Source organism: Engystomops pustulosus, chromosome 5 (assembly GCF_040894005.1).
Source record: "Engystomops pustulosus chromosome 5, aEngPut4.maternal, whole genome shotgun sequence".
In the NCBI taxonomy this organism is placed as follows: Eukaryota; Metazoa; Chordata; class Amphibia; order Anura; family Leptodactylidae; genus Engystomops; species Engystomops pustulosus.
Window position 1 is genome coordinate 198,022,563 of NC_092415.1, and position 60,628 is coordinate 198,083,190.

Genomic DNA, 60,628 nt, shown 5'->3' on the forward strand with positions numbered 1-60,628 from the left:
TGAAATTACTTTTCTATTTCAGATTACATGTACAGTTTAAGTATCTTATGATCCAAGGCTTTGGTTCGCCTCTTACACGTCCCTTTCCTCCAAATAACGGCATGAAAAAACTTCCTTTCTCTTGTCTCTGAGATTTCACACTTGAGAAGTTGGTTAATGTTTCATAAAAAGTTGCACATGAACTTCACTGTCACTGCTGATACAAAGTGTAGTAATTTGTGATGCGCATTTGTTAATATTTTTGTTGTGTTTTTTTTTTTTTCCCCCCACAGCGAGCGCTATGCATTGGATCAGCCAGACTAGAGGCTGAGCGAAGGCTAGTGGAGCGCCAGATTCAAGCCCACAATGGGAAACGCCACTACCAAGTTCCGCAAAGCGTTGATCAACGGGGATGAGAACTTGGCCTATCAAATCTACGAGAGCAACCCACAACTGAAAGAGTCCCTGGACCCCAATACTTCTTATGGGGAACCCTACCAGCATAATACACCGCTTCATTATGCTGCGCGCTATGGGATGAATCGCCTCATGAGGTTAGTGTCCTCTCATCTATTTTATTTTCTGAAGGTAATCGATGAGTTGACCATGCAAATCTGACCAAAATGAGCAGAGACCCCTAATTTTATCACCAAAAACTGGGAAAACCTATTGATTCTAGTATAAGCCGAGGGTGTGAAATGCATTGGTCAGAGTCTCCCAGTATATAGGCTCCTCTTCTTTCTTCTCTTTGCTGTAACAGCTGGCAGAGATACGTAAACGGCCGGCGCACACTGTGACGTCATCAGCCGAGACACTGCCGCATCATAGTGTGCGCCGGCCGGCAGATCGCATGGATGCGCCTCTGCCAGCTGTTACAGCATAGAGAAGATAGAAGAGGAGCCACGCCGAGGATCGGGATGCCGAGGGCGAGCCGGCCAATTCCAAAATGCTGTCGCCCATGTGGTGTGGTCAAGTACAGCCATCACTTCTGACGGCACTTAAGGGGTTACACACATCATTGTTGTCAGCAGAGTAATGCATCCTTAATGGACTTTACGTAAAATACTTCAGGCATGGTTATTGATATCCCTTTATAGGTAGAATCGTGGTGGTAGGTGCATGTATGGGATTTGAGGATAGCCCTTTTTAGAGCTAATCCTCACGTCCCCACTATCTAAATTTTGTAAAGCGGCTACTGGGGCATGGAGTAGCCGGACATGAGGCTACACGTTGCGGCTACTCCACGTCCCAGTAGCCTCTTTACACCTCCTAACCTGAGATCTTCGACGCGCAGCTCCTTGTCGCTGCGCACCCTCATCAGAGAAGCTGGCGTTCGGTGCATGCACAGAACACAGGCCCCCGGGTGCACGGCCACAGCTCCGAGGCTGGAGCTACTGCGCATATGCAGAAGTCTGGCTTCTCGGATGAGGGCGTGCAGCTACGAGGAGCTGGGCGCCGAAGATCTCAGGGTAGGAGGAGCAAAGAGGCTACTGGGGTGTGGAGTAGCCACTTTACAAAATTTACATATTAGGGCAATAAAGATTTCAAAAAGATATCCGGGACGTGAGTGTTGGCTCTAAAAAGGTCTTGAGTGAAAACTTGCATTGTTTATTGACCTGCTGTACTAGAAACCTGCAGCGCTAATTCTAAGTTTCAAAATGGAGGTCTTTACTTCAGTTTTTGACCCAGTTAGATCCCGGTACTGGGTTGGCCCCAGCTACTGACCACACTGCAACTTTGTGCCATGTGGATGCGTCCTAAATATTAGCAGTTTTTTTTTTTTGTGAATTTTCTGCTTCTTGTCTTATTCTTTGAGCTTTTCAGTCTTCGATGTCGGCTTTTTGTGCTGTCACCTAGCAACTAAGGACGTTTTAACCAAATCCAACAAAATTGATAGCGTTCACAATAAAAGGAAGTGTCGAACAAAAGCGTCGTGAGGAGAATTACCCTCTAAAACCCTCAGTAAATATTAGTCTGATAGTTCTATTGGGTGTATGGTTGTTTTTGACATACAATTTGGCTTCCTGGTGATGGAGGTTATATGAGGAAAGTGGTAATCGAAGATGGCAGAGGGTAAGTGGATGGCGAGTGCAGCTGGTGACATCACATTCCTATACACAGGTGGTGTTGGTACTAGTATTCGAGGGGGTTTGCTTTTCCAGATAATCCTGAAGAGTTCAAATTTGGGGGTCAATAGAAGAAAATGCTCAACTTAAAGGAAATCCACCATAAAAATCCATCATGATAAACCAGCGGCACTTACTCATAGATCCAGACACCGTGATCTTTTTATATTTGTTATCCCTGGCATCCTTCCTTCTAAAATTAACTTTTACATTTATGCTAATCAGCCTGAAGGGCTCTGGGGCGGGGGGGGGGGGGTGTTACCAGAGTCCCTTCATGCTGCAGCTTCACAGGTTACTGCACTGTTCCGCCCCCCCACCCCTCCTTCTGTCTGCTTACTGTTATCTCACACTGTGCAGGAGCACTTCCCCAGTGTGAAGTGGCTCTGGTAATGCTCATTAGCATAACATTGAGTTAATTTTGGACGGAAAGAGGTCAGAATTGTAACTACTGAAAATGTACTGGAGGTTTGTCCTCTCACACTCCTCTCCTATTCAGAAGTGCTTCACATCCAATCCCATCTCCTTTGATTTTATAGATTCTGGTTCAATACTATTCCACAGCCTGAGTTGCTGTTGTAAAGTTCAGTGCACAGCAGTGTGAGGACATGCCACCAGTGCACATGGAGAAGCTACAATCCAGGAATATAAATCCATATTTTGCAGTCCTGCTGCTACTAACAATATACACAAAGGTCTGATTACACATCTCTCAATACATAGCTGCAGAGAGCACAGAGTACAGCAGTGAGAGGACACTTCCTTAGTGATTAAGGAATGCTACAATACTGGAATATGAGTTAATTTTTCAAAACGATACAAGGTATATTTACACAGATTCCTAGGGCCAATGCAGAACACTGACTGCAGTATTGTACGGACAAAACTGGTGTGGACAGAGCCCAATGTGATGTAGCCTCTTATTACAGCTCTGAGTTTTGGATTTTCCCTTATAATTTGTCTTGACCACAGGGGACATGATTGTTGTGCGAGGTAATCTGATCACTGCTGACGATAGGGAAGTGCTGCGTGCCCACCCCTCATCTCTTACAATAGTGATCTATACGGGTATGTCTATATGCTCTTTACAATGTCCATTATCCTGAAGGCAACATTCACGTATGCGTACGGCGGTGCGCTGGAGAGGACTGGTGAGCGCTTTTCATCCTTCCGCCTCTCCATAAGAACCGCGCTGCACGGCCGTACACGTGGGGAAAGACGTAACAAGCTCTATCTATTCCCTGTGTACGGTGTGACACACTGCTGGTGCTGTAGCTGTTCTTACTTGCCTGACTTATCATGCGAATATAAAAGCATACAAAACGCTTATCTACAATAAATAACACCAAAAACCCATTGAATGGAAAAATTGTATTGGCCAAGGCCTTTATTAATTACCTACATAAACTTTGTCAAACAACTGAGAAAACTTTATTCAAATTAACTTTAACCACTTTTATTTACAAAAGATAAGTTTTTGCCATAAGCCAAAACAGTCTTCAACTAACAAGGAATTTCTCCCCCGGTAGATGAGCAAAAGCCGTAAACAAGATAAAACCAGAATAAATAAAATACGACCAAATGCGACCGGGCGGGCAACAGTCACATGTACGGGATTTTCAATGCTGGAAAAAGGTGAACTTCACAGAAAATGTCACTATTTAAAGAAAACCCCAGGCATGTGACCTGCCTCCTGTCTGCCAATAATCCCCTATCACAATGATGGCAAACCTATGGCACTGGTGCCAGAGGCGGCACTCGGAGCCCTCTCTGTGGGCACCCAGGCCATCACCCCAGAATGAAGTTCACCAGACAGGACTCAAAGAATCTTCCTACAATGATAGGCCAATTTGCCCTCCTCCTTTCAACGGTGTTGGTGTCTTTAGGAGGCTGAACGGTTTAAAGTTTCAAAGAACAAGGAGAAATACATTACTGCTTTAATTGCTGTGCTGGCACTTTGCAATAAATAAGTGGCTTTTGGTTGAAGTTTGGGCACTCTGGCTCTAAAAGGTTCCCCATCACTGCCCTATCACTAAGGGTCCGAAGAAGAGACCCCTTCAGTGACGGAAAACCATTGGTCCCAGCAAATAACACTTCAAAACCTATTGCCACCGGGCAGACTTTACTAGGCGGGAAAAATTCTTCCCACCAAATTACCTCAGGAGGCATCTAAACAGATGCGTCTAATCCCATGCGGAACACTCCTGGGTTCCGGGTTCCAAACATTCTAATTTGGCTTCTGTAAGGCTACGTCTGATGCCGTAAAGAGGGGTGACTCCTGCCCTCTCCTTAGTGATCCACGAGGCGTAGCCCCTAACACAAGGAAAGATGGGACATGTCCTATCTTTTCTCCATGTACTGTGTGGCACCATATCGCTCCGTGCGGCCGTTGCTGTCTGAGGGATGTATGTACAGCCACAAGCTTACCGCTCTGCCCGATTCAGGATGGCATATTATAAGGCTTTCATCTATACCGGCTGGTCTCCCTTGCCTGTCAATTTTACTCTTTTTCGGGCCATTTCCCTAGTTGAAACATTGGACCCAAGTATAAAATGTTACTGACGCACAGACTGACACAAATCTATCCGTATGATTCCATCCCCATCTTCTATATATAACTGATCTAAAAGTAGATGTGATGGATAAAGCTATAAAAAAAAAAAAATCTAAAGTTGTGCTTTTTATATCCATTACCCACTTCCACGTTGTCCGCTCAGTGTGATTCTACGCATTAGCAGCAGGTCTGGTAGCAGAGACTGCAGCCGCCGCCTCCTCCCATCTGCCGGGTGTAAGGACCTCCACCTGGAGCGGTGAGGGGGCTGCACAGTGATAAGTGGGCGCCTGGTGGCGATATGTGCTGGGTCTGCCAAGCTGTCCTTCATCAGATGAATCAGACTTGGCTTGTCCTGACTAAATAAATATACATTTTTGTCTCCTTTTTTAATAGCGAAAAACAAAACCTATAGTGCGTCATCCCGTTTTTATAAGGCCGCGCGTGACATTTATTGCATATATTAGTGGTATGTATGTATATATGTGTCATGGCCATAACTGTGGACTGGGTTACAGGACAAATGCCACCGTCCTTTTACATGTATAATACCATCTGGCGCTGAGGTATGCTCAGGTCAGGCATAGCCGTATACATTTAAGTAGATGACTGTAATGGCTGGCTGCCTTGAATAGTAATGAGAGGATGAAATGATGCATAAAGAGCATATAAATAAATAACTAAACCATTTTAATGTCATGGAAGCTGCATTGCCCAAACTATGTGTAATAGTTTTTTTGACACGTATTTATATTATCAGAGATATGATTGATCGTAACAGTGTTTAATATTTAGACAGCATCTCCTTAAAAAAGTGGAAATCTCCTTTTAATTTTGCATTTTTGGGGCTCTATCTATACGTCTACTATTGACTGAAAGAGGGAAACAAAGTGCCCCCTCTAGGTACTTCCCAGTCAGTGGTGCCGCCTCTGTGTGCTTAGGCACCATTGACTATCTGTGCTACCAGACCATTGACTCAATGAGACCAAGAGGCAGCACGATCTGTGCTTCCACACAATTAACTAGAAGAGACTTGGAGGCAGCACAGTCTTGCACCATTGAATGTGCAGCATCTTGGTTTCTGCCAATCTGTTCTTGCACACCATTGACTGGAAGAGACCTATAGCCAACACTATCTGTGCTTGGAAACCATTGAATGGGAGAAACCAAGAGACAGCACCATCTGTGCTATCATACCATCCACTAGAAGAGACCTAGAGGCAGCACTGTCTTACAGCATTGACTGGGAGAAACTAAGAGGCAGCACTACCTGTTCTTGCACAACATCGACTAGAAGAGACCTAGGGGCAGCACTATCTGTGCTTACGTTTGTAGTATAGTCATATGTCATGGCAAGCTGTAAGGGAAGCACTTTCTGTGCATACATAGTCAGGATGACAGCGCTATGTGTACATGGTCCATAACTGTGACAACCCAGATTACCAAGGGCCATGGCCAGTGGACTAGTAACCTGGTAACTTCTCTAACAATGGACGCTCACAGGGGACCAGCCCACGTGACATGTCCTAGCCCTGCACGTCTGACTGTTGTCCCATAATAATAGGCAAACGCTATACATATAATTATAATCGCATTGTCCTAATTCCCAAATCCATCTACAACAAATGATTGGGGAATGAGAAATGACTTGTTGATGTGGAGTGAACTTGTGCCCTGCCCCGGCTCCTATGTCCCAGCAGCCGGTGATTTCATTCCTGGGGGCTCATTAGTCCCTTATTACATTGTAAGGATTTATTTCCTGCTCCTATAATTGTATCCTTGGCTCATGTAATTATAAGGCTTCTGTTTCTCCTCTTGTGAAATGATTAGGAGGACTTGATCTCGTGGAGCAGGTATGTGAGGTCTGTGAATGTACGAGACCGTGTAGCGTCTAGGGATTCTGTGTTGGAATGACTCTAATTAGCTTTATTATATGGTAATAGATTGAGGTACAGGTCAGATACATGGGGGGGTTTGGGGTTTGGCGCAACAAAAAAACCCAAAGTGACCTCTATGCTACCAAGATCCAAATCGCCATATGGTAATGTGGGTTGAGATAACTCTAGAATGTATCATTTCTATTAATACAGATGAAGTATCCAATGAAGTATGGCTTGGGTTATTCACCAACCGTACAATTAATGTTGGAGAATAAACCAATCGCCCTGCATTGGAGCGCTGCTTCCTTGGGTTCATCCTTTGTAGCTTACACGCACTTTGGAGCTGGGTTTGTTTGAGACGTGCACCCTACCTCTGGACAAAGATCCTTGCTGCTCTTTCCCTCCTATTGCAGATATAGAATGATACCGAAAGATGTCGATTTAACGCCTTTACAAGCATCTATGACGCTTGTACAGGTAGTTTTACTCTGCAAAAAAAGTCCTTTTAATCTCCAACGCCTGTACACACATAATATCTGCACAGGTGGCTTTTAGTATCCCCTGTCACAGCGGTCCTCCCGAATACAGCACTCGTACTGAGTGCTGAGGGGGTGGGAGGCATGCAGGGAAGATGTGCATCCTATCTGGATGTCTCTAGACAGATAAGTCATCCAATGTGCTGTTACTATTGGATCACTGTTCTATGTGACCTGCATGTAAGAGCGTATACAAACTGTTCCTTGCTAAATGTGTGAGGGTCTGGTGAGTCGCCCCCGGCCCCAGATCATGCCAGGGGGCCAGGTGCATCAGCCCCCCCTGACTCCAGACCAGACTAGTGGGCTGATGCACCAGGCCCACCCCCCCGACTCCAGACCAGACTAGTGGGCTGATGCACCAGGGCCACCCCCCCGACTCCAGACCAGACTAGTGGGCTGATGCACCAGGGCCACCCCCCCGACTCCAGACCAGACTAGTGGGCTGATGCACCAGGGCCACCCCCCCGACTCCAGACCAGACTAGTGGGCTGATGCACCAGGCCCACCCCCCCGACTCCAGACCAGACTAGTGGGCTGATGCACCAGGCCCACCCCCCCCCCCCCCGACTCCAGACCAGACTAGTGGGCTGATGCACCAGGCCCACCCCCCCCCCGACTCCAGACCAGACTAGTGGGCTGATGCTCCAGGCCCACCCCCCCCCCCCCCCGACTCCAGACCAGACTAGTGGGCTGATGCTCCAGGCCCACCCCCCCACCCCCCCAGACTAGTGGGCTGATGCACCAGGCCCACCCCCCCCACCCCCCCAGACTAGTGGGCTGATGCACCAGGCCCCCCCCACCCCCCCAGACTAGTGGGCTGATGCACCAGGCAACCCCAGACTAGTGGGCTGATGCACCAGCCCCCCCCCCCCCCAGACTAGTGGGCTGATGCACCAGGCCCACCCCCCCCACCCCTCCACCCCTCCAGACTAGTGGGCTGATGCACCAGGCCCACCCCCCCCACCCCCAAGTTTTTTTTTTTTTTATATATCTTTTAATGCTCTATGAAAGTTTTTTTATACACAAATTCTTTTAGTCGGTGTTGTCCTTTAACATACATACAGGTATGTGGGAGATGAACGCATCAGCTAAGAATCCCCTGTAATTTATTACTCTATTAAGTTCCTGATCACATTGTGTCCGCATTCCTGGCTGCCAGATTTTATTTATTTAATTTTTTTTTAATACAGCAATTCCCTTCTTAAATCCCCTTCCTGACGCTGAATCTCTTCTCACTATGATGAAAAGAATATTTTTTTTTTTAGTTTCTTGCATTTTGTTTCAGGTTTGGCAGCCGTCAAGTTTCTGATTAATCTCCTCAGTCACATGTCCCCCGAGCTTGTAAACCGTCGGCAGTGTGACTGGCTCGGAGGACCTGTTCCTACGTGCACCTTGTTTACTAAGTGTCCGATTCACTTGACTTGTGTTTTAAGTTCACATTCAGTCACAATGACTCGTCCTTTGTACTTCACTGGTGTATTGTCATGATATGTCAGATTCCTGCGCCCATGAGAATGGAAAATTACAGCTGAATGTAGAACAACTTCTGTGTTATATTCCTGTACATAGGGGGCAGTATTATAGTAGTTATATTCTTGTACATAGGAGTCAGTATTATAGTAGTTATATTCCTGTACATAGGGGGCAGTATTATAGTAGTTATATTCTTGTACATAGGGGACAGTATTATAGTAGTTATATTCTTGTACATAGGGGGCAGTATTACAGTAGTTATATTCTTGTACATAGGAGTCAGTATTATAGTAGTTATATTCCTGTACATAGGGGGCAGTATTATAGTAGTTATATTCTTGTACATAGGGGGCAGTATTATAGTAGTTATATTCTTGTACATAGGGGGCAGTATTATAGTAGTTATATTCTTGTACATAGGGGGCAGTATTACAGTAGTTATATTCTTGTACATAGGAGTCAGTATTATAGTAGTTATATTCCTGTACATAGGGGGCAGTATTATAGTAGTTATATTCTTGTACATAGGGGGCAGTATTATAGTAGTTATATTCTTGTACATAGGGGCAGTATTATAGTAGTTATATTCCTGTACATAGGGGCAGTATTATAGTAGTTATATTCTTGTACATAGGGGGCAGTATTATAGTAGTTATATTATTGTACATAGGGGGCAGTATTATTGTAGTTATATTCTTATACATAGGGGGCAGTATTATAGTAGTTATATTCTTGTACATAGGGGGCAGTATAATAGTAGTTATATTCTTGTACATAGCGGGCAGTATTATAGTAGTTATATTCCTGTACATAGCGGGCAGTATTATAGTAGTTATATTCTTGTACATAGGGGGCAGTATAATAGTAGTTATATTCTTGTACATAGGGGGCAGTATTATAGTAGTTATATTCCTGTACATAGGGGGCAGTATTATAGTAGTTATATTCCTGTACATAGGGGGCAGTATTATAGTAGTTATATTCCTGTACATAGGGGGCAGTATTATAGTAGTTATATCCCTGTACATAGGGGGCAGTATTATAGTAGTTATATTCCTGTACATAGGGGGCAGTATTATAGTAGTTATATTCCTGTACATAGGGGGCAGTATTATAGTAGTTATATTCCTGTACATAGGGGGCAGTATTATAGTAGTTATATTCTTGTACATAGGGGGCAGTATTATAGTAGTTATATTCTTGTACATAGGGGGCAGTATTATAGTAGTTATATTCCTGTACATAGGGGGCAGTATTATAGTAGTTATATTCCTGTACATAGGGGGCAGTATTATAGTAGTTATATTCCTGTACATAGGGGGCAGTATTATAGTAGTAGTTATATTCTTGTACATGGGGGGCAGTATTATAGTAGTAGTTATATTCTTGTACATGGGGGGCAGTATTATAGTAGTAGTTATATTCTTGTACATGGGGGGCAGTATTATAGTAGTAGTTATATTCTTGTACATGGGGGGCAGTATTATAGTAGTAGTTATATTCTTGTACATGGGGGGCAGTATTATAGTAGTAGTTATATTCTTGTACATTGGGGGCAGTATTATAGTAGTTATATTCTTGTACATGGGGGTCAGTATTATAGTAGATATATAGCAGTAATTTCATATATATGTACAATACACTTGTAGTAATGACCTGTGCATTTGGGTTTCCATCCATGACCAGGACTGATTGGTAAATGAACACTGTATTATTCCTAGGCGACAAGTCTAGAAGAATCTAGTGTGCAGTATATGTCTAGCAAATTTACATATATGATGACAAGAAAATCTACATTGTACATGTTCTTCTGTGTGTCGGGACAGAAGTTCCTACATTGGGGATTATGGCTGTTGTATCAGACTAGAACAGATTTGTTTGATAGGCTGTTTCCCTGGAGACTTGGGTCAATTGGGTTGTCACTCGGCTTTCCAGGGAACGGATAACTGCTAGACCTCCCCATACCATATAACTAATGGGGGGAGATTTATCAGAAGTGTCTGAGAGCGGATCTGTTCTAGTTGCTCATGCCGACCAATCAGAGTTTAGCTTTCATCTTCCCACAGCTGTTTTTAAATTCACAGCTCAACTCTGATTGGTTTCCATGGGCAACTAGAACAGTTTTACCGCAGAAACCTCAGATAAATCTCCCCCATGGTGTATATTTTGTCTGGTTAATCTTAATGTGCTGTACGGATTGTCTCTGTCATTCAATTGCGGATTCGGCTAAACTTGCTTGGTTGCCAAGCGACCACTGAAAAGCCGCCGTACGAGACTGAAGACGCCGCCTCGAATCTAAACTTCATAAATTCCTTTTGTTTTGGACATTAACGTTGAATTTAACTGCTAATAGGTTTACTCGTCCTCCTCCATCGCTGTGTAATAGTCTGCAGAAAGTGATGTAAGCGGCGGCTGCGCGGTAGAAAAACAACTAGAGAACTGTATTTTGGAGGGTTGGGATGATGTAGATTCCTCACAAGTGGAAATGTAACGATGAGTAGAATTGTAAATCCTCTAGTCACCTCCAAAGCTGCGTTCCGAATCCATTTGGTTTTCTAGTGACCTAGAGATTCACACGTGGCTACGGAATAATTCTGGTGTCGGTGAAGCGGAGGGAGCAATACTTTGAAAAGCCGAGGTGTTTGGGTTTATACAGGAGTGACTGGGCTTAGAATAACTGGAAAACAGCCCGGAAATTGGTTTATCAGGATTTGCATGAATCAAAAGTACAAGGAAATACAAGAGAAGTTTTTTTGTGTTTTTTTTTTTTTTTTTTTTGTTTTGTTTTTTTAATAATGTTTTTATTTGGCTCTAATGCTTTCTCAGTCATTCTGCTGAATTGACATTTGCGCTGTTGAATCTATCTTGGTCTCCCAAGACAGACTGTAAATTCACTGACAAGTTGAAGGGGCTTTCTACCTCGAATGAGGAAACTGCCTCCGCCTCAGTCCCCCAAAATGAGAAATAAATGCCTTAATAATAATAATTCTTTATTTGTATTGCGCGCACCGATTATACAGCGCTGCACAAAGCATGACAAATCAGTCCCTGTCCCCATGGGGCTCACAATCTAAACAACCTAACAGTATGTTTTGGAGTGTGGGAGGAAACCGGAGGACCCGGAGGAAACCCACACAGAGAGATCATACAAACTCTTTGCAGATGTTGACCTGGGTGGGATCTGATGTCCTGTTACTGCCATGTGACTTTTGATCACTTTGGCCAGTCACATAACCATGGCCAGGGGTTTCAGAGAAGCAGAAACGGTGACGTGTGACATTACAATTCCAGTTCCTATGGCCATAATATAAACTGAATTTTCTTGCCTTACAGTTGTCTTGTTTATGTAGAAGTCTATGGTGAGAGGGAGAAGGAGTACAGTTACAAAGCTAAAAAACTTACTTATAGCTGCAGCAGCATGTCTCTGCCCATCAGTGTGGTGTATTTATACCATCAAAATCCATCCTGATAAACCAGGGACATTACTCATAGATCCAGGCACCGGGACTGTGGTATCTTCTTATATTTTATCTATGGCCTCCTTCCTTTTTAAAATGTAACTTTTTATAAGTATGCTAATGGACTTGAAGGGCTCTTGTTGCCATTACCAGAGCCCTTTCTTGCTGTAGCTGCACTGGCTGTTACACTGTTACTTGGGCTACAACACTTTGGGGCTCTGTTCACAAATGGTGCGCACCATCAGCAGCTTGGACAACACCAAACTATTTGGAGGTCGCTGAAGTTCATGCTGCATGTAAAATTAGTGTCGCTGCTTCAGGCACTTGGTTCTTATTAGAAGGTCTTCTCCTGATGGACCCTGATGATCATCTGTAATCTGTAGTAAAACCTGTTGGGAAGTTTGTTTTTTCCTGCAGCGCCATCGCATGGTGAATCTGCGTATTGCACTATATTGATTCTGTTCAATCCGTCGCCTATGTAGTACAGGACAGTAATGCAGAAAGAGGAATGTGATGAGGGGCACTGCACGATAATATTCACATGGATCCATGCGTCAAATTTCTGACGAAAGAAAGACAATGCTGTTGTACAGGACAGGACTGGTCCTCCGAAGATTGATGCCCTTTGTCCAAGAGATGAAGATTCTGAAAAAAATGACCCCCCCCATCTAATTAAGAATTTCCTTTTTTTTTCCCCCCTCATAAGGTGTAAGTATATTATAAGAAATGTTCTCAAATATTTTATTTGTCCCCCCCCCCCCCCCTTTGCAGGGCGTTCCTCTACATGAAGGACGGCAATCCAAACAAGCGCAACATTCACAATGAGAGTTCTATGCACTTGCTCTGTATGGGCTCCCACCTCATGATCTCAGAAGGTGCTTTGGATCATCGCTTACCCCGGCTCGGAGATGAGGATCGCAAGAGGTCAGACTGTTTGCGGATGATCCTGGACTGGAAGGGGGCAAAGCTCGACCACGGGGAATACGAGAGGGCTGCACTCGATGCCACCGACAACAAGAAGAATACACCCTTGCACTATGCTGCTGCCTCAGGGATGAAAATTTGTGTAGAGGTAATCTTTAATATTCTGTGTTTTTTTTTTTTTTTTTTTTTTTTTTTTTTTTTTTTTTTATTGGAGCGGGGATGTGGGTTGGAGACCATAAATTTGGAATAAATAAACATTTCCTATCACTGGCCACCCTTCCACAGAGAACCCCCTCCCCTCTGGTGACAGTTTGTTGATAGTAGCAGCAGGACTGTGAAATAGGGATTTATATACCAGGATTGCAGCTTCTCCATGTTCATTGAGGGAGTGTCCTCACACTGTTGTGCTCTTTGCGTGAAGCTGCTCCACAGTCCTTCCCATCAGGCACAGGGAGGGAGCAGACAGTGTAACAGCCGGTTAAGCTGTAGCATGAAGGAACTCTCGGAACAACACCCCCCCCCCCCCCCGACCTACTGGCTCTTTAGCATAATTCTAAAAGTTGATTTTATGAGTATATGAAAGTCAACATGCAATGGGGGGTTTGAGCACCAGATAAAAATCTCTAACAGTGCCCCTGATTAATCATGATGGATATTGATGGTGGATTTCCTTTAGTGATAGAAAACCATAATCACATCTTCTAGTATGTCCTTGCATTGGATGAAGCCCCTTTTTTTTGCTTTATCTCGAACAATTTGAGATAAATTGGCTGACAGTCTCTCCCTGTGATGTCATCACAGAGCGGCGATCTGTTGCTGTGGCAGCCTTGGGTCACACAAAGACCCGTGACGGTCTCGTTATACACCATATATTACAATATGCGATTGGCCCATTGTAATAGATGTGGTAAATTTACATATACAGCCATACTGTAGTATGGCTCTATATGGTAGGATCAATCCGGCAACCTAGGGTTAAAGTACCCTAGGGGGGTTTTAAAAAAAAAAAAAAAATGGCAAGAAAAATAATAAAGTAGAAAAAAAAATAAACAAAAAAATTGAAATCTCCACCCTTTCCCTAGAACTGATATAAATGTAAAAAAAAATTATCTATATAAATTGACGGTAAACATGTTGTTAACTGTTATTCCCAGAGTTTAACGGAAAATAGCACCCAAAGTCTAAAATGCCATTTTGCAAAATCTAAAAAAATGCAATAAAAAGCAATCAAAAGGCCGTACAGTCCTAAAAATGGTAGCATTGAAAGCGTCATCAAAAGTCACAACAAATGACACCACACAGCTCCGTACACTGAAGCATGAAAAGTTTATTGGGGCCAGAAGATGGCAAAACAAAGAAATTATTATTTTTTTTTTTTTTTTTTTTTTTTTTTTTTTTTTGTACTCGAGGTTTTTTAATTTTTGTAAATCTATGAAAACATTATAAAACCTATACAAATTTGGTATCCCTTTTTTGATTACACCGACCCAAGTAATAAAGCGGACATGTCATTTGGGGCGCACAGTGAAAGGCATAAAATCCAAGCCCACAAGAAAACGGCGCAAAAGCGATCTTTCACCAATTTCACTGCATTTAGATTTTTTTTTTTCGCGCTTCCCAGTACATGGAATATTCAATACCGTCACTATTAAGTGCAATTTGTTACGCAGAGAACAAGCCGTCACACAGCTCCTTACATGGGGGGGGGGAAAATAAAGTTGCAGATGGGGGAGGGAGTGAAATGGAACTGCCAAGACCAAAAAGGGCCTGGTTGTTAAGGGGTTAAGTAGCTTGCAGATGTAGGAACTTAGACTGGAGTAGTTTACACATAACAGGATTGTAGGACTCGTCCTCCGAGCGTCAGACATGATGTAAAGCTCTTCCGGATGATTAGACAATGTATCTGCCGCTTCTAGAAGATGCCGTAATCCAGAGTTATTACATTTTTGGGTTATCGGTATTAACTTAATTAGATCCTGGCTACATTGGAGACGGCTCCGAGCCGGAGATGAGGCTCCACTATTGTCGGGTTATGAATAGCGCAACTGAGCGAGTGACGGGTGGTGATGTGAAAACGCAGTAAAGATTAATAGGGTGTGCTGCAACGGTGGAGACGTCATGCAGCTGTATATTATAACATGGAGGCATCTGATTGAAGGGGCACTGCTATATTAACTATGAGTAGTTAAACATTCTTGTGCATGTTGTTAGTAGCAGCAGGACTGGGAAATATATGGATTCATAATCCAGGATTGTAGCTTCTCCGAAAGAATTTGGGGGTGTGTCCTCACACTGCTGTGCTCTTTGCACTCAATGGGGGTCATTTACTAAGGGCCCGATTCGCGGTTTCCCAACGTGTTACCCGAATATTTCCGATTTGCGCCGATTTTCCCTGTATTGCCCCGGGATTTTGGCACACGCGATCGGATTGTGGCGCATCGGCGCTGGCATGCGCGCGACAGAAATCGGCGGCGTGGCCGAACGTAAACCCGACGGATTCGGAAAAACCACTGCATTTAAAACAAAAAATCTGTCGCGGAGCTTGCACTTACCTTCACTCAGCCCGAGCCGGTGAACTCCAGTGCGTTCCGATGCTTTTCAGCGCAGCAGCGCCACCTGGTGGACGGCAGAGGAACTACCTTAATAAATCCCTGCCGGACCCGAATCCACCGCAGAGAACGCGCCACTGGATCGCAAATGGACCGGGTAAGTAAATCTGCTCCAATGTTTGAGTGCACATGACTGTATTTAGGGGGAGCTGTGAGCCAGCCCCATAAATTGTTGTGTAGCTCACTGTCCCCATTGACGTCTGTTGCGTATGGCTGGGTGCTCTGTACCCTCCGATGTCCATATGTGCAATATTGGCCACAAATGGGATGACTTTGCCCTGTTTGCGGCCTGTATTGCACACACGGTCGTGTATATGAGGCCTTAGCCATTGTACCTGGAGAGATGTGTAATCATACCTTTCTGTGTGTTGGGAGCAGCAGGACTATGAAATATGGATTTATAATCCAGCACTGTAGCGAGTCCTCACACTGCTGTGCTTTTAGCCTTCTTCTTTGAGCTGTTTCTTCTGCTGTAGTATTCAACTGGAAACTGCTGTTACTCTGAGTATAGGGAAGGGGCTTTTCAGCAGCTGGTTGCACAGAGCTTAGAGCGCAGCAGTGTAAGGACACGTCCTCCGCTACAATCCTGGAATGTAAATCTGTATTTCACAGTCCTGCCGCTACTAACAACACGTGCTAAGGTCTGATTACAAATCTCTCCAGGGACAATAGCTGGCTGCAGTCTGCGTGGTCACGCCTGCTGATGTAATCTGAGTTTTGGCCAGATGGTGGCGTCAGACGGAGCTGTGGCCACTCTTGAAACCTAAGTTGTAACTTACCCCACTCGTCCAGCTATGATTGATATTAAAAGACCAAAGTCTAATACATATTTGCTGTGCGGTTCAATACAGACTATAGTTTTTATATTTTATGTCGTCATTTGTCCCCACAGCTACTGGTGAGGAGCGGAAGTAACTTGTTCTCTGAAAATGAAAATAAGGACACCCCATGTGACTGCGCCGAGAAGCAACACCACAAGGATCTGGCTCTCAAACTGGAGTCCCAGATGGTCTTCTCCCGAGACCCCGAAGCAGATGATATAGAAGCGGAGTATGCTGCACTAGATAAGAGAGAGGTACAGAGCACTTCATCTAGTTCTCACCCCCAAGATGTATAATAATGTTACCATTCATAGCTGCTCCTAGTCAAGATATTCAGACCGTGACTGCACCAGCAGAATAGTGAGTGCAGCTCTGGGGTATAATACAGGATGTAACTCAGGATCAGTGCAGGATAAGTAATGTCATGTATGTACACAGTGACTGCACCAGCAGCAGAATAGTGAGTGCAGCTCTGGAGTATAATACAGGATGTAACTCAGGATCAGTACAGGATAAGTAATGTCATGTATGTACACAGTGACTGCACCAGCAGCAGAATAGTGAGTGCAGCTCTGGGGTATAATACAGGATGTAACTCAGGATCAGTACAGGATAAGTAATGTCATGTATGTACACAGTGACTGCACCAGAAGAAGAATAGTGAGTGCAGCTCTGGAGTATAATACAGGATGTAACTCGGGATCAGTACAGGATAAGTAATGTCATGTATGTACACAGTGACTGCACCAGCAGCAGAATAGTGAGTGCAGCTCTGGGATACTGTATAATACAGGATGTAACTCAGGATCAGTACAGGATAAGTAATGTCATGTATGTACACAGTGACTGCACAAGCAGCAGAATAGTGAGTGCAGCTCTGGAGTATAATACAGGATGTAACTCAGGATCAGTACAGGATAAGTAATGTCATGTATGTACACAGTGACTGCACCAGCAGCAGAATAGTGAGTGCAGCTCTGGGGTACTGTATAATACAGGATGTAACTGCTTGGAAAAAGATGCATTATGTTTTTGATATTTTACTAAAGATTTTTGGATAAGTTTAATGTAAGTTCATAATATACGTTTCTCAGTATTTCCTACTCTGTTCCTTTCCAGCCGTATGAAGGGCTGCGGCCTCAGGATTTACGGCGACTCAAGGACATGCTGATCGTGGAGACAGCGGACATGTTGCAGGCTCCTCTCTTCACTGCGGAGGCCTTGCTGCGGGCACATGGTAAATATAGCGCATATACCGTTCTGTATATGTTTGTGCTGGGGTTTAGAAGACCATGTTGGAATCCTTAAACTTCTAAACCCCAGCACAAATTGTAGAAATTTGATTCCTAAATGGTTGGAAGTTTTTCTCTAGCCCCTCAGAACCCAAGAAATCTGTGCTGAGGGGATAAAGGGGTTTTCCTAACTTCCTGCTTTGTGGGGGTGTCAGTGATGAGACAGACTCCCACAGATCACGGAAACAAGGGATTTGTCGGACCCCTTGTAGCTCCGTCAGACTAATGGAGCAGACGGCCGTGCATGACGGGTCTGCTCCATTAATCTCTATGGAGCTGATGGAGATCAGCGAGCGCTGCGCTCGGCAATTTCCATCAGGTCCATAGAGATTAATGGAACAGAACCGTCATGTACGGCCGTCTGCTCCATTAGTCCGACGGGGCGACATGGGTCCGACGGAGGCACATGGGACTCCTCGTTTCGGTGATCTGTGGGTTTCTCTGCACTGAAACCCCCCACTTATCAGAAAGTTAGTCCCTATACCGTAGATGGGGCCTACCTTGTGATTGTGGGAAAACCCCTTTAAGTCGCCCAAAATGCTAAATTGACTCCTTACAGTTTAGGCACGTGACTATCGTGCTGCATTTTGATGTTAGGTTTCCTCTAGAGAGGAGCAGAACAGAAATGCAAATTTTTAAAATCCTGTTTTTTGCTCCTGGAAGCCAGTCCTGTGCAAATGAGATGAGCCTCCGGAGCCATTGTCCCTTTTATTATTGACCGTTCTCTCCGTCACGCGGAGACAAAGGGTAATAATAAGACGAGGCTCTGGAGAACGCAGGGATCCGGTCACAAGGCTCGATATATAAAAAGCCTCCTGTAAATTCCTAAATTCCTGCCCTGCAGCCTGGAAGCGCGTATCAGCGGAGATGAGTCAGCCGCCGCACGGAGACGGCTATCCAGACGTTGCCCTAGTGATGTTGCTGTAACCCAGTAACACAATTGGCTGCGTGTCACCCGTCTTTACTGGGAAGTGCGAGTCATTACAGGGCGAATGTGTTTGTCTCTGAAGCCGCGCTCATTGAGGGGTAATGACACAGAAGGGAAGCGCTGCTCGCCGGTAATTGCTTCCTAACACGGATCTTATTTAGCAGAACTAAACCCTGTATTTATAGAATTCCCCATTTTGGACGATTTGTTACAGCCGATCACGAAGAAGCGATCAGCTCTGATCTGTGGGGGGTAGTTTATCTGCAGCGCCCCCCAGAGGAGAATCTAAGTATAAAACAATGTCCATTATAATCAATGTAGGAAGAGCGGACCTCCAGAGATGAAGACGCTGATCAGTGTGCACCCTCTATTAAATGTGTTGCAGTAAACTGGTGTGACCTCTGTACAGAGAACGGCGCTGCCTGCGTCCTGTTCCTGTATGTGTTTTTTTTAATTTTTTTATTTATGGATCTGTTCACACGTGTAAATTTGAAGAGGTGAATTCAGTACAAAGCAATCTGTCATGGTGCTGCGTGTCCTAAGTGCCCATTACTTTCTGCTGAGAACTAAGAGAATATTTTTAACAAAATGGTTCATAGAAAACCGTAGATGAAAATCTGACAACCCCTTTAAATTATGAAAAAAAGTCTCCTAAAGGGGTATTCCAAGATCTTTTTAGGATAGGTGTTTAATATCCAAGGTGTCCACACACACACAGCACCTAACTAATCCTATATGTGAAATGGCGCCATGCACTGTACAGTGGCTGGATTGGGTATTGCAGCTCAGCCTCGATTGCTTGAATGAAACTGAGATGCAAACTTCCACTTGAATCTGGACCCCTTACTAATCCTCTCTCTGGATCACTGCTGCGGAAATTGTATTGGCAAAAACAAAACCTGCAAATAAAAATTTCCCGGAATGGCCTCACATCTACGTGTTGTAGATCTCTTCACAGCTCGTGATGAGCCGCCACCACCGGGAGGTTATTTGGGGTACGCTTTACATCCGCCGAGTCTGCAGGGATCAGTCTTTTCAGGAGAATGGCGCTCTGCCTCTTGTGATAATTTATTACCTGTCTGTAAATATAATTCTGCTCCAAAAAAAACTAATTACGGCCCAAAATAGAAGCAATTATGTTGGTGACAATACCGTGTGTATAGCGAGCGGCTCGTCTACGCCTCATTCTCTGAGACACATTTCCACCTGGTTATTGAACGCCTAGTCAGAAATTGCCAAGTTTTGCAAAGTCTGGGTGTAGCATTCTGGATATATGTAACAATTTTATTAGTTTTTATTTGTCGTATAACTATTTGTTACTGAGGTCCATATATAATGTGCAGTCCGTCTACTTTGCACCGACATCTGGCATGCTATTCAGTAACATTGCACACCATGCTATTCAGTAACATTCAGACACCTTGCACTGATGGGCACTTGTGGGGTTTGGGGTCTCCATGTTGAATAATTACAGTAAGAAAAGTGTTTCTTAGAAACTTATTGTTCTTTGATATTACATGAGAGGACCCAAAATGTAGGTTTTGGTGTCCTCCAAGTAACCTGTTTAGGTTAGGGGATCCAATTGGTCAGTTTTACACCCCTAGAAAATGGGCATGGCTATGATTGGCTATATGTGTCCATTAGTTGCCCACCTGACCAATCACAGCCATGCCCTATTTACTAGGGGCACAAAGCTGCCTGATTGGCTTTACTGCATCCCATCAAGCAACATATCCTTGTACGGCGGAGCTGACGAACTAATCTAATTTCGGGTGCACTCGTCTCTACTTGTAACCCACCTTCCCAAGAGGGAAAATATATAATGCAGATTGTCTACCGAGACGGCCATTTTTGGTGTATGTCTAGCTTGATAATCCAAAAGTTGCCCCGTGGACCACATCCACTAGCAGTCTCTCTTTACAGTATGGCTTTTCTGGACCCTAGTGGGATGTACTAGACAGGAGATCCTCCCCACGGGTATCTCCGGAGCCAGCTTTATATCAATTGGCTGATCAAGGACATCACCCTAGTGTTATGGGTGGTAACTGTGTGATGTCAGCATTGTGCTCCTTGCTCCGAGCCAATCAGATGTTTCCTTCCTGTTCTGTTCCCACCCCCGAGGAGCTTTAGTCTAATCTCCCTTCTCTCCTGCTATTCACTGTTTACACTGTGTGAGAAAGTCTGAATATTTTCCAGAGAAAATGTCAGACTGCTAAAGACGCCTCTTCCCTCTATAATCCCTATTAGAATTTTTTTTTATTTTTTTTATACAGAATATTTTTAGAATGATATTAGATGAGTCCCGGCGCTCCCTTACCTCACGTTCAGGGGGCTCATTTTTATGGAAATTGGATAATTACAGTTTACTCGCACCGCGCTCCTCTCCGACGTTCTTGGAAAAGAGCTCCATTATATTAATTGCCGTTATTAGGAGCCCTATTTACGACGTCTCCGAGAATCTCTGTAACGATTAGTCGTCAATGTTGATAAATGTTATTAATAAGTTTTCATGATCATGATGGCTGCTGGCAGACGCTCGCCCTTCTGTCTCCGGAGACGTGTAATCGCTAGCAGATGGCAAGACATGTCACGCCCGGTGCCAAACGGAGTCGCGTCTGGTTCAAACTTTATTATTTAATTGTTGAATATTGGTTGATGGGGCCTCCTTCCTTCTAAAATCAACTTTTAAAATGATGCTAATTGGCTAAAAGGGCTTTAGGATCCTGTAGCTTCACAGGCTGTTATTCTGTACAGAAGCCTGTCTTCTACTTCTGCATGAGATTGCAGCAAGCTGAGGGGGGCTACTGTGTAACCACCAGTGATGCAACAGTGCGGAGAGGCTCTGGTAACGCCCATCAGAGCCCTTGCTGCTCATTAACATAGTTTTTTAAACATTTAGCTTTAGAAGGAAGTATGCTTCACATTTTCAATAATGGAGAAAAAAATGGTTGAACTTGAAGTTGGAAAAGGCAAGTAAAGAAGAACCCAGTGGTAAATGTTGGTGCTTTCATCTTTAATTTTCTTTGTCTTTTAGATTGGGACAGGGAAAAGTTACTGGAAGATTGGATGTGCAGTCCTGAGAATTGCTGCCAACGATCGGGCGTCCAGATGCCAACACCACCGCCCAGCGGGTACAACGCCTGGGACACGCTACCTTCTCCACGCACCCCGCGTACCACCCGCTCATCGGTGACGTCCCCCGATGAGATCAGTCTATCTCCCGGGGATATCGACACGGCTCTGGTCAGTGCAACATCATCACCCTAGTTACACATTTCATAATAAGGAAGGCAAATATCATGTCCTTTCTCAAATTCCCGCTTTTATCAGAAAATTTACCCGTTTACCTACAAAAAATCTCTTCCAAGTTCCGTAGTAATGAGATGAGTCGAGTCGTATTTTAGCTGAGATGAGTCAAGTTTAGGCTGCAGGGAAAGCGCCATTCAGATGCATCTTTCTTCGTTTGTATAGCACCTAGAAACATGCTGCTGGTGTCATATTAAAGATAAGAATCTCTTCTTTGGTTTTGTTAGCTCCAACTGTGAATAAATGTTTAGTTTCAATGGGAATTTGTTTGTAAGCAATTCCGCTAACCATAGCCCAAGATCTTCCAAAAACAGCACAATGTCATCCAAAGGTTGTGCATGGTGCGGCAGCTTAGCTCTAGCCAGAAGAATGGGATGGGTAAAATATAACGCCTCTTGTTAATGGGTTTGACTAGATTGTTAATATAATATAATATATTTTTTTTTTAACTCTTTCTCCGTGCACAGTGCGGGATCTGTATATGCAGCATCTCTGTCTTTGAAGATCCAGTGGAGATCCCATGCGGGCATGAATTTTGCAGGGCATGCTGGGAGGCGTGAGTATAAATTATTATTATTATTAATTGTATAATGAAGCGATGATCAAATATATAATTCCTTATGTAGCACCCAGAATAATTAATTAGTCAGGGGGCAGTAGAGGGTGTCATGGTTTTAAATATGAATTTTAATTATTGATGACCTATCCTTCAATCATATTGGTCATGTTCTGACAGCCCACTTACTCCTTACCAATGGACAACGCCATCTATTGTGTAATGGTTGGGTTTGGTATTGCAGATGGGCCCCATTCACTTTGATGGGAATGAGCTGCAAGCGGACCACGGGACCAATGGAAATGGCTGATTTGTGTAGATGTAAGAGCCACACTGAACCTACCCCTAAAACATACAGACTCAATACTCGACCTCCTTTCTGCAGACCCCCAGACAAGACCCCATAAATTCAGATTTTACATTTTTTTTTTTTTTTTTTTTTAAATGCCTAGATCGGATCCTTGATTAGACCCAACGCCCAAATAAATAAAAACACAGAACCTACCACTAATACAGACTCGTGGCCAGACCTCTCTTGTTTACACACCCCCAGGCAAGACGCCATCAATTCAGATTCTACGGTAAAATAAATCCTAAACCAGACCCTAGATTAGACAGCCGACATAACTAATGGGCCCAGAACCTACCCTTAAAACATACAGGGGCTTATTTACTAAGGGTCGCAGATCGCACTATCCTCAAACTTTCCAGCGTTTTCGGTTTTTGCACGGCTGTGATGGGTATTTAACAGAGGTTTGCGCTGGGATTGTGTTTCCCGCAATCGGATTTTGGCGCCACTGCACTGGCTTTCATGCGACAGGAATTGGGGGGGGGGGTGTCCCGTCGGACGATCCGTCTGTTTCAGACTGCGCGCGGGATTTGACTTTCAAATTGTGTCGCATCCAATGCACTTACATGCACCGGGAAGAAGAAGGTGAACTCTGGGACCTGAGCGGGGAAGCGACACATGCGGGATATCGGGCGCACGATCTTAGTGAATCGCAGCACAGTGCATTATCGTCGGTGAACTCCAGCGGCCGGGTAAGTAAGTAAATGTGCCCCACAGACCTCGGATTAGACCTTCCCTGTTTACAGACGATTAAAATTTAGATTTTGGAGCCTCTTGGGTAATAGAACCCCCTAGACCAGACCACTTACATAAATAAGGACCTCATACCAGATCTTTAATGTGCTCCAGAACTTATCCCTAATACATACAGACTTTGGGCCAGGCCTCCCCTGTCTACAGACCCGACCCCCCCCCCCCCCCCCCAGACCTTGTGAATTTTTGTTTCTATCATTTCCGTGCATGTAATATAAATCTGAAAGAACATTCTGACTTTTATTTTCACAGCCGTTATTATTGGTTTCTCCACACGTCTGGCTGCCCGAAGCTTAGAAACCTTTTTATTGCAGTTCTATTAAATTTTCATTCCAAAATTGAAAATCTTGCGTCTGTCTATCAAGGTCATTCAGGGGAAGAAAAATACCAAAATTTTGAACTACATGGTCCTGTCTGGGATGTGTCCAGCTTAGTGGGTCGGACTAGGGAAACCACTCTTTCACTCTTAACCGTTTTGATGTATCCTAGTAATATATAATGGTGTTCTCCAACCCCAATTTTTGTTTTATAGGTTTTTGAACCTTAAAATCCAGGAGGGGGAGGCTCACAACATCTTCTGTCCAGCCTATGACTGTTTCCAGCTGGTTCCTGTGGAGGTCATAGAAAGTGTGGTGTCTAAGGAGATGGATAAGCGCTACCTGCAGTTTGACATAAAGGTGCGGTACCTCTTTAGTATCAGTTGACTGCCCCCTTGCCACTGGGCCGCCCCCTTGCCATCCGCAGGGGTGTTACTGAACTGCCCCCCTTGCCATCCTCGGGGGGGGGGGGGGGGGGGAGGAGGAGGTCGGGAGGGTCCACCTGGGCTTTTCCTGCCATATTGTGAATGTTTGAAATTTTTTTTTTCCCCTAGGCATTTGTCGAAAACAACACTGCAATCCGATGGTGCCCGACGCCGGCCTGCGAGAGGGCGGTGAGGCTGAAGAAGCAGGGGAGCAATACGTCCGGCTCGGACTCTCTGAACTTTCCCTTGTTGAGGGCTCCAGCAGTGGACTGCGGGAAAGGGCATCTGTTCTGCTGGTAGGTGCTCTGTATATCATGTGATCATGGAGGATTCTAGCTTCAAGTCTGATCATTGATCATCTGTGCTAATCACTGTACTGTAGTACATCTTTAATGGTCTCATATTATGTTGCATTACATTTTGTACAGACTGCTCTCCTACCCCCCGGGAATAGTTTCCGGGTCTGTCGTCACACTCAGTGTTTTCCACATGCTGTGACCCGGTGGCTGTATTGGGCAGTATCTGGTTACCCGCAGGGGCGAGTCTTTTACATCATTTATAAAGTAGATGGATTCTGAGCCGAGACACAATAGGAGCCGCATAAATATCCTCACCACAAGTATCAGGTGGCGGAGGAGCGGATTCCTGTACAATACTACACAAGAGACGTCTTAGGATATACTGAGAGACTGCCGCCTTGTAGATCATCCTTGGGTTTTACATGTAAGCGACATGTTTTGGGAAGATTTCAATGGTGATATAGGGAATATTCCGGGGGCGTAGTCTCAGGAGTGCCGGGAATCTGTAACAAAAACACTATGAATAATTGATCATCGGGGCCAGAAGAGGAGCAGGAATATTAAAACCGGAATATTAAATCAAGGATTCTGTTGCTTTTTAAATTTTCTAACTTGGCTCATCCTGGGCCTCCTGTTTCACCAATAGACTTCCAAGACTTAAGTTAATAAAAAATGGAAGACTGGCGAATAGCTGGTCACTAGGGGTTTCCCTGCCAGCCATAATAGATATTACATCCTTCGTTTCACTGCAGTCTATTTTATGCTTATGAGACCGTTGAAGATGGCAGAGTACAGCCGCTGCTATCTGCACTGGACCTCAAATGTAGAGGCGTTGTCCATTCTTTGATGTTCTAACTTACTAGAAGCAATAAACAAACATGTGACCATTCAGAGAGTCCCTTTAACAGAACCCGGATACCCAAATCTGTAGTGTTTTCACCCCGAAACTTACCCAGCTTTCCCAGCAACAGATAAAACTACATGTCTGCAGTTTGGGCAATTTTTGTTGCACTGTAAATCTGGATTTTTCTGTGTTGCAGGGAGTGTTTAGGGGAGGCCCACGAGCCATGTGATTGCCAAACATGGAAGAACTGGCTCCAGAAGGTGTCTGAAATGAAGCCAGAAGAGCGTGAGTATCATTTTATGGAGCGGTTGTCTGACGCGGTGCACACAGCCCCCCGCTGCTGAGCGATGCCTGAGCTTAACACAAGTCTGTAATGATGGATTTAGGACGCCGGAGAATTGTCAAACAAGAATAGGATCCATTATGCTTTATGGTTACTTCGGTAACATGGCCGCCAGCTCTATGTGGCGGGGTGACATCCTGCAGACTTGATGCTTATCTGCAGTAGCTTTATAAGAAATTAGCTGTGTTTAGCTTGTAGTAGGGAGGACTTTTAGCACTGTCCTCACACTGCTACAATCCTATTATGGTTAAACTGGTTTATGGTTGGAAACTTAAGCCACTATAGAGAAGGAGCTGTGGAGCAGTGTAATGCAAAGAGCACAGCAGTGTGAGGACACTCCTTGCGCACATGGAGAATTCACAATCCTGGATTATAAATCCATATGTTACAGTCCTGCTGCCACTAACCATGCACACAAAGGTATTGTCCCTGGACAGATGTGTAGTCACACTTAACACTGGTTGCAGAGAGCACAGCAGTGTGAGGACATGGCCGCAGTACACTTGCTGAAATCTACAGTGCTGGAATATGAATACATTTTTCTCAGTCCTGCTGCTACTAGCCACATATAAAAAGGTATGACGACACATTTGTCCAGGGATAATATCTAACAGTGGTTGCAGAGAGTGCAGTGCACAGAAGTGTGAGGACGCATCCCCAGTGCACTAGGAGAATTCAGTCCTGCAATATAAATCTTTATATCACAGTCCTGCTGCTACTAACCACATACACAAAGATGTAACAACATATCTGTCCAGGGACAATTATCACTAGCCCAATATCGAGATAGTAGTGGTTAAGGCCAATCTATTTTAAAGAACTTGTTTTAAGGGCCTTTACTCTACTTATTGGTTCAATGTATCAACTAAATGCCATCCAAAATGGTGGTGAGGGTGAATACTGGTTGCGGGACGCCTCTTTACCCCAGACTTTGTGACAACATGAAGCATCTTGTCTGTAGATGGTCTCTGATCATATGATCCACAACTTGCTCCATATTCTGGCCTAGGTAGGTAGGTACATGGCAATCTCTGCTTTTTCGTGCAGTGGTCGGAGTGAGTGAAGCCTTCGAGGACGCGGCGAACTGTCTGTGGTTATTAACCAACTCGAAACCCTGCGCCAACTGCAAGTCTCCCATCCAGAAGAACGAGGGCTGTAACCATATGCAGTGTGCCAAGGTAAGGACCAGGCAGCTTCTGCAACCATTACACTGCATACAGAGTACACCTCGTGTTCAATGTGTGACTACTGAGAAGGAGATGCCTTGTATACATCCCATTCACCTTAGAGAGGTTCATCGGAGGTTGTAAGACGTGGCAGTTTTATCCCAAAAATGGCGCCACACCTGACCAAGGTTGGTGCTGGTATTACAATACCGGCACAGTTTTTGGAAGAAAGCAGCCATGTTTTTCAACCTTCGGACAACCTCTTTTGATATTGCTGGCACAGTATCAGAGACTGAACCAGAAAAAAGGAGGAAACCTATAAATTCTAACCTATAGCTTAAAGAGAACTTTTCCTCCGCCTTCTCTAACCCAACGCCTCTGCATCCTCTAATGGGTATTCTTACCCTGACATAATTTTCTCTCTGCTCCCCACGATTCCCAAGCATAAATGTCATTATTTTCTAATCTCTATTGTCAAATGGGAGGAGCCGGGCTGTCTGCTCCAGCTCGGGCCCGCCCACCTGACAATAGAGTGTTATTAGCGTAGTTTTAAGATGGCTTCTTGTGTGTAGAATCTGAGTAAGCTCATCTGTCAGATGGGTGGTCCTAGGCTGGAGCAGACAGTCTGGCTCCACCCACATGACATAGATTCAATAATAATGACCTTAATGCTTGGCAATTGTGAGAATTATAGAAAATTGTGTAAGAATCGGCAGGACAATGTAATTGGAGGATGAAAAGAGTTTGGGTTGGAGAAAGGAGGTGAACGGTTTTTAGCTCTGCCCAATAAAGCCACCATTGTGGTTGTGGAGTTTACATAATTCCATCCCTTCTGTGCCCAAGTTTCCGATACTGTACCAGCATTGACCTGTATACTTATCACCGCACAGGTAAGTAGCCTTCTACATTATGTTGTATTCACATGTGGTGTCTGCTCCGGGGTGTCTTCTCTACACTAAGTCTCTCCTCCTCGCGTCAGTCTGGTGGACTGTGCCGCATAATCGCAAGAGAATTTATAACGTTTGATTACAATTTATTAATCCAATATTCAGGAGGACCCTGTTTAAAAAAAAAAAAAAAAAAAAGTTGAGGCTCTTCCCTGTGGCGCTTACGCAATTAATAGTTTGTCCTAAAGACACCAATAAAATCTCCTGCCTGATGTGGGTCCCCCTACAGCTTTGGCCTGGTCTCTCCTCGTTATGGATTCACCCCTACGCATGAGGCCTGTGTCTCTATAAGGCATCATGGCACATAAAGCATTCATCACATCGGAGCAGAGAGTCCTTGTCTTGGTCAATGTGTGACTGAGAAAGAGGTGCCTAGCGGCGCGGCAGGCCCGTGTTTAGCCCCCTAGCGGCGCGGCAGGCCCGTGTTTAGCCCCCTAGCGGCGCGGCAGGCCCGTGTTTAGCCCCCTAGCGGCGCGGCAGGCCCGTGTTTAGCCCCCTAGCGGCGCGGCAGGCCCGTGTTTAGCCCCCTAGCGGCGCGGCAGGCCCGTGTTTAGCCCCCTAGCGGCGCGGCAGGCCCGTGTTTAGCCCCCTAGCGGCGCGGCAGGCCGGTGCCCTCGCCCCCATCAGGCGCGGCAGGCCGGTGCCCTCGCCCCCATCAGGCGCGGCAGGCCGGTGCCCTCGCCCCCATCAGGCGCGGCAGGCCGGTGCCCTCGCCCCCATCAGGCGCGGCAGGCCGGTGCCCTCGCCCCCATCAGGCGCGGCAGGCCGGTGCCCTCGCCCCCATCAGGCGCGGCAGGCCGGTGCCCTCGCCCCCATCAGGCGCGGCAGGCCGGTGCCCTCGCCCCCATCAGGCGCGGCAGGCCGGTGCCCTCGCCCCCATCAGGCGCGGCAGGCCGGTGCCCTCGCCCCCATCAGGCGCGGCAGGCCGGTGCCCTCGCCCCCATCAGGCCCCCTTCTTAAATGCTCTCCCAATACATTAAAATACTCATGTATGTTTGTTCGTTACACGTGTGTATATACACCCACACATCATTTATATTTGTAAATTTGGAGCACAGCAACCTCCTGGAACACAAATATGTCTCTCTTAAAGACATGTGCATAAAATTGATTATATGTCTCTCCCCCAAGCACCTGCAGATTTGGGTAACATATAGCCTCAGTGGGCCCCTGGGTAACACATAGCCGCAGTGGGCCCCTTTGAGAGGAACTCGCACAGTGGAATTTAAACTTCAGAAAGCACCAGTCTCCTGTTCCCTAAAATGTACCCAAACACCCCCCTTCCCTCACGGGTTATATTATATACAGCCCCCAATGGTTCTATTTTACAGAGCCCCCTTATAGTTATATTATATACAGCCCCCCCCCCCCACCCTTAGACAAAATGTGATCAGTGTAAAACAAAGTCCTACTCTCGGGTCCAGCCAGGCCTCCTGCTCTCCTTAGGCCCACACTCCGGGGTTGCTGATGACTTTGATGTAGGCCCCTCCAGCAGCTCTGGGTCCAGGTATGCCGGATGCTGGTGCCGGCCCTGACCCCTGAGTGTCAGGCCCATGTCTCTTCAGGCAGAAGCTGGAAACTTCTATAAGATGTCATGGATCAGGGCATCATCCATCATCATAAGGAGTCCACATCTGGTCCCACGTGTGAGTGAGAAAGGTGCCGTGTATTCCTTCCAATGCCCTTAGCTTTGCTTTTACAGTATCAGAGACTGGAGCACTGGAAAGATGGAAATATCTAATGTATCTATAGCTGAAAGAGAACCTGTCATCACTCGCTCCAACCCCAAGTCTCTGCATCCTTTTACAGGCACTGATTACCTTGAGATAATTTCTCTCTGCTCCCCACCATTCCCAGGCATAAATGTCCTTCTATTCTGATCTTTATTGTCAGATGGGCGGAGCCGGGTTGTCTGCTCCAGCTCGGGGCCACCCACCTGACAGTAGAGAACCTTATTAGCATAGGTTTTAGCTTATTGTGTGAATAGATGACTATAAGCTCTCCTCTGTCCGATGGGCGGTCCTAGGCTGGAGCAGACAGTCTGGCCCCGCCCATCTGACAGATTTTATAATAATTGCCTTTATGCCTGGGAATTGTGAGGAATATAGAAAAATTGCTCTAGAATCATTAGGATAATATCTTTCAGAGGACAAAGGAGTTGGGGTTGTGGAAGGGAGGTGACTGGTCCTCTCATCTCTTCCCATAAAGTTACCATTCCGGTTGTGGTCCAGTTTCTGGTTTTGTACCAGCAGTGACTTGTCACCTCATCGGACTCTATTATGTTGTAGTCATATGTGGTCTCTGCTCTGGAGCCACATCTCTACCCTAATGTCCCTTATAAGTCTCCTCTTCACTCCAGTCTGGTGAGGAGATGAGATTTTTAAGCTGGAATCTCCTTTTTACACTGATCATTATTGGTATTTCTTCTGATGTAACACTCAAACATGACCTAGTGTTACCACATACCAGCCCCAACACGAACACTCGGGACCCGAAAAGCTTTGATCCTGGGTGTTTGCCCCTGCTTAGACACTGTGATTAAAGGGGTTAAGAGGGAGAGTTTTCCCTCTGCTACCTGTCAGCACCGCCCACAGTAGAAATCGCAGGTCCACTAAAGGACCCCAGGGCTGCCAGGGACAGCTAACTATTGGGAACTGCACTATATAAGAGTTCAAATTATCTCAAGTTGAGGTCTCCTTGTGGGACAAAGTAATATAAAAATTTTTTTTAGAACAATGCACACGCATAAAAACTACGCCCCCCTCCTCGTAAAAAGAGAAAAATTAAAACACATTTTGTACCTCCTTACTCTTACCAACCCAGGCTACAAATCTATAATAGTGTTTATCCCATATGATCATAAACATTGAAAAGGTAAAACTTTGCCCAGACTGACCTTTTTAAATCCTCTGTCACGCACACACAAAAAAAATCATAATTATTGTTATTGAAAACTTTCAGAAACTTTATAAAATGTGGTCCAAATAAAATCTGTAGGTCTTTTATGGCAAAAGTAAGGTTTGATGGTGTAGAAAATATTAATAAGAAAAAAACTCTCCACTCCCCCTGCCCCCCAAATAAGCTGCCCAGAAAGGGGTTCTTAAACGTCGCCAGTAGGATATATGAAACTTGTATGTGTGCTTATGAAAAAAAAGACTGCAAAAAGCTATGGAGACGCAGAACTAAAAAAAATTGTAGCTTCTAAAAGGCAGTGAAGGAAAAACGGACAAATGTCTTGGGCATTAATGTAGAAAATAGGCAAACGTTAATTGGCGCCAGCGCCTGACTCCCAATATTTCTGCCCAGGTATATTTATCTCCGGGTAAAACATCCCCACACTGTGTCCCTAAAAGTACCACAGTCACTTACAGTATAGTGCCCTTAATTGATTTATGGGCACCTTTGAGAGGAACTCATGCAGTGGAATTAAAACTTCAGAAACTACCAGTCTCCTGTTCCCTAATATATACCCCCCCCTCATGCGTTATAGATTATACAGCCCTCAATGGTTCTATTGTACAGTGCCCCCTTATGGTTCTGGCTCTTCTTCCAGCAGCCGCTCAGGCCCACACTCTAAGGCTGCTGAGGACTTGGATTGATCCATGTAGGCCCCTCAAGCAGCTCTGGGCCTCAGTATTCCAGATGCTGGTGCCAGCCCTCACCCCTGAGTGTCAGGCCCGTGTCTCCTCAGGCAGGAGCTGGAGACACCATCCATCATCATAAGGAGTCCACATCTGGTCCTACATGTGAGTGAGAAAGGTGCCGTGTATTCCTGCCAATGCCCTTAGCTTTGCTTTTACAGTATCAGAGACTGGACCACTGGAAAGATGGAAATATCTAATGTAATGTGTAGCTGAAAGAGAACCTGTCCTCACTTGCTCCAGCCACAAGTCTCTGCATCCTCTTACAGGCACTAATTACCTTGAGATAATTTCTCTCTGCACCCCACCATTCCCAGGCATAAATGTCCTTCTATTCTGATCTTTATTGTCAGATGGGCGGAGCCGGGCTGTCTGCTCCAGCTCGGGGCCACCCACCTGACAGTAGAGAACATTATTAGCATAGGTTTTATCTATTCTGCACACTATAAGCTCTCCTCTGTCAAATGGGTGATCCTAGGCTGGAGCAGACAGTCTGGCCCCGCCCATCTGACAGATTTTATAATAATTGCCTTTATGCCTGGGGACTGTGAGGACTATAGAAAAATCATCAGGACAACGTCTACTAGAGGATGCAAATTGTTGGGGTTCTGAAAGGGGGGCTGAATGGTCCTTTCATCTCTTCCTATTAAGTTACCATTCCGGTTGTGGTCCAGTTTCTGGTATTGTACCAGCAGTGATTTGTCCCCTCATTAGTCTCCATTATGTTGTAGTCACATGTGGTCTCTGCTCTGGAGCCGCATCTCTACCCTAATGTCCCTTACAAGTCTGGTTCTCACTCCTGTCTTGTGACAAGACACTGTGATTAAAGGGGTTAAGAGGGAGTTCTTCTTCTGCCACCCATCAGCACCGCCCACAGCAGAAATCACTGGTCCACTGAAGGACCCCAGGGCTGCCAGGGACAGCTAACTATTGGGAACTGCACTATATAAGAGTTCAAATTATCTCTTGTCAGGATCCCCTTGTGGGACAGAGTAATAAAAAAGAAAAATCTGCACGCACAAAAAAAACTGCCCCCCCCTCTTAAAAAGTAGAGAAAAATATAGTATTTATCCCTTATGATCAAAAACGTTGAAAAGATCATGGTAAAATTTTACGATTTAAAAAAAATGTCAATCTGGGCAAAGTTTCTTTTTTTTTTTTTGTGCGACAGATATTACGTGGTATAAATAAAATATGCAGGTCTTTTGCGCAAAAAATAAGCCCTCGCGCAGCTACAATGACTAGAAATGTCAAAAAATCCTGGCGCTTGGAAGTTAATGATGCACAAAGCCGAATTGACCCGGTTTTAAAATCCGTATTTAGATTTGATGGTGTAGAAAACTTTTATCAGGAACTCCCCCTAACCCCAAAGAAGCTGAACCGTAAGGGTTCATAATACATCGCCAGTAGGATATATTAAACTTTTATGTGTACAAATAAATAAATAAAAGAACGCATAAAGCTAAAGTGATGGAGAAATGAAAAAAAAAAGTACAAAACAGAGTAGAGATAGGGAAGTGTTAATTGGCGCCGGCCCCTGACATTTCTGCCCAGATATATTTATCTCCTGGTAAAACATTCCCACACTGTGTCCCTAAAAGTACCACAGTCACTTACAGTATAGTGCCCCTAATTGATTTATGTACAGCAACGGCACCACATCATTATTATATTGCACAGCAACTCATCCTGGTTTAGCCCCCCCCCCCCAGTGGCGTGGCAGGCCCGTGTTTGTTTAGCCCCCCCCCCATCGGGCGCGGCAGGCCTGTGCCCTCGCCCCCATCGGGCGCGGCAGGCCAGTGCCCCTGCCCTGTCCCCCTCTTAAATGCTCTCCCAATACATTAAAACGCTCATGTGTGTTGACACGGCAGTCTCCAGAATTCAGTGGGCCCCCCCCATGAGTTATATTATATTCAGCCCTCAATGGTTCTATTGTACAGAGCCCCCTTATGGTTCTGGCTCCTCTTCCAGCAGCCGCTTAGGCCCACCCTCCGGGGCTGCTGAGGACTTAGATTGGTCCATGTAGGCCCCTCCAGCAGCTCTGGGCCTCAGTATGCCGGGGACTGGTGCCAGCCCTCACCCCTGAGTGTCAGGCCCGTGTCTCCTCGGGCACAAGCTTGGAGACTTCTATAAGATGTTACATGGTACAGGGTGTAATCCATCATCACACCGGAGCAAGGAGTCCACATCTGGTCCTACATGTGAGTGAGAAAGGTGCCGTGTATTCCTGCCAATGCCCTTAGCTTTGCTTTCACAGTATCAGAGACTGGACCACTGGAAAGATGGAAATATCTAATGTAATGTGTAGCTGAAAGAGAACCTGTCATCACTCGCTCCAGCCCCAAGTCTCTGCATCCTCTTACAGGCACTGATTAGCTTGAGATAATTTCTCTCTGCACCCCACCATTCCCAGGCATGAATGTCCTTATATTCTGATCTTTATTGTCAGATGGGCGGAGCCGGGCTGTCTGCTCCAGCTCGGGGCCACCCACCTGACAGTAGAGAACATTATTAGCATAGGTTTTAGCTTATTGTGTGAATAGATGACTATAACCTCTCCTCTGTCTGATGGGCGGTCCTAGGCTGGAGCAGACAGTCTGGCCCCGCCCATCTGACAGATTTTATAATAATGACCTTTATGCCTGGGGACAGTGAGGACTATAGAAAAATCATCATGACAACGTCTACTAGAGGATGCAAATTGTTGGGGTTGTGGAAGGGAGGTGACCATTTCGGTTGGGGTCCAGTTTCTGATATTGTACCAGCAGTGACTTGTCCCCTCATTGGTCTCTGCTCTGGAGCTGCATCTCTACCCTAATGTCCCTTTATAAGTCTCCTTTTCGCTTCTCTCTGGTAATGAGACGAGGTTTGGGGGTACTTCTTCTGAAGAAACACTTCTCAAACACCTATTGTTACCACATCCCAGCCCCGGCACAAACGCTTAAGAACGGAAAAGCTTTGATCCTGGGTGTTTTACCCCTTTACTCCTCTGCCACCCATCGGCACCCCCCACAGCAGAAATCGCGGGTCCACTGAAGGACCCCAGGGCTGCCAGTGACAGCTAACTATTGGGAACTGCACTATATAAGAGTTCAAATTATCTCTTTTCAGGTTCCTCTTGTGGGACAGAGTAATGTTAAAAAAATAAATAAATCTGCACGCGCAAAAAACTGCCCCCACCTCCTCTTAAAAATAAGAGAAAAATTTAAACATTTTGTACCACCTTATACTTAACAACCCAGGATACAAATCTATGATAGTATTTATCCCATGTCATCAAACTTTGCCCAGATTTACATTTTTATCTTTTCAAAGTTTTGCCATTAAAATCATCCGTCACACAAAAAAAAATCCTATTCATAGTTATTGAAAACTTTCAGAAACCTTCTGAAATGGGTGCAAATAAAATCTGCCGGTCTTTTACTGAAAAAGTAAGCCTTGGCACAGACTGACTACAAATGTCAAAAGTCTTAGAGATGCAAAAAGACGTATTGAAAAATCTGTATTTTGGATTGGTGTAAAAAAATTTTATCAGAAAAAAAAAAAAACCTTCCCCCCCCCCCACCCCCTTCATCATCGTCGCCAGTAGAATACATAAAAATTGTATGTGTGCTAATTAGAAAAAAAAAAATCCATTTTGTCATTAAAAAAAAAAAAACAAGATGGGCATACAGCTATAATGACAGAGAAATAATAAAAAAAATAAAAAAAAAAAAGATTGTAGGAAAAACTGACATTTCCTTACGAAACAGTGTACAGATAGGCAGGTGTTAATTGGCGCTGGCGTCTGGCCCCTGACATTTCTGCCCAGATATATTTGTCTCCTGGTAAAACATCCCCACACTGTGTCCCTGAAAGTACCACAGTCACTTACAGTATAGTGCCCCAATTGATTTATGTACAGCAACAGCACCGCATCATTAATATATTGCACAGCAACCCCGTGTTCAGCCCCTTAGCGGCGTGGCAGGCCCGTGTTCAGCCCCCTAGCGGCGTGGCAGGCCCGTGTTCAGCCCCCTAGCGGCGTGGCAGGCCCGTGTTCAGCCCCCTAGCGGCGTGGCAGGCCCGTGTTTAGCCCCCTAGCGGCGTGGCAGGCCCGTGTTTAGCCCCCTAGCGGCGTGGCAGGCCCGTGTTTAGCCCCCTAGCGGCGTGGCAGGCCCGTGTTTAGCCCCCTAGCGGCGTGGCAGGCCCGTGTTTAGCCCCCTAGCGGGAGCGGTAGGCCGGTGCCTTGCTCCCATCGGGAGCTGTAGGCCGGTGCCTTGCTCCCATCAGGCGCGGCAGGCCGGTGCCCTCGCCCCCATCAGGCGCGGCAGGCCGGTGCCCTCGCCCCCATCAGGCGCGGCAGGCCGGTGCCCTCGCCCCCATCAGGCGCGGCAGGCCGGTGCCCTCGCCCCCATCAGGCGCGGCAGGCCGGTGCCCTCGCCCCCCTTAGGGGAATTAAAACTTCAGAAAGTAGTAGTCTCCTGTTCTCTAATACCGTATATATACCCAACAGCCCCCAATGGTTCTATTGTACAGAGCCCCCTTATGGTTCTGGTTCCTCTTCCAGCAGCCGCTCAGGCCCACACTCCGGGGCTGCTGAGGACTTGGCGCCGGCGCCTGGCCCCTCACATTTCTGCCCAGATATATTTATCTCCTGGTAAAACATCCCCACACTGTGTCCCTAAAAGTACCACAGTCACTTACAGTATAGTGCCCCTAATTGATTTATGTACACCAACAGCACCACATCAATATATTGCACAGCAACCCCACCCGTGTTAATATAACTTTTCTCCTATACATAGTAGGGCCTGTTCCCTGCGAGACAAATTTATATTTTCAAGTAGCATTATTTTCTATTCTGTTCATTGTACAGGGAAGCTAAAAAAAAAAAAAATCCTAATGTGCCAAAAAAAAAAACCCCACAGTTGCGCCATATTGTTACGTGCTTTGTTTTCACATCTTTTCTTGTGCAGTCCAAATAACACCTCAATTTTAAAATTTGGGATCATTGTGACCCAATGAATGAAATGGGTTTTAAAAATAGTGCGCAAGAACCTGTACTGTGAATTTACCATCTTTATTGGGGGGGAGGGGGGGGGGATAATATGTTATTTTTAAAAAAATGTAAATTTATAATATAAATAAGAAATATCTGATTTTAAAAAAATTCGGGGGGGAGGAAAAACATTCTGGAAAATATTGTGATTGATTTTTTTTTTTTTTTTTTTTGGTCTTTTCCAGTGCAAGTATGACTTCTGCTGGATTTGCCTGGAGGAATGGAAGAAACACAGCTCGTCCACCGGGGGCTATTACCGCTGCACACGCTACGAGGTCATCAATCAGGTGGAGGAACAGTCTAAAGACATGACCGTAGAGGTGAGGGGGCCTGGGTACATTAGGAGGATGTATCCGCCGGGGCACAGGGGGATGTGGCTGCGTTTTTTGTGTGTGTGTGTGTCTTTTTTTGTTTTTTTTTTTTTCCATGCGGCATAGTAACAAAGAAATTTGAGGAAGGGGATGCTCAAAAATTTGCAATCTTTGGTCTGGAAATTTGCACCTCTTATATTTATCAATATTAAAAAGGGGGGAGGGGGTGCAGCAGATCCTCACCGTAGTCCATGGGTTGCAGCTGGTGTGGAGTTATGCTCCCTGCCACCATGGGGGGGGGCAGCATTGTGATATGGGGCAGTACTTGGCGGCACCTGTTCCTTTGCCTCTGCAGTATGTGACAGAAGGCCCAGGCCGCCCCTCATTGCTAAGAAATGATGACAAACCCTTTTTTATATTTGTTTCCACTATTTTAGGCGGAAAAGAAACACAAAAGATTCCAGGAATTGGATAGGTTTATGCACTATTATACAAGATTTAAGAATCACGAACACAGCTACCAGGTAACCATCAATTTGTGTATCTGAGAGAAACCACCCGGGTCTCTGCCAGATTACATGGGTTTTTTTTAGGAAAGAGCATTAGCTAATAGACCCAGTACTGGATTTGCATTACAGGGCGTCTTAATGACAAAATCTGGGATTTGAAAAACATGGCTTCTTTTCTTTGTAAACAGCGCCACACCGGATCGTGGTTAGTGCTGGTATTGCAGGTCCATTGTGGTATTTCAGCTTGGCTCCATTCACTTCTATACAAACTATATCCATGGTCACGGGTGGCACGGTTTATGGAGGAATGCAGCCATGTTTTTCGGTTTGCGGAGCACCCCTTTAGGAAGGTGTTTTTGACTCCACCCATCATGTAGGCCACACCCACAATTATGAATGACTTGAATGCGCTGATCTGATGAACATTGTGGTGCACTTCTCACAAATGGCGCCCTTGTTCTTCTATGAATACCATTGTTACTACTTCACACACCTCTCGGGCCCACAGTTTGGGTCTGATTGCTGATGGTCTGACCAATGGGAACCCCAATGATTACAAGAATGAGGGGCCTGCAGGTGTCATAACCAGTGCTCCATTTCCTTCTATGTGCTTGCTGGAGGTGGCCATCCTGTAAGTCCCATAGATGTGAATGGAGTGCATGGGGGGCCTAAGGGGACCTCTGGAGTATTGCTATTGATCGCAGTGATTGGACCTCCTAATTTACATTTGAATAAATTATTTAACGCACATCTATATGCAATTTTTTTTTTTTCTCTTGTGCACCTCTTCAATGGACGCCACACGGCCACAGTCCACCAAGGGCAATAAAATTCTGTGTCCTCTTTTCCCAGCTAGAACAACGTCTTCTAAAAACGGCCAAAGAAAAGATGGAGCAACTGAGCAGAGCTCTGAGTGAAGGTAAGAGATGAGATTGGTCAGAATGTAACTGGTAAAGGTCCAATATTCAGACTCCCCACTAATTGGCTATTATGGCTAGAGAGGGAAACACAAAACGCACCCTCTGATTGTTTTTTGTGTATACAGTTCTTAAACGGACCCCCTCACCTGCATACAGTAATGTATGTTCCTGTAAGGATTCAACATGGTTGTATCGAAATCTTGCGGTTTGGGATCCCATGTTTTTGTTTTTATGTGCCTCACATATAGAACTTGCACAACATTTAGCCACAGGGGTCCAGCTTGAAAGGCTTATTTTCACCCCTTGGCCAAACTGGCTGGTAACAAACCCTGCTACGACCCATGACCCAAGCTTTAAAGGGATAGAATTCATAAGGGAGTTATGAGATTACGGTGCATCCCAGAAACTCCCAATGAAAGCCTAGTAGATGGGTCGTATTTGGTCGCCAAATGAACTGGAGGCCCAGCTTCATCTGATGGCAACGTTATGGCTGCGCTGTGATATTCCCTTAACAAGTTCTATCGCCTCTTGGATTCTGAAGGCAATTAAATATCAAAATTTTTAACCTGGGGTGTTTATTATCTTGATCCACGAATGTGCGTGATTATATATAGATATACAGATAATATTAAGATGGTACCACACTCTTCCGCAACCCTGAAGGGCTGAGAGACCCTTTTCACTCGCCTCGGTGAAACAGAGCTCAGCCATTTGGTAGAATGCCACCAGCCTGTCTCTAGATCAGTCTGTAATGGGTTATATAGGACCAGAAGCCAGCCCAGGTAACATATCTAGCTATCTGGGCTGGTTTCTGACCCCATATAATCCATTACAGAACAAGCATATATCTAACGACAGGGTGGTAGCAACTTTTTGTATCTAATAATCCAAGAATCACATGAGCACTTGTGTTGACACAACAGCAGTTGTCTACTATTGCAGCTTGGCTCCACTGGAGATGTAGGTGACCTTCGATATCAGACACAACCTGTGGACTCGTGTGGCGCTGTTTTTAGAAGCGATCCATGTTCTTGTTTGTAATCCTCAGTGCAGTAGGGTCCAGAGTGATGAAGGGTTAAAAGCCTAAATCTTGTTATGGACTGACACCTATAGGTCTCTCTGGCTTGCCTTATAGCGGAGGAAGGCTGCCCAGAAACCATGTTCATTGAAGACGCCGTACAAGAGCTACTCAAGACCAGGCGCATCCTCAAGTGTTCTTATCCCTACGGTTTCTTCCTGGAACCCAAAAGCACAAAAAAGGAAATTTTTGAGCTAATGCAGGTGAATCTTTAGACTGAATATTATTTTATTTACATGGTCATATTGTCTTGTGTTCTATATATTTTATGCTAATTATGGGGAAGAACCACAATTCATGGCATAGTCAGATTATCCTATGATCAGAGGGATTTTTCAAGGTAGAACAACATGGGTGGTTTCTTCTGGAAAACACGGGATGGACCGTGACCGGCTTTAAGCTTATTAGGTATTTGCAATACACGCAGGTCCAATACACGCATGTCAAGATACATACTTGTAACAGCGTCCCCTGGTGTTCACTCATAGAACATCCATCTGCTGTGTCCATTGGTGGTGGTCGCACATGCTCAGTCTCATCACCTCGCCATTCAAGTTACCCCATAGTCGGTCCTGCATTGTAATTATATCTTCTAATATACTTTTGTGTATCTTCGCTTTACAGACGGACCTAGAAATGGTAACGGAAGACCTGGCCCAGAAGGTGAACAGGCCTTACCTGCGCACCCCCCGCCATAAGATCATCCGGGCTGCATGTCTGGTACAGCAGAAACGTCAGGAGTTCCTGGCCTCCGTGGCTCGTGGCGTGGCTCCCGCTGACTCTCCAGAGACGACAAGACGGAGGTAGCGGCATTATCTACTGACACCTGGTGCTCTGGTGTTATGTGTAGATGTTCAGTCTGGATATAGAGCTGTAGCTCAGTGCAGTCAGTCCGTGACCCTCTTATTGGGGCAAAAGCCACAGATGACATTTGGGTTTTCGCAGCACATTTTCAGTATGATATGCTCTGTATCCTCTTGTGGATTAACCCTTCAGTGGAGCATATCCATATGTGGAAGCTCCATTGCAGTTTCGGCACAGTATCCAATAGAATCCAGTAAGTAACATGAGTATTAGATACTCACATTCCCTACAATATCACAATTGAGATCGAACAATTCTCTAGAACACTTTTTCCTGTCCCACTGTTATTCCTCCTAAACTATAGTAAATTGCCAACCTGGGCTTTACCAGTTGGGGGCGTGTCCCAACACATGATTATTCTGTCCAATCAGTGCAATCTTTTAAGTTGCCAATTTACTTGTACATTTCTAGGAGGAATAACAGAGGAACCACATTAAGAAACAAGTATTTTTTTCCTAATGGGAACATTCTAGTGTCTTTCTTCAGATCTAGCATGTATCAGAAATGGTTAAAAGATAATTGTAGTGATCCCCAAACCAGGGAAGGACCCCGCCAGACCCGAATCATACAGACCCATCTCCCTTCTCCCGGTGGATGTTAAAATATTTGCCAAGGTCCTAGCCATGCGCTTGAACCAAGTGATCTCGGAGGTTATACATCCAGACCAGACTGGATTTATGCCGGAAAGATCAACTTCCATTAATCTTCGCCGACTTTTTCTAAATCTGCAATTATCAGAGAAGGGGAACGGGGCAAGGGCAATTCTCTCACTCGACGCTGCCAAAGCATTTGACAGCGTCAAGTGGAGATACCTATGGATGGTAATGCACAAGATGGGTTTTGGACCCAGATTTACGGCATACACCAAACTACTATACTCCTCCCCCAAGGCTCGAGTGAGAGCAAATGGTAACATCTCTCAGGAATTTTACCTGGGGAGAGGCACTAGACAAGGATGCCCTCTGTCCCCCCTCCTTTTTGCCTTGGCTATTGAGCCATTAGCAAGTCTTATTAGACAGGCTCCTAATATTGTTGGATTTCGTAGAGGGAGATTGGAAGAAAGGGTGTCTCTATATGCAGACGATATGCTTATCTATCTGGGAGATGTGGAGTCTTCTCTAAATCCAGTTATGAATATAATTAGTTCCTTTGATCAGAAGTCAGGGCTCAAAATAAATTGGGATAAATCTGTGATTCTGCCAGTTGACCCCTTGCCTGAACCAATAAGATTGGAAGAGACATGTATTCAATCTGTGCAGTCATTCAAATACCTGGGCGTGATAGTATCTAAGAGACCACAAGATTATTTACATCTCAATATTCAGCCGCTCCTAGAGCGCACAGGAGCCAAGGCCTCCGCATGGAATAAACTACCCTTATCCTTAATAGGTCGTTGTAACCTTATAAAAATGATACTAATGCCACAATGTCTATATCTACTACACAAATCTTAGATGGACACAAACAGTGGAAAGACGCTCCGACAGTTCAACTATTATACAAAGTATGGGACAGAGGGAAGTCGTGTGTAGGATTTTCGGGTTGGACCAAACATACCCCAATATGGCACAATGCCCATTTTCCAGAACTCCAAAAACTTAACGAAATTGACACGTGGTTGACGGCAGGAGTAGTGACAGTGGACAAGATAATAGAAGGTGGGAGACTTAAACAATTTGACCAACTGCAAGAACAATATAATATCCCTCATCGTTCCTTTTATCAATATCTACAATTGAGGCACGCATGGTCTACTCAATTTAAAGATGAGGTCAGAGAAGTGGGATCCTTTCCTGTGCTAGGAATATTGGGGCAGGCTAAGAGCACGAAAGGGCTCATCTCAAGTATGTACAACCTACTACTTAGTAAACATTTGGAGAAGTCTCCCTTATCAGTGAAAAACAAATGGGAAATAGATGTGGGACCAATATCTGAGGAACAATGGAACAATATCCTAGAAATGACACCCCAATTATCTCTCTCAGAGATGCATAGATACTCGCAGCTCCTGCTGATTCATAGAGCATATAAGTCACCAGTTGTACTGGAGAAAATAGGGGCATGGGATACATCGAAGTGCCCCAAATGTGGGGTGGAAGGGGCAGATATAATGCACATGTTTTGGAGTTGTGTCAAAATTGGGCCATTCTGGAATGAAGTATTAGAAATAGTAAGGAGGGTATGTTCAATAACTCTCCAGGGCTCCCCAATTACATGCATCCTAGGGTGGCTGGAGGATTCATGTGAAGGTAACGCACTGACATTAACTGTTGCAAGACTACTATACCAAGCCCGCAAACTTATTGCATCACACTGGATTCAACCCACTGTCCCTACCATTACAGAATTCTGTACAAGAGTAAACAATTATATTAGACTGGAGAGAGCGGTATACAAAAAAAGAGGGGTACTTAAGAAGTTTGATGCTGTTTGGGGTAACTGGATCTCTACTCCTGGTTTGCCATCAGGAGCTTTGCTTAGAGATGACCTGATCCATATATAGACCTCTGGAGAGAAAAACGAACCTTATACGCACAAGGGTCCTATTAGCGCTTCTGGTGCCCTTATGGGTACATGCCGATCTGCAGGTCGGCCCGGTATGGGCCCTATGAGTTGGGGCCGGGAACGTATAAAATTCCTGGTATAAGGAACTCTGATAAAATATACACCGCTGCACTGCTTCACTTGCTTGGGAGGGAGGGGAAGGGGAGGGATGGGAGGGTTATTGTTATCAGTATTGTATGTAAATTGTGATCTGTATGGTTCATGTTACGTTTGTAATTTTCTGTTATGAAAATGGAAAATGAAGTTGGTGGTTAATAAAAATTACCTGATTTAAAAAAAGAAATGGTTAAAAGAAAACAAAGAAATTTTATTGAGAATAAATATAACCTTTTTATAAAAAGATCAGTTAAATTTAGCAGAGACGAGTGCTGTGTGTAGCTCACGCTGATAGCATAGTCATAGTTTCATTCTCCATGACGGGCTCTGGAGCACTGGGATGATCACGGCTTGCATTAATTACACCCCGGGGGGCTCTATATATAGCACCGCCAGTCAGGAGGTCACCTCCAAAAATAGTCCATGTCACGTTGTGCTGCAGCGTCCTGGGCTTCTCTGTACAGACGCCTACCCCGGTGATCAGTACCGCATCGGGTCTGAATGTTATTTGATGAAATTAGAATACAAAGATGAATAAAAATGTGTTGCATCATGATGATGAATAACAATTATACATTGAGATTATAAAATAATTAGAGGACCTGCCACCAGATTTTGACCACCCTGAGTAACAATGCCTCCTGATCAAGGGTTTCAAGTCCTCCCCATATTACCTAAAATTAGCCCCCAGTGGGGCCCTGTACCTTAATTACAGATGTTTTTCTGATATGCAAATTAGCTTTTGTGACTCATGCCTGGTATCTGTGACTCTTCTCTCTATCTGGCTGCCTGTGAACGACGCTCCATTATTTTGACTGACAGCTCTGAGTCTCTTCAAATCCCTGCTCTGCCTCCTTGTACTTTGGGACAATTGTCAACTACAGACGTATAAAGCTCTTAGTACAGATGGGAAATATTGTGTAAATTTTTTTACACTGTGCCTTATTCATGACATGTGACCAGTGACATCGCAGGTCCTTTAGCCTTCTAATAATAGCAAACTGTACCACATGTATGTGATTACATGTAATCACAGCAGCCTCATGGAGGATGGAGAGGAGAAGTCCATGGAGGCTGCTGTGACTTCATGTGGTCAAATACATGCATGGGGTACAGTTTGCTATTAAGAGGCTAAAGGACGTAGATGGGAGGGGCTGACCTAGCAGGACACGCCCCCTCCGATGCCAAGTAATACAAGTTAAAAGATGATTTATGTGGATGTAGGCGGAACAATTTTTAGCTAAAAAGAAGGGTGTTAGTTAGTTAATAGGGCTCTATGGGAACCTATCACTGGCTTTATATGTGTAAATGTGGTGCCAGGTTCCCTTTAAATGACTATTCCACCAATATTTGTGGGGTTCTGGGGTTTATTGGACATTTGCTTTTTATAAAATAAAGAAGTTGCTGACCGTTTTCCCACAGCGATCCGCTGTAATTAGTGATGAAATTGGTAAGGAAGTGTTTAGTTTCCCAGCGTCTCCCCCTTTAGGAGAAATGGGGCATTGCACGGTGTCCACTTCATTATATAGGTTGTCTATGTAATGCAGGACAGGAGAAGTCCTCCAAAGAGACAGGTGTTCATCCAGTAATGGGTGAGAAATATGCCACAGAATGCCATAATGGGGGAATATAAATAGGTTCTATAATATGGCCATCACTTCTTTAGTTACATATGTCATCAAGGTATCGGTGCTGGGAGTCTGAACCTCTCTAATCCAGTTTCACTTGGGGGAGCGGTGCATTGGGTGATGAAACTGGGCAAGAAAGGGTGCACCCGACCTCATGGCCACACCCACTGTGCACCTGAATGCTCCTTTGCATATAAATATGTAACTTGCAGCATATGGCGGCCAATTTTTAATCTACTAATCCATTTCTATTGTCTTTCAGTTTCGCTGGAGGAACATGGGACTGGGAGTATTTAGGATTTGCTTCCCCAGAGGTAAGAGGATATTTTTTTTGTCAGGTCGGTATACCCTCCTCTTCACTTGCCTATATAGGCAATTTAGCTGGGAAGTCACTTTATTGTCTGCGCATAGTCTTGATTTATCAATGTATCAGTTTTACATTAATTTTCTATGAATTTTTTTTTTTTTTCTCACCATAATGTAAAAAGGGTTAAATCCCTGTTTACATGAATTACTGTGCTGCCGCTCATGACCAAGTGTCTGATCACAACCAATAATGTGATGCCAATGATGTCGCCCATAGTGTATATCAGGTTATAGAAGTTGGATACCTTATGCACTTAAGTGTCTGAATCTTCTGCAGGAATATGCCGAATTCCAGTATCGGAGAAGGCACAGACAGCGGCGACGCGACTTGCACGGTATGCGGAGCAACACTCCCGATCCAGACGAACACACGGAGAACACACTCGGTAATTTCTGATGAATTGTTTTGTTATATTTCACGCTCAGCTGCTATATGCCCATAGTTGGAATTAAGGGCGCATTCACACGTATATAATGGGGATCGATATGCGGCCACATGAGATCTATGAAGCACGGTCACTGTGCTGTGAGAACACATTGACATGTCCATGTTACGGCGCCGGTCCTGCGCTGCTCCGCTCAGCGTGCTGACATATGCCTGCCCCGCCGCACACGTTCTTGTGAATGTAACTCTTAGACTCCAAAACTATAGTGGGAAAATCTGCGGTTTGCGAGAAGTGCAAGAAACTTGCTGTTCGTTAGGGGTCTCGGTGACAGGACCACCACATATTACCAGAAGAGGGGTCTGTTGCAGCCCCGTTACATGCGATATGAATGGAGCCATCGCCACATGAGTGACTGGCTTTTCCGGGCATCTATGGATGGGGCCTAATTTGCAATGACCCCTTTTAGTTTCCCAAGTTCTGGACATTTTCATAACATTTCCTTTGTTTCTAATGTCGCTTTGTAACGCCAACTGTATCCAGGGAACCAATGCGGATATGGTTGTCTTTTCTTTTATCTATCTTTCACCCCCCCCCCCCCTCCATGAATGCTGCAATTCCTTTATCTACCAATGTGGCCCCTTCGCCCTTTAACGGGTGCCTCTCAGCTTAAATTGACCTAATAAACCAGTACGACACAACTTCCAGATCTTTCATCCAGAAAATATACTTTTGAAATGAAATGTAAATTGGTTGTATAAAGTCAAGGAGGTGGAGATATTAACACTGAAGTCAAGCTCTCTCTTCCTCAGAAAGCCCCTTCCTTTACTGTAATTGATGGTCCTGCATCCAGCGACATCACTAACCAGAACTCTGTGATATCTATGATCGAGGAGGCTTTCAGAGCTCCCCACCCTGACTTCAGTGTTAAACTCTCCTCCTCCTCCTTGACTCTAGAAAATCAACTTTGAAGTGAGATGTAAATTGGTTGTATAGACGATGTCACCACACTGGACCATCTAAGAAACGAAAACTAGATGGTGTGTCGCTGCTTGAAAATATTCTGGTAGTGTTTATTAGGCTAATTGCTGATGACCAGTTCCCTTTAAGGATTGATGGTCCCAGTCATTAAGTTTTGTTTCATCTTCTTCCTTTCTCCTTCAGATACCCTGGAGGTTCGTGGCAGCAGAAGACACGGCACATCCACGGTGAGTTTTTAGACGCCCATCTGAATAAAGTTCTCAATTCTCCTCCTTTTTGCTGTTTCTCTTTTTTTGATTGCATCCATTTAGTATGTAGACTTATTGGGTCATTTGACTTTCAGGCCCTGAGCTCCCTAGATGATGATGACCCCAACATCCTTCTGGCTATTCAGTTGTCTTTGCAAGAATCTGGTCTCAACGTTGATGAAGAAACAAGACAGTTTCTTAATAACGAGTCTTCATTAGGAGCCATAGGTTCATCTTTGCCCACCAGGCTGGACCCTTCCCCACTAAGTGTGGAGAACCCAAGGTCTGCACTCAGTAGCTCGGAACTGTTAGAACTTGGTGAGAGCCTGGTCCGGCTCGGAGCCAGTAATGACCCGTATACATCCGAGCGAATCCATTCACACTCATTCACCGATGCGCCAACCTCCAGTAGCGACCTTGATTCTTCCAGTCAAGATCCTAACATGAGCGAGAACCTTCTGGGAAACATTATGGCTTGGTTTCACGACATGAATCCTCAAAGCATTGCCCTTATTCCTTCCATGAACTCGGAAACTGACGTTGACCTACTACCAGGGACTAACAGCGACCAGCCCGTGCAAGAGGTTGCCGAGGAGCATGCACTTTTTCAGGACTCGCTAATTCACGAAGACCCTGAGACGAGAACGGATGAAACGACTTCCGAGGAGACGGCGCCTCAGACGGAAGCGACGTCGCAGAGCGATGAACACAACCTCAACGACGTCACGAGCAGTATGACCAGTTCTGAAGATATCTCCAGTAGAACTCCTGAACCTTCCACCGAATGGGTAGAACAAGTCCATTTGGTATGAACGCGACCCAACCGTACTGTCTAGGAGTTAAAATCCGGATGTCACCTCCCAGAAGACTCCATTACTGACAACTGCAAGGAAACTGATGACGGTTTTTGGGTTTTCGCGTAGTCTTTTAAACTGATTTCGAACTTGGATCTTTTTTTTTTGCGTTTAATGAAGTTTGATTGATTGCCTTTTTTTTTTTTTTTTTTTTTTTTTCCCTCATTTTTTTTTTTTCCCTCTTTTTTTTTTTAAATTTTTTTTAGTAGGGTGAAATCTTCTATTCTAATAAAATGCAGTCATGATGTAGCTTTAGTTTGGTAGCCACTACTACGATTACAATTTTTTTTTTTTCCAGTAATTTATGGTTTTAGTTCCCAAAAAAAAAAATATTTAATTTTTTTTTTTTTTTTTTGCGGTGGTACCTGAAGCCCCTCCGTTGACGATGCCGAAATTTGTATCACTCGCTCCTCACGTTATTTCTTTGTATGAGAAGACTTGATATAGTGCAGGTTGCGTTTTGTGGTCGGAGCCTACACGACGTTGTCAGTGATGTCGCTCCTCCTGTAATGTCTGTCCCCGGAGACGGTGAAATAATCGATCGGCGTGAAATGATCGTGTCAAGTAGGAACCTTCATTATTACATGTACCGTGATTCTGTCAGCCATGTGTGCTAATTTTTTTAAAAATTATCCATAGAAACCTTATATTAATGCGACACAATGGAAATTTTTTGCATTTCCTTAAAATGGCATTTACAAAAATGTAGTTGGGGGGGGGGGGGGTGGCCTCCACTGATCCTCGTAAAAGACTATGGCGCTAGTGTAATCGTGCAACCCCTTTAAATATTTTGCCTATGCAGAGGCGCTCAGTGGAGTCGCTAGGCAAGATGAGGGTCACAAGGGCTTCTGAATAATGGGGTTGAGCTTCCAAATAATTGGGATATTATTTTAATTTTTAAAGTGGTGTTTTCATTACTTCCAGCTACTCCAACTCTTTGCATCTTTTAATGGGCACCACCGCATTGGTTTCAGCACAGTTGGAATTTTTTCTCTAGTCCTTACTGTTCCCGAGAAATTGGTGTGGGTAGGTTTATACTTTCTTTTGACAATTGGGCGGTCCTGGGCCGCCCACCTCATAGCAAAGGGCCTAATTAGCATATTGGGTACTTAAGTTAACCACAAAGATTTCTTGGAATTTTTTTTTCTAGCCCCCACTATTCCCAACTGTGTCGGAATCGGTGGAGCGTCGCCCATCTATAGAAAGTTTCGAGGTGGTAAAAAATCCAACCATTCCATTCCACGTGACAACTTGTCACAGGCCTCGGACTGACCTTTATTAGACAGATTTCTGGATCACATGGTATTTCTGTCAGACTCTGTTGTATTATAGAAATCTTATAAATCCACAATAACCATAACCTTCCCGATAAAGATTTTCTTTACAGATGAGAAGCTATTTTAAAGGAATTTTTATAGAAAATATTTTTCCCGTTTTAGTGACGTCATTACTTGAGGAACCAATGAGCAGGGCACGAGGCCTGACAGGCCCACAGCGAGTCCCTCCCCCCTATACAGACAGTCATTTCCGTTATTCCATTTTTGACAAAACTATATACAACAAAAAAAATAAGAACTAATCTGAGAAAATATCCTGAAGCAGGTTGTTTTGAAGTGATATTGGGGTCAAGTAAGTGAAGTTACAGAAGGATCTGAAGAGGGCGTTCAAGAACATTGTAAGGTTTTGATGTACTAAACAGGAGAAAAAATATAATACGACAATCATTTCAACAGGCAAAAAAAAAATAAAATTTCCGTCCACTGTCGGCCATCTTGGCACTTGGTGGTGTACAGTTCCCTGTCAGCCATTTTGGCACTTGGTGGTGTACAGTTCCCTGTCGGCCATTTTGGCGCTTGGTGGTGTACAGTTCCCTGTCGGCCATCTTGGCACTCGGTGGTGTACAGTTCCCTGTCGGCCATTTTGGCACTCGGTGGTGTACAGTTCCCTGTCGGCTATCTTGGCACTCGGTGGTGTACAGTTCCCTGTCGGCCATTTTGTTGTCAGTTTTGTGGCTTTCCTCCATTTTAGTACCTTGATAGACTGTGTAACGAAAGTGACATCACACGTGGTTAGAGGAAAGCAATTGGCCATTGTTGCTTCTCACTTGAGGTGCTTATGGGTCTTAGCACAACAATTGACAACCAATTTTAGATTTTTGGTCCCCTTTCTTGTCATGGACCTATGACTGTGCTGCTTTCATTTTACTTTTTACCTCAGAAACCTAACAACTGTAATGTGATTGGTTGCTATGGATATATTTTAGTACTGTAATAGCCAGTAGGGTAGAGTATGGAAGTGGGGGATGTGTAGGTTTCTACTTTGGTATGGACCAATGAAAAATATGTGCTAAAAATGTTGCCATGGGCAATTAATCCAATTTTAGTCTTTATTGTTTTTCTTTTTTCACTATTATTTTAATGTTAAACCCTTCATTTCTTCATGTTGAAAGTCATGTGATCTGATTGAATCCCATAAATCTCTAAACACTGAAAGATATATTTTCACTTTTTTTTTTTTCTGACAACCCCTTTAAATTCCTTGTGAATCGCTGATATTACTGAGGCACTTTATGAATGACCTAGACAAAATATGGCCTAGGCTCCAAAATGGCCGCCTAACTATAAGGAATATCTATTACCTAAAGGGGCCTTAAGTCTCATCTGCTTCATCCATACTATAATGGGCAAATGCCTCTCTGCCTATGTGATGGGGCGTTAAGAAAACCCCATCTTTAATGTTAGTTATTAAAGGGGTTTCTGTGACAAAATATAACAATTCCAGAAATTGCGCCAAACATTTTCACAGGAAGTTTTGGGTATTACAGGTATTCATGGAAAAGGAATAGAACTGTGATACCAAACAAACCTGTAGAACGCAGTTTCTGAGGTAAAATTTGCACCCAATTTTCTCACCTCACACAACTCCTTAAAGGTGCAATATATGTTGCATACAGGGTATATAGAATGTGTATGTCATAAATAAAAATGGGGATAAATTCCTTAAATGGTTACATCCTCTTTGGTGAAATCGTCGAACTATAAAGGAAATATGACCTATAAAGGTTGATGCATCGTTCCCCATCGGCCTGGTCACCTTGTAGAAATCCATATTGAGAGTGGTAGGCCACGAATGATGTGTCTGTGTGCCTTTGGTGGAGTCTATGACTTGGACCAACCAAAAATTTTTAAAGGGAAATCAACGCCCATTGGCAGTACTCCTCCCAAATGTGTGGAAAACTTCAGTGAGGGTGTCAAAGGGTTTCTAGAAAATGAAACGCTCTCTGTCCTATCAGATGGTCTCTTTTTTTTAAGGTGGATTTTCCTCAATTATATATTGGAAATTACCGTAATAAATGCTGCTCGAGTCTTTTTGTATTTTTATCAGTCAGTATTTCCCCCCCCCCCCCCCATTTGGCAAGAAACCAGTAAAAAAAAAATGTCTATTTTTGTAGAATTTCCATTGTCTGACCATTCCTTCCTGACATTGTAGTGAATATTTTCATATGGTCTTATAATTATGGAGCGGGTCTCGTAAGCCCATTGAAATTTAGTAATGGCGACACCTGGATGCGCTGCTCAAGGCGTTTCCGTGCCTTGGGTGGGGAGCATTAGAATCGTCTAGTAATGTCTGATAAAGTTCTGTGTTATCTCCACCATTTTATTTATGTCCTTTTAACGTGAACCTCAAGGTTGCCATTTTGTAAGATGAAACAACGTTTAAAGGGGTTGTACAAGATGGAGGGGGGAATGGCTGCTTTTTGTAAAAATGGTGTCCTGCTGTTTAAAGGTTGGATGAATCATCCCTGTTTACTGAAGTTGGGAATAACCGCAGTACCGCACCCAGCCTAACTGTGGCTCTGGTTTTTGTTGGGGGGGGGGGGGGGGGGAAGATTTTTTTTTTTTTTCTCAAATAGGTGGTGAAAAAGGATTGACTTGTGAAATTCAGTGCTCTTTATAGACATGACTGCGGTTTGTGATATTGCACTGTATATACTTGATGTGTCGATTCCTTTTGTAGTGGAAATAAACATTTTCTTTAGCAAACGAAAAAGAATCTCTAACCACTCGTGTCCAGGGGGTGGAGCCTCTATAATGGGTCATGTGACATGTCGATCTCTAATACTACTTTGGTTTTATGCAAACTTTTTATTTTTGTACAGGCAGCCCCCGGGTTACATACAAGATTAGGGTTCTATAGGTTTGTTCTTAAGTGGAGTTTGTATGTAAGTCGGAACCGTATACTTTATTATTGTAACCCCAGACAAAAAAATTTTTGTCTCTGTGACGACTGGATTTTAAAAATGTCGGGTTGTCATAAGAACCAGGATAAACAATAAATCTTAATTACAGGCACCATTGATAACGGTAATTTATTGTACTTTAGTCCTAGGCTACAATAAAACAAACATCCAGAGGTCCGTTTGTAACTAGGGGTTGTATGTAAGTCAGGTGTTCTTAAGTAGGGGACCGGCTGTATTAAGAAGCAACCCCACACCCCTCCTAATAATATAAATTTGGATTACACCAAATATTGGGCTCCGTGTAAACAAGAATGGATGTCTCGCAATGTTCTAAGGTGTTCCAAGTCTCAAAAATCCAATTACTAAGGCTGTAAGTGGGATTGGTTTGTAGGCGTGGCCTTCAGTGATTGGACCGATTTTGTGTCTACTATCACTGTCCCTGAAGGTGGTCATACACATCAAAGTTGCAAGGTTGGAGACAAGTGATCATATGACTGCTGGGACCCCCACAAATCACTGGTGGAGGGGGAGAAGCCTCGATGCCCTATTAGACTAAAGCTGCAGGTAACCTATAAATGCAGTGACTTTAATTATCTCGATGTATAGAACAGCAGCAACACAGAGGTCTGACCTGCAGCTTTGTTGACATAGGGCACACAGGGCCCCCTGTTATCATTATTGGGGGTCCCAGTAGTTGGACAGATCAACCAGTAATTTTCCCACCAGTGAGTAACTTACCAGAATACCCATTTTAGGCAAACTTCACATTTACATTGACTTCTCTATTGTGCTCTGTTAAAGGAGCAAAAATAAGAAGCCCCCAGTATGTGAAATAAAGTACCCCACCAGTGCCCTAAAAACCCTACTGACGATAATGGGGAATAATAGGGAGTGTTATTTTATTAGATTTTGGTGCAGATGTGGACAAATCCTAATGAACAATCATCGTAGTTGAACTCCTCGCTTTTGATCAACTTTGGACGATGTCTAGCCATCTTTTAAAAACGTGCATCTAGAAGAGCTGTACAAAGACCAAAATCCCTTTAAGAGTTAACTGTTCCTTGACTGTAGTTCTAAGGAAGTTTTTATCCATAAAAAGGATGTAGTGAAAGGGAAAATGGGATTGGAAATAGACGGATTGTACCATTATTCTTCTCAGCTGGATTGTACCATTATTCTTCTCCTCAGCTGGATTGTACCATTATTCTTCTCCTCAGCCGGCATTATTAATCAGATTTTTCTAATGGTAGATCTGTCGGAGAGACACTTTTTAACTTGCTGCTGTATAGATCCGACAATTCAACTGCGAATCAGAGCGTTGTTTGCCTTCTCTTCAATAGGAATTGCATAAAAATCACTTTTTTTTTTTTTGTTTTTGTTAGAAGTTACTTCTCTTTCTATACGTAATACTTTTTTATGCTCATTCGTGTGATATGATTCCTTCTATCATATGATCATTCGTGTCATTCTGTGGCTTCCAAAAAAAAAAAAAAAAGACTATAAACCGATGAACCCGGATGAATTTCTGTGTGAATTATTTGTAATAATTTTTTTTTTTTAATTTGCTTTTGTTTCTTGTTATGTGATGTAGGACTGACACGAGGTAAATTCTGGTACAATGTATCGGGCAGACCCCTGTGATCGAGTATTATTATCACGCTGCTAGAAGAAACAAAACCAAACTTTCCACCATTGACAGCAAATCTAAATGATCACCCCCTGCAGTGCTCAGTCACTACAAATACCATGACCACTCTCGTTACTCTGCCTGGGTCTATAGACCTCTATGTGTTTTTCTATAATAACTGACAAGCCTGCAGTGAAATTGTATCATTACCCCCTTCTTGAAGATAACCTTCAGCTTAAAGGGCTTTTTGTAAAAAAAAAAAAAAATCCATAGGAAAAACCTTGACCTATGACCTGCATGTCTTGGTAATAGAACCACATTGTCTGGTTTCTTGTCCTGCTGTTTGGGACTTATCTGGTTTCTTGGTCCCAACTGAGACCAAGTCCCAAACCGCAGTACAAGATGGTGATAAATGGGGGGGGGGGGGGAGAGATTCAACACCACTTCCCTTGTCTGGTTTTTTTTGTACTACTGTTTGGGACTAGTAGAGCTTTGTGAGACTTTTTGCTTTCAGTTGAGACCAAAAAGTCCCAACTGAGACCAACAAGAAAGCAGACAAGGAAAGTAGTGGTGTTGGATCTCCCCCATCCATCACCATCTTGTTTGGTTTCTTGTACTGCTGTTTGGGACTTATCTAGTTTTTTGGGCCCAACTGAGACCAAGAAACCAGACAAGATGGTGATGGATGGGGGAGATCCAACACCACCACTTTCCTTGTCTGCTTTCTTGTTGGTCTCGGGTGGGATTTTTTTGGTCTGAACTGAAACCAAAAAGTCTCGCAAAGCTGTACAGTACAACAAAAACCCAGACAATGTGGTGATGGATTCCCCCCCCCCATTGTCTACGTTTTGTTTTTGCTTCCCGTATGAGAGCTGAAGTCGCCAAATGTGGGCAGGGAGCGGATACTTTCTTTCCCAATGTGACGTGATCTGCACAGATAGAGAAGGCCAAAAAAGGGCTGTGTGATGGGCGTGACTTATCTGTAGCCCTAAGCACCCATTGGCAGATTACAATATGACTGAAGCAGATTTGGATTTCAAAAAATGTACTTTTTTAGTATCTTGTATTCTGTTAGAAATGTTAGAGTCGTTTTCTGCGGCAGAGGGTTGACCCTTCTGTTCGGCACCACTTTAGCCCCCCCCCCCCCAAAGGGTTAAACTACAAATCAACTTCGCCGCTTGCTGTAAAGTGTTACCTGCAGGCTTTGCCATCTTTGTCAATCAGGACCATACGAAATTAGGTGATGACCCCCCCCCCCCCCTTTGGGAGGGATAGACCTCTATTTTGAGTTTAATCCGAGAGGAAATATTTAGCCCTAGTTGTTGTTTTTTGGAATCGCCCTGATGTACAACAATCTGCTTACGATAACCGCCTCCTTTTTCCGGATCGAGTAGTCATGAACTTTTTTTTTGTAAACTGGTTATTTTCTAATGATTCCTGTAACCTTGACTTGTTATTTGCACTTTCATGACGTATACTTGATACATTCCCATTTTCTATACATTTAGTAAATAACAATATTAGATGTTTGGCCAAATGAATGATGTTCATAAACTCCGAAAAAAAAAAAAAAACTGATTAAACATTTATTACTTTATCACTTCTTCATTTTGTGTTATTACGTTCTGCTGCATCGGGGGGGGGGGGGGGGGGGTATAAATGTGGTCTACGTTGGGCTGTTCCCTCACTGATTCTGACATCACTACAGCTCCCAAGGATTTCATCCCAGCCTTAATCGTGTTGATCCATACATCAGGTCACGTTTTTCTTTAGATTGCCGAAGCTCATTTGCATAATAGAGTGAGGAAGCTGTTCTCCCTCCGATTTCGTCTCTGCTCATTTCCCTGAGTATAGTAAAGCATTGCATGAGTAGTAATTTGGCTTTAGCTGCTGATTGTGAGAGACACAGATCAGGCAGCAGCTACATAAAGTACCTGACCTCCCCTGCACAGAGGGGCTGCATCCTGCACCTTCCCTTACTGCACTAGCCTTCACTGCTGGCAGCTGAATCCCTGCTCCTCTTGTGAGCTGCCATACAATTTTGTGAGGAAGAGGATGATGATGGGGCCGAGGGGAGGGGTGGTCCAAGGAACTGTAGAGATCGGTCAAAGCTCTGCAAGTGGAATCCTCATATGGCTGTCAATCAAGGACCGAGAGGCGTGGCTGTGCAGAAGAATCCTAGATACACCAGACTCCGCTTCAGGGAAGACGCTGATCGGACTCTCCTCAGGTGATTTGCATACAATTGAACTGAATGTTTACAGGCATGGAGCGGCACAGTATAGGGATATGGACAATGCTTTCTAATAGCAGTTTATAAATATATTTTTTTTTTGTTTTGGAGAGTTAATTTGACAATTTCCCATTAGGTAAAAGCCTTGAGAGAGGATCAAGAGGGGATATGAAGTAGTTTTTTTTTTCTTTGTAAAAGTTTTTAAAAAAAATGAACTAAATTTGTTCTTATTTACATCACTATGTCTTCCGGTATGGGAACAGAAAAGCTTAAAATCCTGATGAGGAAAGATCTCTCGTAGGACAGACGTTGGGTCTGTTGGGTTTCTGTCGTCCTCCTCAATGGCAGTAAAGGGGACAGGTTTGACAGGATATTACTTCAGTTTCTATGGGCTTAGACCCATAGGATTGTAGTATAGGGCAGGATTTGGGGGGCTGACAAGCCGGTCTTTGGGTTAGATGCCAGTCACTTTAGGACAAGGGTCCTTCACCTACCACCAATGTAGTAGATGTAGTGTGACACTTTGCATTCACTTGCATTTCATCATGTTCAGATAAAGATTTTTTTTGTTTCTGTACTTATGCCAGTCAAGCTTTCACAAAATGACCGTTGTTACTTTACTGCACATGGCCCTGGACCGGATTGAGGTGCCTGGATGTCGTGGACCAAACAGTGTTGAGGCTGGGACTGTAATATGATGGAAGGAGTTCCTTCTTCCCAATGTAACAGTGAGGCCGAACTGTAGTCATGATTCATATATTGTTATTAAAGGGGTATTCCTCCCACGACAATAAGATTCTATAATACACAGGATAACAAAATTACACATTCTATAATTCACTGTTATTAGCAAAAATATAGCTATTCACAAATATAATATTACCCTGTCTCTATCACATGTATACAATTTTGGTTGCTCCTGGATACATCCGTAAATCTTCTGCTTACTGTCGGATTCTTCTCATGAATAGCTTCTCTTGCCTGCACACTGCAGAGCTCTCTGCCTCCTGCCCCTCCCCCCTGAATTACAAGACTAGCTCAGACACAGGCACTTCCTGCCAGCAAGCAACAGTATGCAGACTTGCTCTTACAATCAGATAAGGTATTTATCAGGGAGGAAGGTATAGCAGAGCCGACAGTGTTATAGATATAAAACACAAATACGGTCACAGCTCTGGTACCTCTCCTATCTCATCATCTCTGATGTGTCTCATCATTTTATTTGTTTTCTTCTATGTGTCAGTTACTAGCAAAAGTTCACAAGCTAAATTAAAGTGTAGACAAACCTCGGACCCTGATAATCTAAACAAATTTTCAGCACACAGCATCTCAGAGCACGGAGGAATCATGATGTGTCTGCTTAGAGAGTCCCCACTCACACTCTGGAATCTTCCACTGACCATCACTGAGTGATAGGAGCTAAAACAGCAATAACACTGAGTAACATTGTATAGTAAGGGGTTAAAGATGATCTATATTGTGCAAACATCACTTGGGGGTTATAATTTGAGACTTTCTTTAATGGGCAAATCCCTTTAATATTGCAAAGCCTGTATTTCTTTGCAACCCATTGATTAGTGCCAGAATAAAAATTGAGATTTTCCACCAGGGACAGAAATTATCTGTTAAGCGCTACAAAGGGTAAGAGCCTTCATATAACTGGCCCCATTTAGTGTGAAGGGTGAGTTGCATATAAGTTTACAAACTGATTTTTTTTTAAGCTGGTGTGATGTGTGTTGTGAGATGTGTGTTTGAGATTGCATGGGTGAACGCACCCCAGTCGCATGTACTGCTTTGATTTTGTCTAGAAGTGGAATGAAAGCGCATGGGGGGGGGGGTGTGCATGAGGTCGGTAACCAGCAATACAAGACACCAGGTGCTGGTTACTGATCGCATGCATCTGCATATAAATGTATGTGCCAAGGTCCTGAATTTCAAAACCGTTTTTTGAGCAAAACCCCTCATTTCAGGAATTAAACAAGATATGTTTCTGCATCAGCGTAGATACAGCATTCTCAAGGTATGTTTGGTTCACCATTGGTAGATTTCCTTAACCTCCAGGTTAATGCACTGTCTGAACATACCTCTACATTTCTTCAGTAGAATCCATTCTTGGTTTTGTTTGTGCATGCGTTCAAACATTCAGCTTCTCAGATGAAGTGAAATGCAGTTGTGGAGCATAATGGGGTTTTTTAAAAAAAATATCATTGACATCAAAAACTTTATCTGAAAAAATAACCGTGAGAAAGCACCCTTACAAATCAATATTACATGACTTCCTGTTTTTTGAGGGTGATGCCACACATAGTATTTTCGGTCATTGAGAAACGCATCCGTTTTTTGTCAGTTTTCCCCAATTATCTTAATAGATAACAGGTCGTAAGCAGCAAAACGCATGGAAAACAGTCAAACTGTCAAAAATGGATGATTTAAAAACGCATGCGTTTTTAAACGGGACTGAAAACTCCATGTGTGGCATCACCCTTAGGCCGATTTTCCCATGTGGCAATTTCTCGCGCTTTCAAACTCATCCAAAATGAAAGTGGGAGGGGGTATGACCAAAACGCATATGCTTCAGGCAAACACCCCCCTCTCACTTGCGTTTTGGATGCGTTTAAAAACACCAGAAAAACTCCAATTGGGAAGGCATCCTACCTGCCGAAGACCTGAGGCTGTCTCGTTTTAACCCCTTAATTACAATGTGCTATCAACATATAAACAGGTCGTAAGCAGCCAAACGCATGGTAAACAGTCGAAAACGGTCAAAAACGGATGTTTAAAAACGCATGTGTTTTTAAACGGGACGGAAACTCCATGTGTGGCATCACCCTTAGGCCAATTTCCCACATGGAATTTTTCTTGCGTTTTTTAAACGCATCCAAAATGAAGTATGGCAGTATATGATAGGATCGATCTGACAGCCTAGGGGGCCTGAAAAATAGTAAAAATAGAAGCTTTAAAATATTTTTTAATAAAAATTCAATCCCCCCCCCCCCCCCGTTTCACTACAACCAATTATAATATATAAACAATAAAAATCAAACACATAGGTATCGCTGGATCTGAAAATGTGCAATCTATCATAATATAATAGTTTTTTCACTGCGTTTAACCTGTAAGGGTGAAGACACACGGCCTAAAAACGCCACGTGTGTCTTCACCCTAAGGGAAAATAGCGCCCAAAGTCGAAAATGGCACTTTGAAAAAAAAAAAAAAAAAATAATTATAAAGTGATCAAAAGGTCGTACAGTCCTAAAAATGATAACATTGAAAACGTCATCAAAGGTTGCAAAAAAAAAAAAAAAAAAAAAAAAAAAACAATGCCACCACCCAAAGCTCTGTAAAGCCCTCAGTCCTACAAATACTGTTTTCTACCCCATGAAGTGGTAATACAATGTCACACACAGAATAATGAAGGTTCACACAGCAAAATAATTTCATACAGGAACCTGAGTGCACGTGATCCGGCCGCATTGTGTGGACACCTAGAACAATGTTTTACAATTTCCACCCATTTTTACAAACTCATAGGAAATGATTTTGTTTTTATTAGTCATTACACTTAACCTCTTAACGCTCAGCGTCCGATATATCGGACGCTGAGCGCAGTGACTTAGCGCTCAGCGTCCGATATATCGGACGCTGAGCTGATGCCGGTTCAGCTCAAGATCTGAGCCGAACCGGCATCGGGAAAGACGGGGTGCCGGCTGTGACTGATAGCCGGCACCCCAGTGTAACACCCGCGATCGGAGTTGTCTCCGATCGCGGGTGCTTAACCCGTTAAATGCCGCGGTCAGCGCGACCGCGGCATCTAACATGTATCTGGGGGATCTTTCCCCCACGATCGCCCCCCCGAACCGTTTTCGGGGTGCGCCGATCGTTGCTATAGTAACTCTGGGGTCCGATCTGGACCCCAGAGTTACCTGCAAGAATTGCCAGTAAGATGGCGTCTGTGACGTCATCTTACTGGCACAGTGCCAGCCTATGCAAGTGCATAGGCTGACACTGATAATACTCTGCAATACATGAGTATTGCAGAATATTATCATGAAGAAGCAATCAGATGATTGCTTCTTCATGTCCCATGGTATAAAAGTGAAAAAGTAAAAAAAAAAGTTATTCAATAAAAAATAAAGTCATAAATCACTAAAAATGCCCCAAACCCCCAAAACATATAAAGAGACATATAACTCAAAAAAAAGTCTAAATCATAACACAAACCCCACATATATAGTATCACCGCGTCCGTAACAACCCGTAGAATAAAAGTAAATCATTATTGAACCCGCACGATAAACGCCGTAAAAAAAAACTGTTATAAACCCTCCAAAAATTATGATTTTTACCTTTTCAATCCCACAAAAAATGCTATAAAATGTGATCAAAAAACCATGTGTACTCCGACATGATACTGGTGCAATGTACAATATGTCCCGCAAAAAACAAGCCATCAACCAGCTCCGTAGCCAAAAAAGTAACAACGTTATGCCACTTGGAAGACGGCAATACATAAATGATAGATTTTTCCCCACATTAGGGTTTTGTTTGACAAATTTAGTAAAACGTAAGAAAATATATTCATGTTTGGTATCCCCGTAATCGTATCAACCCATAGAATAAAGATAACATGATTATTAGTCTATACGGTGAACACCAAAAAAAAAAGAAGTAAAAAATCCAGTACAGAATTGATGCTTTTCTACTCCTGTCCTCAAAAAACGTTCCTAAATTTTCAACAATAGGTGATACAAACCCCAAAATGGTAACATTGGAAAAAGCATCTCATCTCGCCAAAAAAATGGCATCACATAGCCCCAATAACGAAAAAGCGAAAATTTTATAGCCTTCAAAAGGGGCCAATGAGGAAACTAAAATCCTGGCAGCTGCAGCGCCCTCCTTCCCTTCTGCGCCTCGCTGTGCCCCCATAAAACAAGTAACGGCCACATGTGGGGGGTCTTTGTACTCAGGAGAAATTGCAGAACAAATTGTATGGTGGGTTTTCTCTTTTTATCTTTTGGAAATGTGTAAATTTTAGGGCTAAATGAACGTATAAGGGAACAATATGACCATTCTAAATTTCACCTCCATTTTGATTCAATTACTATGAAGATCTCAAGGGGTTAACAATCTTCGTAAAAGCTGTTTCTGATAGCTTGAGGGGTGC

The 60,628-nt window shown here is 44.0% G+C and overlaps 1 protein-coding gene across 1 annotated transcript; it reads left to right on the forward strand.

Moving 5' to 3' along the window:
* Window positions 1-273: 273 nt before the first annotated feature.
* Window positions 274-47,471, forward strand: ANKIB1 (ankyrin repeat and IBR domain containing 1). Its single transcript, XM_072154306.1, has 19 exons — window positions 274-533; window positions 12,772-13,072; window positions 16,426-16,608; window positions 17,474-17,591; window positions 21,609-21,817; window positions 22,348-22,436; window positions 24,071-24,215; window positions 24,410-24,576; window positions 25,620-25,708; window positions 26,814-26,944; window positions 36,747-36,881; window positions 37,310-37,396; window positions 38,234-38,300; window positions 39,437-39,582; window positions 40,004-40,182; window positions 44,795-44,846; window positions 45,176-45,284; window positions 46,446-46,489; window positions 46,606-47,471. The coding sequence occupies exons 1-19, from the start codon at window positions 346-348 to the stop codon at window positions 47,320-47,322; spliced, it is 3,156 nt and encodes a 1,051-aa protein (XP_072010407.1). The 5' UTR covers window positions 274-345; the 3' UTR covers window positions 47,323-47,471.
* Window positions 47,472-60,628: the final 13,157 nt, after the last annotated feature.

Coding starts and splice junctions, on each gene's coding strand:
- ANKIB1 (XM_072154306.1), top strand. CDS start 346: ATGGGAAACGCCACTACCAAGTTCCGCAAAGCGTTGATCAACGGGGAT. Junction 16,609..17,473: donor CTGCACTAGATAAGAGAGAG/GTACAGAGCACT, acceptor GTTCCTTTCCAG/CCGTATGAAGGGCTGCGGCC. Junction 37,397..38,233: donor ATCACGAACACAGCTACCAG/GTAACCATCAAT, acceptor CTCTTTTCCCAG/CTAGAACAACGTCTTCTAAA.